This window comes from Neoarius graeffei, chromosome 16 (genome assembly GCF_027579695.1).
Source record: "Neoarius graeffei isolate fNeoGra1 chromosome 16, fNeoGra1.pri, whole genome shotgun sequence".
Lineage (NCBI taxonomy): Eukaryota > Metazoa > Chordata > Actinopteri > Siluriformes > Ariidae > Neoarius > Neoarius graeffei.
In genome coordinates this window covers 13,761,991-13,834,079 of record NC_083584.1, presented here as the reverse complement: position 1 = coordinate 13,834,079, position 72,089 = coordinate 13,761,991, and the positions used below count along the sequence as shown (strand labels likewise).

The window sequence follows — 72,089 nt, the reverse complement described above, 5'->3', positions numbered from 1 at the left end:
AAGCAAGCGAGTAGACATTAAACACAGTTGTGTGTTATGAATGATGTTAATGCATGGATGGTTATTTTTTAGTTTTAATCTATACCGATACTATTGCAGCTTGATGTAACACAGCTAGGTTAAGGCTTAGCAAGCTGCAGGGTAGCAGTTAGCCTTCGTGCCCACGGCGTACACTTTACTATCAAATGACTGTTTGGGATTCTAACATGTCGGCAGACAACATTTGAATGATTGTCTGAAATGGTGGCGTGTCGAGTCATTTTTGACTAGGTGTGCGTTTTGCTGACTGAGAATCACAATATCTCTCTGAGCTAACGTTAGCTTCCCAGATATCAAGAACACGTTGGTCCGACGCGTGCAAAGACTAGCCGGTTTTCTAACCTGTTCGCTTCTTGGAGGGTTCGCGAAGGAGGTCTGTGGACCTTATTATGTAGCAATCCTGCTCACAGATAAACAGACAAACGCCAGTTAACATGGCCACTTCCGAGGATTTTTGGAAATCAAACCGACATGTAATTTTAACGCGAGCGAATGCGGCAGCATATTTGTGAAGAACAGACAGCAGCGAGGGCGTGTAATTAAAGTCAGTGTTAAATGTTTGAAGTGGCACGGTGCTCCAGTTGGTTTAATATCGGGCATTAGACAGTCATTTAAGGCGGTGATGTGTATTAGAGATTCTTTTCAAAGAACTTGTGCCATCTTCACGATGATCCAGGCCATCGCAGCACAACAAGCGTTGATTGCATGAGCTGTTTATGTCTAATCTACAAAATCAAACTAATGTTTTTTAATTTTGTTAGCTGTAGCAGACCATTGCAGAATGGTTTACTAGATAGTCACACTCAGGGATGAGAATGGAAAATATTTAAAAAGTCTGAAAACACCAGGGCGGGGCCCATGTCCCAAGGGGGCCCAGGCGCTAATGATTTTTGGCCATTTTTTTTTTTTTACCCCAAAACCATTAATTTTATCAGCAAAAAGTTACAATGTATTTGGAAATAAATTCCCCTTCTTGGTGGACTCCCAGGTGAAAATGATTAATATGGTACAAGAGACTTGTTTTTAATCAATTCACATTTGATGATTTCAAAAAAATCAATGCACCTTTTAATATAAACGAGCTCTACAGTATTATATTTCTGCATTTTTGCTATTCATGTCTTTGAATACTCCAATCCTTTAAAATGAAGTGCAAACCAGAAAAAAGTTCTGTCATATAATTCTCTTAAGCTTTCTTCTGATGTTATCATGGTAGCAGGAGCTCTTGCATATTAAGCAGGCAACATTCAACATCACTCATCACTTCCCTTTCAACTGTTGTGTGTACTAACTAGGTTTTATCTGGACAGGATGTGTAATGTAATGCATATACCATATGGTCAATTTGAAGATCGAGATGGTGATTTTGAGTTAAAGAACAGGCATGTACAATGGGCATTACAAATTGGAAAATTTTTTTTAAATCAAAAACTAAGTTCATCTCGGCCTAAAAAAACGTGGGCAGACGCTCCCGCACGGCACATGCCAGCAAATCCCCCCCCAATGAAATGAGCAATAAGTAGGAGAGTTATACACGGTATCATACCTAAAATTTTATCAGAAATATAGATATGATACTATGATTCTCCCCAACATGCTACATTAGACAAGCTAACCTCATTTATAAAAAGATACACACTTATATATGACGTGTATTTGATATACATGATGTATATTCATACATTGTTACTTTACGGAAATCTTCAATAAGTTTGGTCTTTTCATGACAGCCTGTTGTTGACCTAAATATAATGCACATGAATTGACACTCCTCACCTCAACATGTCCTTTACAATCATTTAAGCCACCATGGGCAATGCTGAAACCACTGCTGCAAACAGTACATCGCGCAAAACTGTCATTATTTTCTACCCTTATTAGACAGGGAGCTTCTTTTGTGTAATCTGAGGTGAAGTGGGGTTTGTACTTTGGTTTTTTGGGGCGCGCGCGCTCTCTCTCTGCTATGCCGGTCCTGTCGGCTGCACTGACTCAACTAAAAATTTCAGTCCTCGAGAAAAGGGATAAAAAGCCCGGCCACACAAAGCTGATTGGCTTATTTTGCTGAGTAACCCAATCAGGATGCTCTTTGTCTGGCATGCGCTACATGAACAGGCACACAGGCAGTGTTGCCACATTGGGTGGTTTTAAGTGCATTTTGGCGGGTTTTGAACATATTTTGGGATGGAAAACGTCAGCAATATCTGGCAACACTGCACACAGTCTCTCCCTCGTGCGCGCACATTCTAAGATGCGTGATGCAGACCTTAAATGTTGCACGCGCATGCTCTTGCTCGCTTCTATCAATATGCAGGAGACTCCCGGAAGTTCCGGGAGACTTGGGATGTCTGCGTTATAAGGTGACCACAGATCGTTAATCATACCCCCCCCCCGAAAATTTCTCAACGGATTTACATCAATCTCAAAAACGATCATTTTGGTCTGAAAAAGTCGGAAATCCACCGATCGGCAGAAAATTCTCATCCCTGCACACTGAACTTTCAATCAAACTGAAATGACCCCCAATTTGTGATGCATTGACAATAAGATGAAAAGTGAACTTTATGCTGATCTCATTGTAAAATATTTATTGAAGCAGTGCAGAAGTGTATAGCCCATTGTCCAAGTGGAAAACAAATTCAAACCTAAGAAAGTTTAGCCTTAATACAAAGATATAAGCCTGTTCATAATCTGCAATAATGCAGATGACACAGCTTCCTCTTTCATTCATTTCCTTTTTTGTAACTCGGCATCAGAATGGGTTTGACCTTCTCATGTCCATGCTTTATCTGTATTGATTTGGCAACCCAGTACTTTATCCCCTGCCGCAACAAGACAACTTACTGTAATTATATCCTGGTAGATTTAAGGATAGTTAATGGTCACATTATAGTCTTTGAATTTAACATTATAGTCAACTTTTGCAACAACTTGGCTGCCACAACTTCTATGGCTTCCAACTTAGATACACTATGAGATGCATACATTGCTACAGAGAACGCCTGGACCCTGCACCACTTCCAGCGTGTCCTAAAATAGTGCGTCAGAGTTGGAAGCAAGCAAGCACTGCATACTGAATTAGAACCTACAACAGACTACATTATTATAAATATACATGTTTAATCATGAAGGCTAGTATACAGTGCAGTTTCATTGTCCATTGTGTGTGTGTGTGTGTGGGGGGGGGGGGGGGTAGCTGAGCAATTGTGTGTGTGTGTGTGTGTGTGTGTGAGAGAGAGAGAGAGATGGACATCACTGCTGAAACTAACAATGCTTGTTTGTCTTTGACAGATTGCGATTTTTGGAAGGTAAGCATATTATTCTTTCAGCTAGTTTTACACCCTTGCACATTAAACAAATGAAATTCAAAATTCATAGTTCTGAAACAAGTGACATACAGTGAAATGTAATGTATAGCCAAGAATTTCAGTGTATTTTGACTATGCTGTTTTGATGGCATTGTGATCAAGGCTGCAGTCAACTCGGTTCAAGCCTGGGTGGAGTGATTGCCCTCCGCCGGTTTTAATGCACGGCTAGTTTTTAAATTCATGAGATTTTGAATATTTTGTCAGCACCTAGCTGTATTGTTTGCAGGCATGCAAACATCTCACTTTACAACAGAATAGTAGTTTACTGTTGAGTGGCTGGTAAAATTTGGCATTTGTCAATGGCTGGTAAAGTATGCTATTTTGTATACAGTGGTGCTTGAAAGTTTGTGAACCCTTTAGAATTTTCTATATTTCTGCATGAATATGACCTAAAACATCAGATTTTCACACAAGTCCTAAAAGTAGATAAAGAGAACCCAGTTAAACAAATGAGACAAAAATATTACACTTGGTCATTGATTTATTAAGGAAAATGATCCAATATCACATCTGTGAGTGGCAAAAGTATGCGAACCTTTGCTTTCAGTATCTGGTGTGACCCCCTTGTGCAGCAATAACTGCAACTAAACGTTTCCGGTAACTGTTGATCAGTCCTGCACACCGGCTTGGAGGAATTTTAGCCCATTCCTCCGTACAGAACAGCTTCAACTCTGGGATGTTGGTGGGTTTCCTCACATGAACTGCTCGCTTCAGGTCAATCCACAACATTTCCATTGGATTAAGGTCAGGACTTTGACTTGGCCATTCCAAAACATTAACTTTATTCTTCTTTAACCATTCTTTGGTAGAACGACTTGTGTGCTTAGGGTCGTTGTCTTGCTGCATGAACCACCTTCTCTTGAGATTCAGTTCATGGACAGATGTCCTGACATTTTCCTTTAGAACTTGCTGGTATAATTCAGAATTCATTGTTCCATCAATGATGGCAAGCCATCCTGACCCAGATGCAGCAAAACAGGCCCAAACCATGATACTACCACCACCATGTTTCACAGATGGGATAAGGTTCTTATGCTGGAATGCAGTGTTTTCCTTTCTCCAAACATAACGCTTCTCATTTAAACCAAAAAGTTCTATTTTGGTCTCATCTGTCCACAAAACATTTTTCCAATAGCCTTCTGGCTTGTCCACGTGATCTTGAGCAAACTGCTGATGAGCAGCAATGTTCTTTTTGGAGAGCAGTTGCTTTCTCCTTGCAACCCTGCCATGCACACCATTTGTTGTTCAGTGTTCTCCTGATGGTGGACTCATGAACATTAGCCAATGTGAGAGAGGCCTTCAGTTGCTTAGAAGTTACCCTTGGGTCCTTTGTGACCTCACCGACTATTACATGCCTTGCTCTTGGAGTGATCTTTGTTGGTCAACCACTCCTGGGGAGGGTAACAATGGGCTTGAATTTCCTCCATTTGTACACAATCTGTCTGACTGTGGATTGGTGGAGTCCAAACTCTTTAGAGATGGTTTTGTAACTTTTTCCAGCCTGATGAGCATCAACAACGCTTTTTCTGAGGTCCTCAGAAATCTCCTTTGTTCGTGCCATGATATGCTTCCACAAACGTGTGTTGTGAAGATCAGACTTTGATAGATCCCTGTTCTTTATATAAAACAGGGTGCCCACTCACACCTGATCGTCATCCTATTGATTGAAAACACCTGACTATTTTCACCTTCAAATTAACTGCTAATCCAAGAGGTTCACATACTTTTGCCACTCACAGATATGTAATATTGGATCATTTCCCTCAATAAATAAATATAATATTTTTGTCTCATTTGTTTAACTGGGTTCTCTTTATCTACTTTTAGGACTTGTGTGAAACTCTGATAATGTTTTTGGTCATATTTATGCAGAAATATAGAAAATTCTAAAGGGTTCACAAACTTTCAAGCACCATTGTAGTTAATTTTCACCCCTGCTGACATGTAATTTTAACTTTAAACGTTGCTGTACTAAATGTTTGAGGTGGCATGGTGGTCCAGTTGGATTAATATTGGATGTTAGACACTCATTTAACATGGTCATGCGTATTGTGGATTTTCAAACAACTTGTGCCGTTTTCATGATCATCCAGGCCATAACACTACGAGCGCCGATTGAATGAGTTTGTGTCCAATATCCAAAATCAAACTGTTTTTTTTTTTTTAAGTTAGCTGTAGCTGACTGTGGCAGAATTGTTTACTAGATACTGTTGCACAATATGCAACTGACACCCAGTTTGTGATGCATTGACAAGAAGATAGAGAAAAGTTAACTTTATGCTGATCTCAGTGTAAAATATTTCAAGGTGACAGAATCGAAATCCATTTTTGAGCAATTCCAGCGTTATGGACATGACACTTGAACTCAAAATGGCAACAAATGACCCAGTGCATGTTTCATTGTCTCCCAGTATTTAAACAGGTGTTGCATATTTTAAGGCTGTACCATACTGGAGAAGTGATAGAACAAGAACAATTCCCATAGTACATCTAGGGCATGCCAGAAAATGCCAATAAAAGATGCGTTATGGATGTGACAGAAAAAGTATCACTTTTCTTGGGTGACTGTACATTTTTATCAAACTCTGTGAAATTGTAAACCTAATGTCGAAATGGAGATATCCATTTGATAGAGGGGACCAAGGTGAATATTAAAAAATCTTTGTTTAAAATATTTTGTATTTCATGCAGAGTTTCGGAAGGAAAAGTCAGCGTTATGGATGTGACGAAATTCCGTTATGGATGTGACGCGTCTGAAATAGACATGGCATATGTTTAGAAAATCAGCAATTTAACCACTATAACCCTTTGAAAAACTCTAAATATCAGCTAAAACTATCAAAGTTCTTAAATAATATTTAGGATGGCTATTGTTTTGCTGTTTTGTGGATTTTAGCATACATTTCTGTGGCTTGTGGCAATAATATAGAATTGTACATGATCAAAGTTGATTTTAGCTTGGGTTTTACATTATAAGAAAGAAAGACTGACCTTAAGGTGAAGGGAACAATTCTTGTGACAAACTGGTTCAACTTATTCACATCTGTAAAATACAGGCCTAGGTGATATCTCTGGGAGTGGTTTTGATGTATTACATGTTGCTTTATTTTTGCATGGTGAGGTTGACATTTACATGGAATTGCCCTTTTGCCTGTCTTTGTTGAACAACAGTAGTCCTCCCGCAGTCAACAGCATACAGAAAGTGCTAAACAATGTGAACATTCTGTGTCATAGAACTTGTACGTTTAAGAATGTCCGCCAGAAAATGAGCCAATGTGAACAAAGAATGAGACAGACGTAAAATCCCTCTCACTCCCCCCTCCCGCACTGATTTTATTGCCCTCCCCTCGTGAAGGTGCTGTAATTATTGAACTATTATTTAGTTCACTAGTTAGCTGCTAGCTTATTATTAGCCTCTGTCAGGCTCTAGGCTCTGTTCCATGGGTGATGGGGCTTTCAGTGTTGCTGGCCCCAAATTATGGAATGCCCTTCCACTTTCGCTACGTCAATGTTCATCATTATCCACTTTTAAAAAGGATCTAAAAGCCCACCTTTTCCACTTAGCTTATGCAAATGCTTAACTCTTTCCTTCTCTCTCTCATATTAGTATAGTCCAATGATTTTATGTAAATTTATTTTTCCCATGTTTTAAGTTTTGATTCAAGTATGCCAATGATTTTATGTATTTTATTTTTCCTTTTGATTTTATGTAACTTATATTTCTTTTATTGTTGTGTTTTAATGTTTTCTGTTCAGTGTCCTTGAGTACCGTGAAAGGCGCTTATAAATAAAATGTTATTGTCATACAGCATAGTCATTGGCATTAGCTAGCAATAGCAAAGGGTAGCTGCCTTACCTTGGAAAATACTTTGTTCTGAGTAATCCAAACAGTAACAATGTACACTATTAGCTGTGAAATGCATGCAGACTGTGATCCATTAATACTAAACCCATCAGCAACTTCAGAATGACACGTTGGCCAATTTATTGGTAAAAATGCATTGTCTTATTACATTTCTATGTAAAAGAAGAAAAAAAAAAAGCAGAGCCAAACAATTGAGTGGCAGCAATAGCAACCAATCAGCGTTGCATGCTGTCATACGTGATACTAGTAAGGGTGCCAAAAAGGCTCAAAACGGACGCAAAGAACACATTCAGAAGCTCCCGCCCCTACAGCACTGTTAGATAGCGGTTGTTAGGAAGCTTCTGATGCATTACAGACGCAACCAAAATGCTGTTGGCTATATGTCACATCACAGAACAAGGATAAATGCTCGGTTCAACCATTTTCTAATCACCTTTAATGAAGCAGAAGTGTGCAAATTGTAATCAACTAGGTAGCCCATTGTCTAAGTGGCTAGCAAACTGAAACCCAGCCAAGTTTAGCCTTACTATTATGGTGATGATACACGGGGCAATTTTTTGGGCAATGTTACCGAGCAATGTTGCTGGGCAATTGCGTTTTGACTTTTCTATTGAGATTGGGCAACATTGTTTCTTTCTGAATGGTTTTGATAATCTCTGGCAACTTTGAGATAAGCCAATCAGAACGCGAGTATCGAGTCATGTGACCTCCGGTGAGGTTTGGATCAGAAATTTCAAACAAATATGGCGGCCGCTCAGTGTCAGTGGAGTCAAGAGATGGAGAGACTCATCTGTTTTTACGCCGGTAAGTTATTTTAATATTCTATATGGAGGAATTTACCTCACCAAAGCTCTAAAAAAACAGACAGCTTGATTAAATGGTCACAGCAAAAATTAAGACATCGATTTCTTTTTAGCTAACTGTAAACTGCCATTGCTAACTGTTGTTGCCCATTGTTAGTTGCCCTGAAAAAGTTGCCCTGTGTCTCACCTAGTTGCCCGTTGCCAGCAACATTGCTCGGCAACATTGCCCAAAAAGTTGCCCCGTGTATCATCACCATAAAGATACAAGTCTATTCATAATGTGCAACAATGCAAATGACAGCTTCCTCTTTGTTTGATTGATTTCCTTTTCCATAACTCATGTCCATGTTCTATCTGTATCGATTTGGCAACCAGTACTTTTATCCCTGCTGCAACAAGATAACATACTATAATTATATCCATATACCTTGTACATGTAACGACGTTTAATGGTCACATTATAGGCTTTGCTTAACATTATAGTCAACTTTTGTTTGGCTGCAACATCTTCCATGGCTTCCCACTTAGATACACTGAGATGCATGCATTGCCACGAAGAACGCCTGGACCCCACACCACTTCCAGCGTGTCCTAAAGTAGTCAGTGCGTCAGAGCTGCAAGCAAGCACTGCATACTGAATTAGAACATACAACAGACTACATTATTATACATATACATGTTTGATAATGAAGGCTAGTGTACATTGCAGGTTTGATTGTCCTTTTGTGTGTGTGTGTGTGTGTGTGTGTGAGTGTGTGAGAGAGAGAGCGTGAGAGAGAGGGGTAGACATCACTAACATCAAACTAACAATATTTGTTTGTCTTTTACAGCTTACCATTTGGAGTTACTGTAGTAGCCTCCTTTAAAGGTCCTTTAAATCCTCCTTTAAGCTTTATTCTAGAAGACCATGGGACAAAGGAGAACCCACGATGGTCTCAACATGTTTAAATTTTAAAGAAGGAATAATGGAATGGAATGTGTAGCCAAGTATACTTGCCATAATGTGTAAGATTGTGTCAGCTTTTTTTTTTATAGACATGTTTAATTGATCTGACAAACTTGCTGAAAATGATGTTATACAACAGTTTGTAATGTGATTAGTTACGACTGCTGCTATTACTACTATTAATAATACAGTTAACAGTACTAATAATGCTGATAATAATGGGTAGTAACTACTAATAAGACTAATAATTGTGACTAACTTACTAATAATTAACCTTTTAACATCTTTACAGGCGAGCGTCAAGGTAAGTGCGACGGTAAGTGGGGGTCAGTCTGTCGCTGTTAGGGCTAGCCACAGTCAGAGAGACATGAGGTACAGTGAATTCTCTAGGAATCAGTGTATCTGCATGTCCCTGACTTTTCTCGCTTTTGAGAATGAGGGCCGTCACTTTAACACAGCTGCCCTCGATAGAGTGCTGGCACAGGGAGATTCACTCTACTGTACGTAGCAATGAAACAGCTGATCCTGGAGAGAAGATACAATGATGACCATCTTAGCGTTGGGGAAATGCCAAAACAAGTCCTGACAGACAAATATGTACGATGTCCACATGTCCGACATTAAATGTGGACTCGTCAAAGCCAGCAGCAACGGAAACCAGGATCTCGTTTCCCTTGCTGAAGAGCTTCAGTGTCTGTCAGGTCATGTTAGGCATGCGTTTATCATTGTATCTCCAGAGTGTATTGCAGTTTTCCGTGACAAATCATGGAGGTATGGTGTGTGATTCACACGCCAGAAATTTGGCAGGTCTACCACACCACTACGGAACTGCAATCATGAAGACCTTCACCAAAATCAGTGACCTGGCTGAGCACCTGCTCAAACTCTTTGCAGATTGTGGACCTTCCGTCACCTATGAGTTTGTGCTTGTGTCATTTGAAGCCGTTGGTTCCAGTGAATGTCTCCAGCAATCGTCGGTAGAAAAAGTCTCCAGGACAGCTCTCCCTCCAACAAATGAAAATATCGTAAAACTAGGTAAAAACCGGCGACAAAAGGCCAGAAGAAAAAGTAGCGGCAAAGAGCAACATGCACCAGTGTGCCACATTGTCCAAAAAAAGGAAGATCAGTATATGAAAAAAAATTAGTACGACAACTACGCGGAATTTAGAATGAAAAAAATGGAAGCAAACAAAATATTCACAAGACAGTAATCATAGGAAACAACGGTTATTGTCTTTCAGACATTATGATTCAAAAGTTCAAAGAAGAGAGAATTCATTATCCAAAGACATAAGGAAGATCCCGCATTCCAGAGTAGACAAAAAAATTACAGTAAAGACAAGTATAAGGCGGATCCTGCTTTTCAGAGTAGACAGAAAATGTATATGCTGACTAAGTACATATCCAACCAGAGCTTTAGGCAAAAGAAAAAGGAGCATTTCAATGCTAGGTACCACAGTGATCCTGAGTTTAGGTTACGCTGTATCCAACGCTGTAGGCAGCGCAGAGTAACCAAACTGTCCACAGATGCTACTTTTTGCATCTTTAACAAGATGTAGAGAGCATTAAGGATCAAAAGAAAATATAGGAAGCTAGTGCCCCACAACCCCCGCCATTCGCAGGCCGTGATTAACCCTGTGATGGAAGCCGCCATCACAGCCTTTCGCAAGACAATTCGTCGTGGACCAACATGTTTGTATGGTGTGTAACAGAGCAATGTTTCCTAATCAGGTTAAATTATGCAACAGGGGAAACTACACCCAAAAACCCAGAGTGGCAGCAGCCTGCTTAACAGGCAAGTATGTCCATTTTTGTGACGACGACTGCTCTGAACATTGCTCTGTTACACAAGAGCGACTGCAGGAGTGGATCTGTCACACGTGACACAGCCACTTGAAGACAGGACGCATGCCACCAATAGCCACTGTGAACCAACTGGAGTTGGCACTGATCCCCCCAGAGTTGGCTACGCTCAATGTGCTCGAGAGGCAGCTTATTGCAAAAGTACTGCCTTTTGCCAAGGTTATCGCTCTGCTGAAAGGACAGCAAAAAGCAGTCCACGGAGCTGTTGTGTGTGTTCCATCAGAGATGGAAGCAACAGTCAGTCTCCCAAGACCCAGATCGGAAGCGCAGCTACTTCAGGTTAAATTAAAAGAGGCGCATTAACTATAAGGGCTACCAGCATTTCTATACTGTTAATATAAAAAATGTTTTAGCTGGCCTGGCTACACTTAAAAAGATGCATTCTGAGTATCAGGATGTATCCATTAATGATAGTGCTACTTTTGATGAGTCAGTCGATAAAGACAACTCACAGCACAATGTTGCTGATGCTGCACAGCCAGAGCAGCATCAGGGAGACATTGAGGCGGACATAAACCTCGAGGAGGTTTTTAGTAGTCAGAACAACCCGGACCCTGATAGACGTCAGCAGCCCAAGGAAACTGACAAAGAGAAGGAGGAGCTTAGACCTGGCCTGACTCTGGACACGTGTATGCAGCCACCTGATATTGCACAGGAAATTCTTTCATATGGTGATGGAATATTTAGCATTGCCCCCGCCCAGGGCAACAAACCAGTAGGGTTCTTCACCAGACAAAAACTAGAAGCCATGGCTTTTCCTGTGCAATTCCCGACAGGAGAGAACACACTGGATGAACCCAGAACCTTCTCACTCTCACCTAGTATGTATTTTAATTGCAGGCTGTTTGCTGCTGATACACGTTTGCTAGCGACCAAAGTTATCTTTTCTTTGCACAGTTTGTCATAGAAACACACCTGGTGACAAACAGTATGTCTATTCAAATGTGCAAAGGGAAGTCCAGGGCTCAAGATGGCCGTCGTATTAACATCATGCTCCTGGACCGAGACGAGGTGCAACGGTTCATTATGAGCCAAGATGCAACTCGATTTATGCAACCTCTTAAAGGCACACTGGCTTATTGGGGGGGGGGGGGGGGGGGGGGGGGTTAAAAAAAAAAAAACAGCTCAAAAGATGTCCACGCCATGGTCCGACAAATAGGCAAACCCACATTTTTTGTAATGTTCTCCACTGCTGAGATGAGATGGCCTGAGGTCATTAAAGCTCAGCAGGGAGAACTAGGGGACTTTTCAGAGCTCGACTGGAAAGCAAAATGCGACATTCTGCGGAGCAACCCCGGAACAGTAATGCGCATGTTTGCAAAGAGAGTCGATGCTCTGATGACCAACCTTATCCTCTCACCAGCACAGCCCATTGGTGAAGTAGAGGATTACTTTTATAGGGTTGAGTTCCAAGCTAGACCAAGTCCCCATATACACGTGCTAATTTGGATTAAAAATGCACCCAAATTTGAAGAGGACTTCGACCTCGACATATCGGCATTTATAGATCGGTATATCTCATGTAAGATGCCTGACCCCGAGCCAGACCTGGAGCTCCACAGAATTGTCTCAGAGGTTCAGGTGCACAGTAGGAAACATTCCAAGTCCTGCAAAAAAGGCAATGTTGCCTGTAGATTTGTCTTCCCTAAACTGCCCATGGATGAAGCTTACGTCTGAAGAGGTGCTCCCGGTCCGTTGTGTACCTTCAGACCGATGAGGAGGGTCTGAAGATGAGTCACCCTATTGGCAGACTCAAACAAATGGAACCGGGTTCAGAGGAGGTGTGGATGTCAGGCCTACCTGAAAAAGACGTCAACAGACCTCTCGATCGAGAGTTTGCACATGTGTATGGCCGAGTTTGCGTAAGAGTACAGGGTGCTGTACGGACAGCAAAGTCAAAGTAAAAGCGCCATCCCCCTCTTAAATGACATGGGCTTTATTCAGAAAAGGACTGCTGGAAAACCAGCAATTATTAGATTTCCTCGCTTCTCAGAGAAGAAAACACCTGAGAAGTTCTATAGAAGACTGCTCAAACCACACAGATCTGATGACGACCTGAGAGATGAAGCACACCCGACCTACGAGCAGTTTTATAAGTGTGGCCAAAAGGCGGGTACGAGTGTCCAAGACGTTGTAACCCGCAACAAAAAAAATGCTACGAAGGTCAAGGTAGAAAGATCGACGAAGCGTTAGAACAGTATCAGGTGCACGGCCCTATAGTTAATGAGTGGAACTCTTTTGCGCCTGAAGTAGAAGCAGAACGGTTAGAGTGTCTTGCAGAGCGAGAACCTGACGAGCACGAGGACCAAGAAGTTCCTGAATTTGAAGTCAAGAAAGATGGGAGGAGCTCCAAGCCTAGAATAGAAGCACCGGAGTCAAGTCCAGACTTTGTGAGAAAAATGTATCCAAGTCTGAACGAAATGCAGGCTTCTATCTTCTACAGCATACGTCAGTGGTGCTTTGAACTTGTGTGAGGTCGCGATGTAGAGCCATTTTATTACTTTTTGACAGTGGGAGCTGGCTGTGGTAAATCGCACGTAATCAAGTGCGTTTACCAGGAGGCAACGAGGATTCTGCGTGAGCTCCCCAGATTCCGGGACCAAGCAGACATGTCCCAGCCTGCAGTGCTGCTGACTGCCTTCACTGGCACAGCAGACTTCAACATCTCTGGCACTACGTTGCACTCCATCCTCAAACTCCCAAGATCCTTGAAGTCACCATATCAAGGTCTTGGAAATGCCCTTGATGAGGTCAGAGCGACGCTGTCCAACGCAGAGATTCATAATTGAGATCTCCATGGTTTCCAAAGAGCTGTTTGCTTACGTCAACTGGCGTTTTCAACAGATCAGAGGAAACAGGAAGCCATTTGGAGGAATTTCTGTCCTTGCTGTAGGCGACTTATCAACTGCCGCCTCTCGGTAGAGCCAAGCCAGTGTGGGTATGAGGACACAGTTTGATCTCTGGAAGGATCACTTCAAAATGGTCATCCTTACAGAGATCATGCGACAGAAGGACGATCGAGCTTTTGCTGAACTCCTGAACCGCCTTAGAGTGAAGCAAAAGCTTGATCCTTTGAGCGATGAAGATAGAGGGTTGCTCACACAGGCAGTGGCTGATGTCAAGGATTGTCCAGTAGATAGGCTACATATATGCTACCAACAAAGAAGTTGACCGTCACAACTCTGACACTCTAGCCTCCCTCCACGAGGATACTATCGCCATTACAGCTCAGGATTACAGGAAAATGCCTACAACTGGCTGCATGACGATGGTGTTTGACATTAAAGGTAACAAGCGAGACTTGCCTGACGAAATTGTTAATGGAACATTTGGAACCATCTCGCACATTGTAATGACGGAGAGCGAGCCAAAATTTGTAAAGTTGATTGGACTCCAACTGGACAATCCCACAGCAGGACAGAGATTCCGCAAAAAGATCTTGGGTCCCTCAGATAATCTGGCCTATATTGAAAGATCTGAGGAGAACCTGAGCAACAAAAAAGGGGTTGTTCGTCGCCAGTTCCCCATGAAGTTGGCCTTTGCGTGTACGACCCACAAAGTACAACGCATGACAATGGCGTCAGCGGTTGTGTGCCTGAAACGTGTCTTTGAACCAGCCATGGCTTATGTAGCTCTCAGCCGCACAACTTCGCTGGGAGGTCTGACCATCTGTGACTTTGACTGGGGGGGGGGAGATATGCTGACCCCGAAATCAAGACAGCTCAGGAAAATATGAATCAAGCCTCTTTCCAGAGCTGTAGACCATTGTTAACTTTTTTTTTTTTTAAATCAATAGAACAAACTCCCAACACTTTAACCATCATCCACCATAACACGCAGGGACTTCCATCCCACATTGTGGACCTGAAAGCACATCATGAACTCTAACTAGCAGATGTGCTGTGCCTCACGTACCCCTTTTCCACCAAATCAGTTCCAGGGCTGGTTCGGGGCCAGTGCTGGTTCACAACTCATTCAACTTGCGAGCCAGCTGGGAACCAGTTTGCTTTTCCATAGCTCACGGTGCTAAGCAAAGCCACGTTATTACATCACTGTACATGTCAGTTACGTCGCTACGTTTGTATAAACCTTGGCGCGAATATCGAAGCAAAAACACGGAAGAAGCAGCAGCAACAATAAAAGCCGCAAGCGGCCTTGACGGGCCCTCGCGCCAGCGGCCAAGGGGGGCGGGGGCATGCGTCCCCGCGAAATACCTTCCACAGCTTCTTCGGCAAGAGACATTACTCCCACAATGGCGACAAAGCACAGAATTGGACACATGGCAAAAGAGCTGTGTGTGTGTGTGTGTGTGTGTGTATATATTGCTTGCTTTTAACATCAGGAGAGAGCGCGGACGCAGTCTCCCACTACCAGAAGTTATGCACTTCAGATTCCCACATGTGGGGAATTCATCCGGGTCAGCACAGCTGAAGTGCAGTGGCTAAGCCTCGCTAAAGGTGAACCACCTTCTTCATCATGGTGTCTCCCCTGCCAGGTGAGTATGAGTTGCTGTTGCTGGCAGGGGGGCAGGCAGTTGGCACCGCACCTGGAACATTGATGGCGGTACATGATCTTGCAGCTATCCAGGACACGCCCCACGCCCCCAGCAACGCATTATTGCTTGCTTTTAAAAACATCAGGGCAGACCGCGGACGCAGTCTCCCACTACCAGAAGTTATGTACTTCAGATTCGCACATGTGGGGAATTCATCGGGGTCAGCACAGCCAAAGTGCAATGGCTAAGCCTCGCCAAAGGTGAACCACCTTCTTGATCATGGTGTCTTCCCTGTCAGGTGAGTACGAGTTCCTGTTGTTGGCAGGGGGGCATGCAGTTGGCACCACACCTGGAACATTGATGGCGGTACAAGATCCTGCAGCTATCCAGGACACGCCCCCAGCAAGGCATTCCTAATGACTTCTAGCAATCCGAAGCACCAAGGCAGCTGTTCTTAGCCAACTGCAGGCACATGCCAAAAATATGCTTGTTTGATGAATGGCTGGCTAGGCAAAATGTTCAAGGCCATGAATGTATGTTGGGGATAGGCTAGATGATTTTGCACAATGTAGTGCTCACAATATGATCTTCAAGTGAATCAATCATGCACACTGATGAATAGGCAAATATATGACAAAGAATCACTTGTCTGGACACGTGTAGGCCTATAGTTCCTAAAAAGACATCTTTGTACATTGTCCTTGGGTGTTTTGAAAGGCGCTTTGAAATAAAATCTATTATTTTTATTATTATTAGTTTCTGCGCCGTCGGTGCGTAACTTGCGGTTCAGTAGAGGGCGAGGTTTAAGCGCTGTGAATGGTAACGCAGTCAGTTATTGTTGTGTTGCCCTGCAAAGTAATAAAATGTTCCCGTATTGTCGACACAATATTGTGCAATACGTTGTTATCTGCAATACTGTATGAGTTAATCATTTCCCAATATTGCTTGCTTATAACACCACATCCGGGTCAGCACAGCCGAAGTGCAATGGCTTAGCCTCGCCGAAGGTGAACCACCTTCATTATGGTGTCTCCCCTGCCTGGTAAGTATGAGTTGCTGTTGCTGGCAGGGGGCAGGCACTTGGCACCGCACCTGGAACATTGATGGCGGTACAAGATCTTGCAGCTTTCCAGGACACGCCCCCAGCAACGCAATATTGCTTGCTTTTAACAACATCAGGGCAGACCGCGGATGCAGTCCACCACTACCAGAAGTTATGCACCTCAGATTTCCACATGTGGGGAATTTATCCGGGTCAGCACAGCCAAAGTGCAATGGCTAAGCCTCGCCAAAGGTGAACCACCTTCTTGATCATGTTGTCTCTCCTGTCAGGTGAGTACGAGTTGCTGTTGCCGGCAGGGGGGCATGCAGTTGGCACCACACCTGGAACACTGATGGCGGTACAAGATCCTGCAGTTATCCAGGACACGCCCCCAGCAAAGCATTCCTAATGACTTCTAGCAATCCGAAGCACCAAGGCAGCTGCTCTTAGGCAACTGCAGGCACATGCCAAAAATATGCTTGTTTGATGAATGGCTGGCTAGGCAAAATGTTCAAGGCCATGAATGTATGTTGGGGATAGGCTAGATGATTTTGCACAATGTAGTGCTCGCAATATGATCTTCAAGTGAATCAATCATGCACACTGATGAATAGGCAAATATATGACAAAGAATCACTTGTCTGGACACGTATAGGCCTATAGTTCCTAAAAAAAAAAAAACGTATCTTTGTACAGTGTTTTTGGGTGTTTTGAAATAAAATCCATTATCATTTTTATTATTATTATTAGTTTCTGCGCCGTTGGTGCGTAACTTGCGGTTCAGCAGAGGGCGAGGTTTAAGCGCTGTGAATGGTATGCAGTCAGTTATTGTTGTATTGCCCTGCAAAGTAATAAAATGTTCCCGTATTGTCGACACAAAATTGTGCATTACGTTGTTATCTGCAATACTGCATCACTGTATGAGTTAATAGTGGTCTATGAAAAGTAGTCGGGTGGCAAGAAGGTAGAATGTGGCAGCTTTCTTGGACGATTTAAATTACAACATGCTGGACTGACTGAGCTGTCGGGCGCGCAACCTGCCGTTTATTTGTTTGTTCATTTGTATGTGAATAAAACAGTGTATGGCAATGAGTGTATGTGCGTGATATTGTTGTTAAAATGAGAAAAGTACCTCATGCAATCCTGGTTGTAGATAAAGCGGGATCCGCGGATGGAATTCCATGAAAATCACTTGAGAAACCCATGTCAGTTTTATTGTTGTTGTAAGATGTACTGCAGTTTCAAAATAGCTGCAAAAGTGATACGCGGCTAAGAGTTGTCATGTATATTTGGTCGGCATCTCAAAGTTGTTTCAGCAATACATGAAATTGCAACAAAAATGAAACTGAAGCAACATGTAAGTCCCACAGCAATTTAATAATTATGCGTTGGTAATTTAGGCTAATGGTGATGTAATGTCGATGCAGTTGTCTGTAGCTGGGTCATTTGTTGTGTTATTGTGTAGTTGTTGTCAATAGCACAGCAGTGTAAACGAAGGATACAGTGAGCCGAAGTAATCACTGCTGCAAAGTATTGTGTTTTGGTTATTTGTTTTGTTTTCTACATAGGAGGGGACGAATAGAGTGAGTGTAGTTTATGAAGGGACATGGTGAATTGACTGTTTCTCCCATTAATACGCAATGTTTTGTATTTTATTTATGGATTTGGTGATGTATTTATTTATATCTGTAATTTGTACTTTCAAATAAATAGCTGTAACATGGAAGCAGGGTGCATATTTCAGCTACTGCACAAAATAGGCATTGCTTTTGCCAGTGACAAGTAGTGAAGCAATCAGGCATGTAGTTTGTATATGAAGAGGGGCGATTAAGGTGGATAATAGACCGTTCAATATGGGTAGCCGAAAGGCGTGGTCAGAGTGGGTTTTGGGAGAAATGTGTGACAACTTTAGTGTGGTGACTACGACTATAGACATTCAGGGCCAGTTTTGGTTCAAACAGCCTATTGTGTTGCTGATTGTGGTGGAGCTGAAGAAGAGACTGCTGGAAGAGGAATTTGAGTCGAGCTACTTGGTCAGTTGGGTTTTTGGAGAATTTCGCCTGTGTCAACATGCCTCGCGGGAAAGCCTTCCGACGTTCTCAGGCGACGAAGCGACAGTGGGCCGAATGGAATGGACTCGACATACAGTTTCGAGAGACCAAGGAGCAAGGCGCATGCTACGGAACTGGGAATCGTCATAGAGCACGGAGATGGCCCATTTCAGTACACACTGGATGCAGCCATAAGCTTGTGCTGCCAGAGAACAGACCAGACAAAAAGGTAAGGCCATTGTTGTTTGTTTTAAAAGTTGCAGTAGTTAAGAACCATCAGCTGACTATGGCATTTCCTTCACCCTGTGCAAATTTGCAGTCAGCTGTTAGCGTAAAGGAATCATCGGTTCATGCACACTGTAGCTCTGTTGTCAATAGTCCGACAAAGGGCTGAAGCGAAGTGGCGGGAAAAAATTGTGTAATCGACAATGAATGTGTTGACGACAAACACTGCAGTGAACTTTACAGAGTGGTGCAGCGAGATTGCCGCTGCAGGGAAGCACGTATAAAGTATATCCGTTGAAACTGAAGTAACGCCTGAAACGTGAGCCGAGACGTTTCTTTCTACCTGTCTTTCCAGCGTGCACGCAGCGCGCACACCCAATTCCATGGTTAAAAACACGGTCGTTGTGTCTTGATGACACAAAAAGCGGCAAGCGCAAACAAGTGTTTTGTTTTTTTTGTTGTTTGTGTGTTTTGTGTTTTTTTCTGGGGTTTCTCTTCTACCTAGTGGGGCTTTGGTGTTATCATTGATGCGTGAGTTTATTAGGGAGGGATTGTTGGTATATTTTGCATAGGGGTACATGGGGGTATGCATTGGCTGTGGTTGCAGAAAGATGAGCTACAGAGATGCGATGTCTAATATGGCGTTTTTGTTTTTTCAGTTTGTGTTGCTTGTTGGTGACTCTCACCTTCGGAGCATTGCAGATGGCTTTGTGAAGATGCCAGAGGGCAAGTTGTCTTTTGGAGTCATGTCAACACCAGGGGCGTCAGCTAACCAGCTGAGGACCGAGATGCTGCATGCGACTAACTCCCGTTCCTGAAGTGGTCTGTCTTTTTGCGCCTGGAAATAATTTGACCTCTTCTAGAACCATAGCAGAAGCTGCAACCGAGTTTGAGAAATTGATTCGGACTGCACTCAGCATTTGGCCCAACGTGCTTATTTTGGATTTCCCACCACGGCTAAATTTTGATGAGGGCTGGCAGGAATCTGTTCGTCAAGAGTTTCATCGGATTTCTGCACGTATGGGTAAGTAATTTGTGGTTGGACTGTGGTGTGAGATATCACAAATGCATGCTTGTGTTGTACTGTTTGTTACTAAACATTACATGTGTATACTTTGTGTAGAATGTAATAGCAATGGTTGTGTTGTAGGTGTGAGGTATGCCTCTGTGGCGGAGCACTTCCCAGTGAAGCGACTCGAGTTGTGGGCTCGTGATGGTGTGCATCTGAGTGATACAGCTGGAATGGAGATCTTGGTTGATCTGATATGGGCTGCAGCTTATCAACAATTATCCAAAGAAGTTGTTAAAGCAGAAGCATGTCGAAAGGCAGTGCCAATGGGTGGAAGGTCTGCATCAACAGCTGCAGTGAAGGAAAGGCCTGTTCCTAGGAACGAGCACGGTGTTGTGGTGAGGACCTCAAATGTGGAGGAGTGGACTGTTGTGCAACCACGGAAGAAATACAAGCCAGACATGGTCCTGCAGGACTGCGCAGTTGTACTGAATCCAATCCATTTCAGTTGGAAGATGCTGGAGGAAATGGACAAAGTTGCCCCAGCAGATCTGTCTGGATCGACAGCAGAGATGGTGTGTGGAACTGAGCAGGTATGAAAGGAAAATGTGATGTGTTTGGTTGCGTTTTTTGCAGCTGCAAATGTGTGATGTGGTATGGCTTGTAAGGTGGATGATGAGGTGCAATGACTGTAGTGTTGCTCATGTTTGTAATAGAGGTGTGAACAGCAGTTAATGGCTGTGCTACACTGTCCTAATCTGTCATGCTTTTTACACCTCTTTCTGATAGGTGTAGGTGTGAAAATGTGCAATGAGGCAAAACTTGTTTAGGTGGAGGTAGGGAGTATATTTACACAGTACCTCTGTGATTTGTGTTGTATATTTGTATAGCACATTTAGAAAAGGCATTTCAAAGACAAAAGTTGCAGGACAGACATCACAGCATAAATTGCAAATAGAAAGCAACAATGGTACAGGCCATGTTGGGAGGGGGAAATGGAATTAAAAGAAGCTGACAAACAAGAATAGGTGCATGGTTGGAGTTACTGTGATTAACATTACTGTTACTTGTCATTACAGATGGCTACACCAAAGAGTCATCGCAAGAGACACACAGTGAACACCAAAGATAAGAGCAAAGCTGGAGTAACTGTTGGCTGTTCATGTAGTGACGAGCTTCCTGCATCAATAAAGTCAGGGCAACTCTTGCAAAAACAAACTGGTCAAAGTGAAGGGAAGGCTTTTGTTAATAAGATGGTGTCCTCAGTAGTTGCAGTGCGGAAATGTGATGTGGCGCCTGTTTGTTCTTGGACTAGGAGTGTTCCAGACGACATTGAAAGAGAAGGGCAAAAGATTTGTACAACCACATTTGCAAATACTTCTGTGGATTGGGATAATGTTAACATGGCAGACTGGGAGTGGCTGTCTGTGTTTCATGAGTTGCAGACCATATTTTCTGAGAAGTGCACAGTGAGTGTAGGGCACACTGTTGATGGCAATGCTGCTGATGAAGCTGGATGTGATGTTCTAGAAGAACAAGTGCAGGAAATACTGGCCAGCTGTGGTCATTGCGCTGTAGCAGTTGCAGGAGAGGTGTTTACAGTGATGAGGCACCAGGAGTATGTTGTTTTGGTTGACTTAAACACACATGACTTGTGGGGAATGGATAGTAAGTTGGGAGCAAGTGTTGTAGCGTTTTACACAAATATTCATGACTTGATGTTTCACATGCAACACCTGATGTCATTGTTAGGAAGCAGTGTGTACAGCATAGTTGGCAATAATGTTGCACCGACAGAATGTGTTGCTGGAAAAGACAATGCTGGAAAACAAAATGCAGAGATTGTTGATAATGTTCACACAGTAGTGCCAGACAGGGCTTCGTTGTTCACAGAAAGCATTGGCTATAAGGTTGTGTCAGGTGATGAGGGACCTGGGGGAGGGCTTGACACCGATGTAGTTGTGACAGAAAGTTGGTGTGATGGAGGGTCAATGGTAGCAACACACAGCAGTTCATTAATGCCTGAAAGTAGTGGATATGGATGTATGAAGGGTCATGAGGTTGTTCCTACTGTAGTGCCAAAAAAGGCAGAAGTGTTTCCAACAAAAACAGGTGATAGGACAGTTGTTCCAGGAGATTTTCATCAAGCAGACAGATGCTTTCAATATGGTGGAAGCCAGTGCACAGCCATTAGTTTAATGGCAATGGTATTTCACAATGTCCAGACAGTTAATACATGGACCACAAAGGAGCTAAATGCAGTTCTTGAGCGAGGAGATGCGCTGTACACTACATTAAGAGAATCTGGTTGTATTAGTGATCCTACTACTAACAAATACCTGCTTGTGAGTGAGTTATCACCTCAAGTACTTCTCAACCAAAGCACATTCCAATGTCAGTATAGCTTTGAGATCTTTCAAGGGAACCTAGGCAAAGGCGGATATGTTGTGCCAGGGTTTGATGCGTCTTTACTGGATGGACTGCAGTTGGTGTTTGACAAACACAACAACTGTTTTGCAACAATGTGTGGTGTAACCTGTGCTATAATTAGGCACAACACAGAATATTTTTTGGTGGACTCATGCACGCAATGCTACTGGATATATCGATGACAACGGGAGAAGTATAGTACTGGCATTTGGCAGTCTGAATGCACTGTGTTCACACAGATTATTTTCTAAAGGTAGTGGACAGAAACGGTTTGAACCAAGTGGTGTGTCTGTGACTTTACAAGCAAACAATGCAATATCAGAGAAGGCAGAGTGGCAGGAAGTAAACGATAATGAAGACACAAAGCTACATGGTGATATGATTAAGGGGTGTGGAGTTGATGATAACAAGGAAGATATATCTGTGGAACAATGGGACTTGCAGGGTCAATCACAGGTCTTGTTCAATGCAAAGAAGTGTGCAGAGACAGGGATTGATGGTGCATATGATGTACAAAGTGAATCAGATATGGAATGTGTTGAAGGCATGTCAACAGATAGTACTGCAGACCTGATATGCATAGCAGAGTTGCCGAGTATAGCTAAATATTTTCGTCCTGTCTGTAGGGAAGCTGCACAAAACGTGTGACATGATTAAAGTAGAACTGCAGAGAAATGAGGACGAAGTGTGTGTTCCACAGTCTTATTTGGGATTACCCTGTCAGACCTATACAATAGTTGGAGATGGCAGCTGTTTTTTTCGAGCAGTTAGTCAGGCTGTCAGTGGTTCCCAAGACAATCACAAGAAGTTTCGTTTCGCAGTGGTGAAATATTTGAAAGACAATCAGGAACAGTGCAAGCAATATTTGCGGCAGCAGTATACTTCTGTAATTGACTACATCACCACCTCAGGGATGCAATATGTCAAGACTTGGGCTACAGAGGAAGAAATTCAGGCAATGGCTAATTTATTACACGTGGATATTTATACATATACTGCACAGAAATGGTTGGTATACAAATGCCTTGACAGCAGACATGACACACCTGGTGTGTATGTTGAACACTGTAATGGAAATTATAGTCATGTGTGTGAAGAATATTAATGAACAACAATGCAGTAGACATTGTCAAGTAATTGCTAGGGGAGAACAATGGCAAACTAGGCAACTTCGAAGTGGTAGGAAATCATGTGCTGAAGGCTTACAAGCACAACTGTATTGTGAAAATGAAAATGATGAGTGTCCATCAGTGAGACATGCAAGAAAGCTGAAAACATGTGTGAAACAGCAAAGGATTACAATGCGAAAAAGATGGCATTACCATGCCAACAAAGCAGCTATAAAACTAAAGATGCTCAGTAAATATCACTCAGACACTGTTTATAGGAATACAGTTGTACAACGTCAGAGTCAACGGTATGAAGCTCTTAGTCCAAGAAAAGACAGTGGATACAGTAAAGAAAACAAGGCAGAAGTATGTGCTCCCAAAAGCATTTTCACTGTAAAGCATAGGCTAGCAATGAAGGTAGACAGCAAATGGAAGTATGAAGAATGTGAATACAGAAATGCTAAGAAGCAGGCAGGTAGAACCAAATGTTGAGAGTGAAAAATACAGAAATGCCAAGAAGCAGGCAAGTAGAACCAAATATGTTGAGAGTGAAAAATACAGAAATGCCAAGAACCAGGCAGGTAGAACCAAATATGTTGAGAGTGAAAAATACAGAAATGCCAAGAAGCAGGCAGGTAGAACCAAATATGTTGAGAGTGAAAAATACAGAAATGCCAAGAAGCAGGCAGGTAGAACCAAATATGTTGAGTGAAAAATACAGAAATGCCAAGAAGCAGGCAGGTAGAACCAAATATGTTGAGAGTGAGAAATACAGAAATGCCAAGAAGCAGGCAAGTAGAACCAAATATGTTGAGAGTGAAAAATACAGAAATGCCAAGAAGCAGGCAGGTAGAACCAAATATGTTGAGTGAAAAATACAGAAATGCCAAGAAGCAGGCAGGTAGAACCAAATATGTTGAGTGAAAAATACAGAAATGCCAAGAAGCAGGCAGGTAGAACCAAATATGTTGAGAGTGAAAAATACAGAAATGCCAAGAAGCAGGCAGGTAGAACCAAATATGTTGAGAGTGAAAAATACAGAAATGCCAAGAAGCAGGCAGGTAGAACCAAATATGTTGAGAGTGAGAAATACAGAAATGCCAAGAAGCAATCAAGTACAAGAAAATATGCAGAGATTGAATCACACCGAGAAGCAGTCAAACAAGCTAGCATTATAAAATATGCAGAAATGTTGGAGTTTAGAACAGCAGTGAAACGAGCCAGTAAAATGAAGTATGCGCATGACCTTGAACATAGAATTGCCCTCCAAACAGCTTATAAAGACAAATATAAAAGCAATAAGCGCCTTCGTGAGAATGTAAAATACCGTGCACGACTGAGACGCCAACAACAAAAGAATGCAGAGCAATTTGCGGTAGTTATGGCAACATTTTTGGAAAAAGTAAAAGGCGGCCCTAATTATGTTTGTTGTGTGTGTCATCGCACATGGTTTTAAGATCAGGTGAAGATATGTGACCAAACCAAATATGCAGACACAAAACAAAGAATGGCTGTAGCAAAACAATGTATTACAGAGGACTATTTACATAAATGCACAGCATATTGCAAGACTGACTGTGAGTGGCTACAATCAACTAGAATGCATTTGTGGATTTGTCATTGCTGTCACAATAACCTTAGTAGAGGAGTTATGCCAGCAGAAAGCGTTCATAATAATTTATCAGTTTGTAGTGTGCCTGAACAACTGGCCTGTTTGAATAACTTGGAACAGCATTTGATTGCATTACAAATTCCTTTTATGAAGATATTGGCTTTACCAAAAGGGGGGCAGAATGGAGTACATGGTCCAGTCACATGTGTGCCAGCCAATGTTGTTCAAACCACAAATGTGTTGCCAAGTTCTGATGTGGATAACTTTTTAGTTCGTGTCAAATTGAAGAGGAAGCTGACTTATAAAGGTCATTATAGGTATGAGTTTGTGAATATAGATCATATACGACAAGCTTTGTCTTATTTGAAGGAATGCAATAGTTTGTATTCAGACATACAATTTAATCGTGATTGGGAGAATGTTTATGCTCAGGACACAGAGGTTACACATGCTGACACTGAAATAGACTCTGAGGCTGCCAATGAGGACAATCTTTTACATGACAGGCAGCAACATTGCGTGCATATGGACACCTGCCTTCAGCCTGTAGACATTGGGCAAGAGGTGTTAGACCATTATTTCGATAAGATTTTACACGTTGCCCCTGGTGAAGGTAACACGCCTGTGCCATTGCTGTTAGATGCAAATACAGAAGGGAAGTGCTTCCCTGCACTCTTTCCAGATGGCCGAAATACTTATCATGAGCCGAAGAAGGAAAAATTAAGCTTGTCACGGTATTTCAATCTTCGAATAATGAGTGCAGACTCACGCTTTGGCAAAAACATTGAGTACATTTTCTATGCTCAGTATGTATCTGAAATGTCTCAGGTAGTATCAAAAGTGTCTATTGCGTTAAGGAAAGGTAAAGGAACAGAAAAGAAGATAGCAATAGGGCCAGAGATGGTAAGGAGATGAAAAAGTGTTGAGAAATCTACTTAAACACGATGAGGGTTATAGGTTCTTAAAACCCATACATGGATCTCCACCTTACTGGCAGGGTGTTCAAAAAGACTTGTTTGCTATGATTCGTCAGCTGGGCATTCCAACATGGTTTTGCTCATTTTCGTCAGCTGATCTGCGGTGGGAGAATTTATTAGAAAGTATTTTGAAGCAGGAAGGCAGACATGAAAATGTACATGATTTAGATTGGAGTGAGAGATGCAACCTCCTGCATCAAAACCCTGTTTTAGCTGCAAGAATGTTTGATTTTCGCTGGCACAAATTTTTGTCTGAAGTTATTATGTCTCCATGTCATCCTGTAGGAAAAGTTGTGGATTATTTTTATAGAATTGAATTTCAACAGCGTGGCTCTCCCCATGTGCACTGTCTGTTTTGGGTGGAGAATGCCCCTCAAATAGGCAAACAGTCAGATGATGCAGTGGTGGATTTTGTGGACACTTATGTTACTTGCGAGTTGCCATGTAATGATGAGAATTTGTTAGAGAAGGTAACCACAGTACAGCAACACAGCAAAAACCATGCTAAGTCTTGTAAGAAGAAAGGAACTACTTGTCGTTTCAATTTTCCTCGACCACCATCAAAAACCACGTTTATCTGCCATAAACAGGAAGATGAGGAAGACGAACAGCCATGTCAATGCAGTAGTTTAGAGAAGTGTACTTGTCTTGAGCAAATAGCAGCGAAAATGACTGAAAAACAAGAAGCTGCAAATATTGTTAGAGTTCGGGAAGCCATAGCACAGCCAGATAAACAGTATTCTTCAATTGAAGAATTATTTGCCGCTGTAGCTGTTACTCAGGAATCCTACCAGTGGGCATATCAATTACTGACTAAGAAAACCCAACTTGTACTGAAAAGACAACCTAATGCTGTTTGGATTAATCCTTACAATGCATCTTTGCTGAAGTGTTGGAATGCTAACATGGACATTCAGTACGTAGTGGATGCATACGCTTGTGTTGTATACATTATCTCCTACATTTCAAAAGCTGAAAGGGAAATGGGCCTGTTGTCACATGCACAAAAAGAAGCGTTCAAGGAAAAAAATGTAGATGCCAAACAAGCATTAAGAAAATTAGGCACTGTGTATTTACATCACCGAGATGTTTCAGCCCAGGAAGCTGTTTATCGATTAACAAACATGCATCTAAAACAATGTTCTAGGAATGTGCACTTTGTTCCGACAGGAGATAATATTGTAAAAATGAGCAAACCATTAGCTACATTACAAGCCCACGCAGCAAATCAAAATTTATCTTCTGAAGATATTTGGATGAGTGGTATAGTTGACAAATATAAGTCCAGACCAGATGGAGAACCTTTTGAAGAATTGTGCTTGGCTAGTTTCGTTTCGCAGTATCGAGTTTTATATGGTAAGGAGACATCTGTTCACAAAATTGAACTGAAAAACAATGCTGGATTTGTTGTACGTAGGACAAGAGGAAAACCAGCCATTGTTAGATATGCCATGTTTTCCCCTACAAGTAATCCAGAGCAATTTTACCATACTCTCATGCAGTTGTTTTTACCATACAAAATAGATGAGCAATTAAAACCACCTCAGTATGAAAAGTATGAAGACTTTTATACAGCGCTCGAAACTAACGGTGTCCCGATGTCCCGGGGACCATAAAAAATGTCATCGGGACACAAAATGATCATATCTGGGACAATCCCGGGACAATGGAAAAAAATAGATCTAGAAAAAAAGTTCTACATTAATATTATTTACAAAGCCGTAACACATACGTAGACATTCACCTAATTTGTCAATTTTAATTTTAAAACGTTAACAGCGAAAAATACGTAGTAGCTACACTTTCGATGCACCTGCATCCATAGGCTACAGAGCAGCGCATTCTGTTCTAGAATCTTCGGCCGGAGTCCGCATTATATGGACTTGGAATGGAATTGCTAGCGCACACGCTGCGCCGACTCTTGCCAGAACAAAAATGCTGAAGTGGTTGAAGCGGACCGACCGCGGGGAAGAAACTGAAAGCCCAGACATAACGTCTCCGGGACCTTCCAGGGTTCCTACAAGTTTCTTCAAGTCAAATTCAAGGCTTTTTCAAGGCTTTTTAAGACCAATAATCCACAAATTTAAGACCTTTATCGCAGTTCACCATAATTCACCGGAAACAAACATCTCAAGTTGTGTGTACTCGTTTCTTAGAAAAATGTGAAAATGCGCAAAGGATGATGTACAGAGTACTCACCGAACACCACCACAATACAAAATCATGTAATGTTCAGCAGACGATGCTTAATTAAGAGACTTATTTATTTTCGGGGTCAATGGAGGATGTCCTTTTGTGTGACACCTTGCTGAATTAATTTCTGTCTCCAAGTTGTCTTTGACATTAAAAGATTCTGGATATTCTGAGTCACTGATAATACATTGCATAGGCTTCACTTCCAAATTCTGTGAATGAAAAACACATTTAAGTTTACCATTAACAGATTTATTAAAATTATTAACAACAGTTATTAACAACAGTGACTTACCACAAGAGCTATGCCTTTACATCCATTCCTGCCTAAAGCATCATAAAAAAAAAAAAAAAAAACCACTTGCTAAATGACAACCATTTTTGGGCAACACGTACTCCGGGAACATTAATTTAAATAGCTCGGAGACACCTTCGTTGCCATTGTAGGACTGGTGTTGGGCTACTGTGTGTAGCGTCCACAACACCTCAGCCTAGGGTATTAGGCAGAAAAAGAAATTTACCAGTCAAAAATAATATTTTATATAATCCTGATAAGCGCCGCAGGTGCGAAGACGAGCGCTGCAGGCGCGAAGTCCCTCTAGGGGGGTCTGGGGGCATGCCCCCCCAGAAAATTTTTGAAATTTAGACTTCATTTCCTGCATTCTAGGACATTTTCAGGGTGAAATGGCGTGTAATTTTTGATCAGAAATATTGCATATTTTTACTTTGTATTTTTTTCAGTTTCACTCCTGAATGTATCAGATGTATGTATGGTGTTTGATTTGGTAACAAAAGTGAAAAGAAAATAAACAACAATGAATTGTATATAATCTTTTGATCTAGTTACAGTATTTAATAAAAAAAAAAAAAAACCAACAGTATTCTATTTTACCATACCCCAATGAAACCCCCTTGTTAATCAATGTATCACACATACCTTTTCTGTCTTTTTGTGGAAAAACGAATCAGTTTTTGTCACATTCAATTTGGGGCGTTTGTTGGGATTCATCTTGATCCAGAAGAGTGAGTCAGCAAAAAAAAATGCGGTTCTCCCGCCAAGAAAGAGGAAACTACAACGCAGGGTGTTTGGCAATTTTCGACCAATCAGAATTCGCGATTTATTCAGTCCGCATGTTACAAGATTCAGTGCGGGCCAAAATGGCGGAAACGATGAAATATTCTGATTTTTCATTTCAAGTTTTCAGTATTTTTCGTATTAAACTGTGTTTCTTACGATTTGTAAATGATGGCGGAACCACACACGGACTGGCCATCGGGAGTAGCGGGAGTTTTCCCAGTGGGCCGGTGGTTCAGTGTGGGCCAGCGGAGAAAAAAAAAAAAAACAGTTGCGCGCTGGCCTTTAATATGATAAGCAATGTTAACAGTTTCTTTAACAAACTGTTAACATTGCTTATCATATTAAAGGCCAGCGCGCAACTGTAATAAGCAATGTTAACAGTTTGTTAAAGAAACTTAACATTGCTTATCATATTAAAGGCCAGCGCGCAACTGTTGTTGTTTTTTTTTTTCTCCGCCGGCCCACGCTGAACCACCAGCCCACCGGGAAAACTCCCGCTACTCCCGATGGCCAGTCCGTGTGTGGGCGGAACATAACTGGATTTATCGGATGACATGTGGGAGTATTCATGTGCGAAAATTTTCGGCATTATCGTCCGTTTCAGTATCCGTCTGTGTGTATACTTGCCCGTTGAAATCGGCAATCACCCGTCAAATTTACGGGTGGACGGGTCTCTGCCTAATACCTTACCTCAGCCTTCATCGTAGGTGTTGAACCGAGTGTTGTCCGCAAATCAACTCTAGTACTAGGGACTACTGTAGCGGCAACAGACTGGCCATCCTTAGCCGTGCTAGGTAGTTGGCTAGGTACCAGCTGGCTAACGTCAACAGCTGGCCGAAACACAGATGAAACAGACGGCGTTTGCCGTTTATCATTGAGAAGAGCCATGTGTTTTGAAGACTGCGCGTGAGAATCCAGCGCCTTAACGCCCATTGTGCCCAATTTAAACGTCCTTTTGCAAACTGAACAAAAAGCTGCGAATATGTCACCATCCACTGGTTTAACCCATTCTCGAAATGAACTATGATGTAGCCATAACTGGTTAAACTTACATTTGCCCATTTTTACACCGTCGAGTTATCGTTTAGCCTGCTTCCACCTCCCTGACTTTCCGAATTTCCATTAATCGCCAGCTGTAAACTATTAGCAGCTACCTCAGTCGGTGTGCGCGCGTAATTGTTCCGCCCACAACTCCAGTTCCACCACTATTGGCTACTTGGCCACTCGTGCCTCATTTACTAAAACAATGACGAAAAAATAACGCCTGCTGGGGTATTTAAGTAATGAACAATGCTAAAATACAAATTATCATCGGTGCACAAATTTAAGACCTACACATTAAAATTCAATGCTTTTTCAAGGCTTTTCAAGGTATTATTTCCAAATTCTCGAATTCAATGCTTTTAAGACTTTTTAAGACCTCGCGGGAACCCTGCCTTCAGGATCCAAAGTGTCATCGCCTGGTCTGCAGGCAATGCTAGCAACTGAATGAACACTGTTAGACACGTTATAAAATACAACAGGAATGATGTGGATGATATTGACGGAAGATACCGTTCAACAGAATAAGTGAGTTTTCTTGGTGTCTTTCTCGTTCAGAAAGTTTAGTCAGTCAGCAGCACAACTAGGCTCGGACCTGGCACTATGTTGATGTTGCTAACATTTGCGCCCACGTTTCGGCAGCGAAAGTTCATAAAATGGATAACGGAAAGTTCATAAAAATGGATAACGGAAAGTTCATAAAAATGGATAACGGTAATGGTGAAAATTATAAGTTGGCCTTATAAGTGCCAACAGATATTCAAGGTATAAGTAGATGAAATGAACATAAAAGGGGTCTTATTTTCAACTAAAGTGTACTGCAGATGTAGGGAGTTGAAACATTTTCTGAATGAGCTAGTTGGCCCCTTTAAATAAACGGGTATCTATTCATACAGTGAGATCGCCAAAGTTTAATAAACTGAAAATGCAATAACTGTAATTTTGAAGTAGATGATGTATAGGACATGTGTCGCTTGTGTCTTATGACTTATTGTAAAAATGATATAAAGGGTTCAAAATCGCATAGTTACAAATATAATAGTAACTTCATATAATATTAACCACTGGTTATTTCAGAGAGGAAAAAAATGGGGACACTATTGCTTCCATTCGGGACAATACAACACAGAATTCGGGACCACTGGGGGACACAAAGAAAAAAAGTTAATTTCGAGCCCTGCTTTTATAGCACTGGCCATGTCTCTTACACAAATGGCATACTACAACCAGTGAAGAACATTGTAGACTACAATAGAAGTCTTTTTGAAAAAGAAACAGAGGTACTTGAGCTGGCTGCACAAGACATACATGATGATGCTGTAGAAGATGCTTGGTGTCTATTAGCTCCAGGGCAGGAACAGGAACGCATAGAGTGCCAAGACATCATAGAAAAGGTTGGCAAAGATGATGAGGGTTGGGAAGACATTCCAGATCTGACAGAACATGATGGTCCTCCTTTTCTTTTGGAGAAACATACCAAATCGCTGTCTAAAGTTGAGGCTATGACACTAATCCGATCACTGAATGACACCCAATTAGCGATTTTCTACCAAATTAGACAATGGTGTTTAGATAAGAGGCAAGGGAAAAACCCTGACCCATTTCATGTGTTTATAACTGGAGGTGCTGGTACTGGGAAGAGCCATTTAATCAAAGCTATCCACTGTGAAGCTAGTCGTTTGCTGTCCACTAAAGCAGGTACACCAGATGACAATGTGGTGCTGTTAACTGCACCAACTGGAATTGAGGCTTATAACCTAAAAGCATCCACAATTCATAGTGCCTTAGGAATTGGTACAAATGTGAAACTGCCATACACTCCGCTTGGAGAAGAAAAATTAAACACACTACGAAGTGAATTAGGACATGTGCAGATTATAGTTATAGATGAAATATCAATGGTTGACCACAAATTATTAGCATATGTGCATGGTCGGTTGAGGCAAATAAAACAAACCGGTAACTTTGCTCCATTTGGTAATGTTAGTGTCATTGCTGTCGGAGATTTATTTCAGTTAAGTCCTGTGAGGGGAACACCTTTATATATGGATTTTGATGTAGATTTGTGGAAAACTAATTTCTCAGTTGTCCAATTGACGACTGTAGTTAGGCAACAAGACACAGTTTTTGCTGAGTTGTTAAACCGTTTAAGAACTAAAACCAAAGACACTCCACTTCTTGCTAATGATGCCAAACTTTTACAACAACGCGAAACAGGGGAAGAAAGTACTGCACTTCATATATTTCCAACAAACGACCAGGTGGACACACTGAATATGCAACGCCTACATGCTTATTGTACTGATATTATATCTATAAAATCACATGATTACAAAAAAGAACACAAAACAGGAAGGACCGTTGCACTTAAAGGCCAACATGCACACATGAAGACCAATTCACTTTCTGCAGAGTTATGGTTGGGTGTAGGTGCACGAGTGTTACTCATGAAAAATATAGATGTTTTAGATGGTCTTGTTAATGGGGTCTGTGGTTCTGTAAGGCTGCTGGGCCATAGAAGGTTCACGCTGCACGTTCACGTGAAGAACCGGACCCTGGGCCATTAAACTTCATGCTTGGATGTTCACGTGTTGCGTCTGTTCTACTTTGACCGAGTAACCAACAATATGGACTCTTCGGATGACGACGATTGCCTCATTCTGCTTTTACTGAGACAGAGGAAGAGAAAAAGGAACAGAATTTGGAGCCGAGAACACTTCCTTCTGAGAGAAACCCGTGGTGAATTTCACCGAACATTCTATAATCTGCTTGACAATCCCAATGAAGAACTATTTTTCAATTATACCATTCAATTATATTTTTTCTGAAGTTTTCCCCTGAAAGCATAGCGTTATCTCCCTAGACCCGTTCTGATTGGCTGGCGCGGCGGTGACCGCATGCATTGACTGGAATTTCCGTCTTCACGCCTAGAAAAAAAAAAAAAAGTGTGCATGTTCATTTCACGCTTCACGCGTGAAGTGTGCAGCATGCAACGTGAACGCCGTTCTATGGCCCAGAGCAAGTCATGCTACGTTTGTCCACTTTTCTTTACACGCGTGTAGCATGCAGCATGCAGCGTGAACCTTCTATGGCCCAGCAGCCTAACACATAACTGAACATGATGCAAAGTCTTTACCAACAGCAGTGTAGGTGTTATTTGATGATCCTGAAATTGGTAGACAAAGACGGAAACAAGATCCTTGTAACAAAGCCCATTTGTCCAATTCCACTCCTATATTTCCAGAGGAGCAGCAAATTGACTACAAAGGAGGAACACGCAGGCAAATACCTTTGAAGTTAGCTTACGCTTTAACTGTGCATAAGGTGCAAGGGTTAACTCTAGACCAAGCAGTTGTGTCATTGAAGAAAGTGTTTGCTCCAGGACAAGCATATGTTGCCCTTAGCCGTGTCAAATCTCTTCCTGGTTTAATTCTTCACCACTTCTCAGAAAAGGCCATCTATTGCAAAAACAATGTTCAAGGAGCAATAAATGACATGCCACACTTCCTCAGCAATTCACCATCTTTTGAAATATGTTCTCAAACAAGCATTTGGCTGATGAATATTCAGGGCTTACTAAATCATGTTCAAGATTTAAAACGGTGTGTTGAGAGAGGCCTTCCAAGTTGTATTGCTTTGACAGAAACCTGGCTACCAGAAGACATTTCGCAGCACAAACTGCATGTAAAACAACTATGCATTTTTCAATTCGCCACGTACTTCAGCATATTCTCCCCAAAACAGCATTCTGTGTGAATTAGGCAAACAGCAACGTGGAGGAGTTGGATTATATGTACACCGCAGACAGAACTTCAAGATGCATACCATTCCATATCCTAATCTAGAATGTTCCATTGTACAGTTCCCAGACGTAAACATCATTGTAGCAACAGTCTATCGACCTCCAAAATATCCCATGCCACTGTTTAAACATAACCTTAGCAACCTCATTCATCACTTGGCAACCATAACTTCTAATATCATTATCATGGGTGATTTCAATGACAACATTTTCACATCAAATACTCTAGTAAACTATATGGCAACAAAAGACTTTCATCAAATGGTCTCTGCCGCCACTACAGACATGGGGTCTTTGATAGATCACATTTACGTCAAAAAACACTTAGTTACGTGTGTTCATACTACAATTATGCCTTTGTATTTCAGTGACCATCAAGGCATTATATTTACTTTCAGTGCACAGCAATTGTAGCCTGTCGTACATACTACATATATATATCCATCTGACACAGTTTTGCTATCTTGTACAAGGTCATGCAAGCCTGCCTGCCACTACATTGCACTACACACACAACTGTCCTTATCACTTTCTCCTCTCACACACACACACCTGCTGTGCCTTATCCTCCTGTTATTGTTGCCACCTGTTGGTTGTCTGCGTTCTTATACCACTGTGTCCAGCGTTTTGTGCCAGAAAGTCTGCGAACCTGCAAGCATCAGCTACCAGCAAACAGGAAGACCCTGACTCCCGTACCTGCTCTTCGTCCTGCAACCAGCCTGTTCTCCATTCCCATGTCTCGCTTGTTCCCGTGTTCCCGCTTCATCAGTCACGCATGTTCCAACTCCCTCTCGACCGATGCACCGGCATGCACTGTCAGCTCGTCAACAACCTCCGCTTTGCTCTCCAGCCCTGACTGCTAACCTGCCACCAGCACTCTATCTACACTCTACTCTACAGCCGTGGCCACAGACTTGCTGCCTGACCATGTAGATCAACTATCTCAGGAAAAGGGTATGCTTTACGTGAGCGTTTAGGAGTCTGGTGGATCACTTTTGTCATAGTGTTATGTAATGACAAAGTATTACATGACCTGTTTATGAAAAACCAATTTTGTGCCCACAGACTCGCTGCCTGACCATGACCAATGCTTCACTCTCCAGACCCAAACCAAGCCCTCAACCAGCCCAACCTCGAGTGCCAGGCCCTCAACCAGCCCGAGTCCAAGTGCTTTGGGACATCTCCTTGGCACTGAAGAGCACACACACTCTCCAATCCCCCCAAACCCTAAATAAATGTTGGTGCACGTTACGCGTTTGGTGTCCGTCTGTTTCTGTCCCATGACCATACATACCGTTTGCAAATAAATACCTCTTTCTAGTGACAAGACGTTACTCAGATATTAGCTGAAGTGTAAGTCCATATGTACCTGGAAATGGACAATTTGACTATATGAGTAGTTTGGTGTTTGTCATAGATAGGGAGTTCAACTGTCTCAGGAAAAGGGTGTGCTTTACATGAGTGTTTAGGAGTCAGGTGGATAATTTTTGTCATAGTGTTATGTGGTGAAAAAGTATTACATGAAATGTTTATCAAAACCCAATTTTGTGGCCACACACATGCTGCTTGATCATGACCAATGCTTCACTCTCCAGTCCCAAACCAGGCCCTCAACCAGCCCGACTCCAAGTACCAGGCCCTCAACCAGCTCGAGTCCAAGTGCTCAGGGACATGTCCTTGGCATTGAAGAGCACACACACACTCCAATCCCCCCAAACCCTAAATAAATCTTGGTGCACGTTACGTGTTTGGTGTCCGTCTGTTTCTGTCCCATGACCATACATACTGTTTGCAAATAAATACCTCTTTCTAGTGACAAGAACGTTACTCAGGTAAAGTCTAAGTCCATATGTACTTGGAAATGGACATGTTTTTCCATATGAGTAGTTTGGTGTTTTTCATAGATAGAGAGGTCAAATATCTCAGGAAAAGGGTATGCTTTACATGACTGTTTAAGAGTCAGAGGAGTCAGGTTGATAACTTTTGTAATAGTGTTATGTGGTGAAAAAGTATTACATGAAATGTGTCTCCAAAAACAATTTTGGCACGTATTCTCTGCAAAACAAACTGCACCCAACAGAATTTCACCAAATGTGGTACAAATAATAAGGGAGCTATACAGAGTTGGCTACTCAAGAGTGATCAGGTTCAACCAATCAGAAGGCTAGACATAAATTGTTGCCCAAAAACACCAAAGAGACAAAATGTAAAGAAATGTGGCACACATGCCGACACAGCTATGAAGAACTTCCCTGTGAAGGTGGGGTGGGTTGGGCAGTGGTGCCTGTGGTATTGTCCTAGAAGGGCCTACACGACAAAGAACCTGTTAAAAGTGTCATGTAAATGCCTCATGGTAGGAAACAACTGGTCCCTTGAAGAATGTGCTGGTCATGTGTAGTAAGTGTGGGTAACTATTTGCATCACTCACTGCAACAAAGCCGTGTGTGTGTGTGTGTGTGTGTGTGTGTGTGTGTGTGTGTGTGAAGGAGAGAGAGAGAAAAGAGTGTCTGTGTGTGTATTCCTGTGTGTGCCTGCGTGTGTGTAAGAGAGACAGAGAGGAGGAGGGAGACTGTGTTTTTGTGTGTCTGTGAGCCTATGAGGAGGGGTGGGGTGGGGCAGTGGTGCCTGTGGTATTGTCCTAGAAGGGCCTACTGCAGCATTGACTTACATGTTGTGGTACTTGGTTTGGCTGCTAAAGGGCATCAGAGACCTTGGAATGACAGTCCAGAAATAAAATGCTAGTCAGGATGAATTACCGTGTTTGGCCACAAGAGAGCCACACAGAGCCATTCATGTTAGTATCTGTGTATCAACACACACACAGAGAAAAGAGTGTGTTTGTGTGTGTCTGTGTGTGCGCCTGTGTGTGCCTGCGTGTGTGTTTGAGACACAGAGAGAGGAGGAGAGAAACAGTGTGTTTGTGTGTCTGTGTGTGTGTGACGCGCACACACACAAAAGGCTCCGCCCATGTGTCAAACAGCTGCTCCCTCAGGCACCAGACCACCCACTGAGCTCTGTGTCAGTGAAGCGTGCACGTGCTGAGAAGGAGGGAGAGGCAGACATGTGCTCTCTGCATTGTACAATTTTGATTGGCTGCTGTGCGCTGACAGTTTGGTCAATCCCTACAAAATTCAACTCCTGCATGCAGCAATGTCAGAAGATGATGTATGCCGAGTATTACAAATAGCATGAATAATGTGCATTTTGTTGCCATTGCAGCGCCCCCTTTGGGCCGATCTGGATGAAATTTTGTATAGACCCTTTCAAGACACTGATAATCATGTGTATTGAGTTTTGTTACAATCCCTTAAACCGTTTCCAAGATATGATTTTTTAAGCATGTAAAATTATATAGTGAAAATTGATTGTCATATAACCTCGGAACAGTTTATATTACGAGAAACGTATTTTGTAACTTTTGTCAGCCATGTCTGTAGATGAAATATACCAAATTTGGTGACATTCCCATAAACTGCCTAGGAGGAGTTCGTCGTCGTTTGTGGCTATGCATTTCTCACAAAAGTGAAAGTACCTCACTTCCTGTTGGGCGTGACTAATGCATTGGCATTGCTTTTTTGTTCGGCTTAATGAGATACATGTGCGTACCAAATGTCCTTCCACTACTAGAAACTATATGCCAAGCAGGCACCTTAATGCGAGAGGCAAAAATCACAACACGTTAGGGGGCGCTATAGAGGCCCTGAGGCCCGCCTGGATCTGGGCTTTTGGTTCTCAGTAGCGGTGGCAGTCTAAGAAAAAGGAGCCAAATTTCGTGCGTTGTCGACCATGGCAAGCGCCCCAATAAGGGTCTTGTAAAGAGTTTGCTTGCCAAGTTTGACAAATCAGAAGCTGCAATATCATTTTTGCCATAACCAGCACCCCCAGGGGCGAAAGTGCACAAAATTTGGCGTATGTGTCAGGTGAGCTATGAAGAGTTTGCGTATGAAGTTTGATGACAATTGAGTAAATAGAAGATGAGATATAGATTTTTGAAGAATAAATTTTTTGGTTTTTCCCATGTCAGTAGGCGGCGCTATGCTGTACATGAGCGATTATGAGTTGGAAAAATAAGCGTCTACAACAGCAACGTACTATCACAAGGTAGTGGTGTGAAGGAAAAGCATTATGGAATTATTTACCAAAAACCCGTTTTGGAGCAATTGCGTCGGCCAAAAACAGCGCCCCCCATGGACGAAAATTCCCAAAATGTGGTATACATGACATGGGAGGTAGTAAGAGGGTGGCCGTGAAGTTTGACCAAATTTGAGGAAAGATTGGATTTTTTGCCCAAAAATAGCGCCCCCAGTGGCGAAATATCACAGAAATTGGGTAACATGTCAGAAGCCCAATGAGTGATTTGCGTGTGAAGTATGAGCAGTTTTGAGCAATTAGAAGATTTATGAATTTTTAAGCATGTAAAATTTTGCATTGAAAATTGATTGACGTATAACTTCTGAACGGTTTATCCTACGTGAAACGTATTTAGTAACTTTTGTCAGCCATGTCTGTAGATGATGTGTATCAATTTTGGTGACATTCCTATGAACGGTCTAGGAGGAGTTGCGCCGTCTTCGTGGCCATGCATTTCACACAAAAGTGAAATTACCTCACTTCCTGTTGGTCGTGGCTAATGCATTGGCATTACATTTTTGTCCGGCTTAGTGAGATACATATGCGTACCAAATGGCATGCCACTACTACAAACTACATGGCAACCAGGCACCTTAATGCGGGAGGCCAAAATCACAACGACTTAGGGGGCGCTATAGAGGCCCTGAGCCCCGGCCAAGTTTGGGCTTTTGGTTCTGAGTAGCGGTGGCAATTCTCGGAACTGGTGCCAAATTTCGTGCGTTTTCGCCCATGGCAAGCGCCCCGAAAATGGCCCAACAGCTGAGAAAAATAAAGAATAGTGAACTCTTACAAGATCAATAGGGCCTTCGCCCATTCGGGCTCGGGCCCTAATAAACAGCTTTGAAACATTACTTTGATTGTTTCTTATTTTCCCATTATTTTAAATTTAAGGGAAATTATTTCACCAAACACCACTAAATAAAAACTAACAGTTTAAGCAAACCCTTGAAAAACACTTGAAAAAAAAATACGATCATGTTAAGTATGTGGTACAGACTCCAAACTTGTGGTCATTATCTCCAAACTTCTTAATATCTAGAACCTGTTTATTAATATGCATTTTGAAAAATTATTTATTTCAAGGTCTCTGCCACTGCACGCTCTGTCACAGTTGCGCTGATTGGTCAGAGCGTTGGCCTATACGCACAGTTTGAAAGACAGCAGGTTGTCCCTCCCCACCCCCGTCGGAAATGTCTACAGATCGAGGCCAGACTAAATATTCACATTTAGTCTGGCTTGCCAGGCTAGGTGCAAACCACTTTTTGGGAAAATCCGACTAAACTTGCAGGAGAAGCATTTTATTGATTTTCACAAAATCCAAAATGGTGGACATTCTGTTCTGGTGGACATGACGTCATAGGGTGCGTTGGATTCGTCTTGGCCCAAGGATTCTAGGGATACCAAGCTTTTGACAATCGGGCGTAAGGTTCAAAAGTTACAAGCAGAAATGTACCTCAAATTGACCTGTTGGAGGCGCTAGAAGGGTTGAGCTGGGGATCTGGATTTTTTTGTGGGGAGTCCTGGGATAGACTAGAATCTGTGAGAAAAATTTGAAAACATTCCTATGAAGGGTTACCGAGATATGAGCTCACTTCCTGTTTGGCGACTTTTAGGACGCGTTTGATTGGCTGTCACGGCCAAACGATAAGAGATATCAAAAATCTTTTCATGTTTTGTGTGAGGCTCAGTCCAAAGATGTTATATACCAAATTAGAGAAAAATTGGTCAAGAATTGAGGAAGGAATAGCATTTTTAGTGTTGGACAAAATTCAAAATGGCGGGAAGACTATCCTGGCGGAAAATGACGTTGGATTCGTCTTGGCCCAAGGATTCCAGGGATACCAAGTTTTTGAAAATTGGACGTACGGTTCAAAAGTTACAAGCAGAAATGTACCTGCAACTTTGACCTGCTGGTGGCGCTAGAGGGTTGGGGTGGGGACCTAAAATTTGTTGTGGAGAATCATGAGACTGTCTAGAATGTGTGCGCCAAATTTGAGCATTTTCCTACGTACGGTTCTATGGGCTGCCATAGACATCCCTAAGGAAAAAGTTGAGTTGTGAAAAATAAGAAAACCTACAAACACATTAGGGGCCTTCGCCAGCTTCGCTGCTTGGCCCCTAATTAACCTTTTAACATCTTTACAGGCGAGCGTCAAGGTAAGTGCAATGGTAAGTGGGGGTCAGTCTGTCGCTGTTAGGGCTAGCCACAGTCAGAGAGACATGAGGTACAGTGAATTCTCTAGGAATCAGTGTATCTGCATGTCCCTGACTTTTCTTGCTTTTGAGAATAAGGGCTGTCACTTTAACACAGCTGCCCTCGATAGAGTGCTGGCACAGGGAGATTCACTCTACGTAGCAGTGAAACAGCTGATCCTGGAGAGAAGATACAATGATAACCATCTTAGCGTTGATGAAATGCCAAAACAAGTCCTGACAGACAAATATGTACGATGTCCCCATGGTCCGACGCTAAATGTGGACTCAAAGCCAGCAGCAACGGAAACCAGGGTCTCATTTCCCTTGCTGAAGAGCTTCAGTGTCTGTCACGTCATGTTAGACATGCGTTTATCATTGTATCTCCAGTGTATTGCAGTTTTCCATGACAAATCAGGGAGGTATGGTGTGTTTGATTCACACGCCAGAAATTGGTCAGGTCTACCACACCACTACGGAACTGCAATCATGAAGACCTTCACTGAAATCAGTGACCTGGCTGAGCACCTGCTCAAACTCTTTGCAGGTCGTGGACCTTCCGCCACCTACGAGTTTGTGCTTGTGTCATTTGAAGCCGTCGGTTCCAGTGAATGTCTTCAGCAATCGTCGGTAGAAAAAGTCTCCAGGACAGCTCTCCCTCCAACAAATGAAAATATCGTAAAACTAGGTAAAAACCAGCGACAAAAGGCCAGAAGAAAAAGTAGCAGCAAAGACCAACATGCACCAGTGTGCCACATCAAAAAAAGGAAGCTCAGTATATGAAAAAAATAAGTACGACAATTGCCCGGAATTTAGAATGGAAAAAATAGAAGCAGACAAAATATTCACAAGACAGTAATCATAGGAAACAACAGTTACCGTCTTTCAGACATTATTATTCAAAAGCTCAAAGAAAGGAGAGAGAATTCATTATCCAAAAGATATAAGGAAGATCCCACATTCCAGAATAGACAAAAAAAATTACATTAAAAGACAAGTATAAGGCGGATCCTGCTTTTCAGAGTAGACAGAAAATGTATATGACGACAAAGTACATATCCAACCAGAGCTTTAGGCAAAAGAAAAGGGAGCGTTTCAATGCTAGGTACCACAGTGATCCTGAGTTTAGGTTATGCTGTATCCAACGCTGTAGCCAGCACAGAGTAACCAAACTGTCCACAAATGCTACTTTTTGCATCTTTAACAAGATGCAGAGAGCATTAAGGATCAAAAGAAAATATAGGAAGATAGTGCCCCCAGCGCCCTACAGTGCGCACATTTCACTCACATTTGCGAGCAAATTTTTCGGCATGCAGACGGGAAAAAAAAAAAAAAAACGCATTCATGCAAGGGCTTCTTGCGGCCGACAATTTAGGAAAGCACTGAGCACAGACACGACGAGTTTAACATTCTAAAGTGTATCAAACGTTAAACTGCAAAGTATGTCAATCCAGTGCTGGATAGCCTACCTAATATAGTGTAACGAGTAACAGCCTGTATTGTTCCAAGTGTGTGTGTTCTGCCTGCGCCTTGCTCCCTGTCTGTAGTTGCGTGCATTGCCCCTGCCTTGCATTGCGGTGGTTCCCACAGTGGCCGGGGGTGGGGTGGGGGGGGGTTTACATTTTTCTTGCCATTCTGCCATGCTAGTGTGTTTTACCAGGACATGATATTTCAGCATTTTTATTCTTCTCGGTCTGTAGCTTGAATAAGTTTAGGCTACTGAATAACACTTTCAGTTAAAGTTGAGTCTGGTGCTTTTATGCCGACGCTACAATAGCCTACCATCACAAATATCCCCATAACATTTCCCGTTTTCTACTCATCTTTCTGTGATTGCTCCTCTTTCCCATGGTTGTGTGTGTGGCATTAGGTGGGAAAAGTGCTTTTTAGGGATTAATCAGATTAACAGAGCTGGTTTGGACCGAGCTGAGAAATATATTCGCTATGCAGAAAATAACATTTTTTAAAAGCAATGATGGGGTGGAAACAAGAATAAAAGAATGGACGAGGAAGAAAGTGTAGTGAAGAAAGCTAGAACGGGAGAAGGTGCAGGAAAATTATAAATTCAACCCTCAGTGGTTAAAAGATTGAGTGGCTGGAATATCATGCTACTACGAAAATGTTCTACAAATTTTGTAGGGCAGCCCTGTCAGCAATGGCAGGCTCCACATTGTGACCGGGAACCCGAAGCGTGATGGAGTGGTGAAGCACGGCAAGTCTGGTAGGCATTGTCGCTGTCACGATGTATATATTAACCGTACACAGACCAATAATGCAGGTACACTTCAAGCTGATGTCACCAAACAAGTGGCCATAGCCAATCAGGAAGCGCTGCGGCAACTAAAAATCAAGTTCAACATAGCATACGTGATTGCAAAGGAAGAAATGGCAAAGTTCCCAGCATTGATTGCCCTGCATCATAAAAACGGACTAGATATAAATCCGACTTATGACAGTGACGTCAGGTGCGCCGAAATGATCGGCCAGATAGCTGAAGATATGAGACGCTCTGGCTGCCCAGGTACAAGCGGCATCCTACCTCTCTATCCTTATTGACGGCGACACAGACACATCCAACCAAGAGTGTGAGATAATCTACGTGCGGTTTGTAGAGGATGGCAGACCAGTGATGCGTCTTGTCAGCCAGCAGGCTCTGACACATGCTCATTCTCAAGGTGAGTAGCTTGCACATTAATGCTTGCTGGTTCCTTAGAAACAGTGAATTTTTTTTTTTTTTACAGCCAGTACTATCTGCATTATTTTCCCCAACCATTGGGACATGCAAATTATGTCATTTAGAGAAGTCAGCCTTTTAGCAACTTTACTCACTGAGTTGGCAACACTGCACACACGCGCGCACAGTGTCCATACTCACAAATAAATAAGTACACAAATAGATACATAAATGTATACATAGATTATAAATAACATTCTAAGTATTATAAATAGGTATTGGTTTAATTACAACATGATTCAGACCTACATGGACAAATATACATAGTCAATTAACAGCTATTCTTTGAGATTGAATTCTCTTTTATATAACTTAAGGTGTCCTGGATGGAACAAATGCAGCATTTGATGCTCTAAACGCACCCAACTGGAAGGCCAAGTGTGTGGCTTTTGGGGCAGATGGGGTGTCAGTGAACATGGGTGTTCACAGGGAAGTGAGCGCTCTTTTGAAAGAGACAGCCGGGAATCACATCATCCCGATTCATTGCATGCCTCACAGGTTAATGTACGGTTTATCCGGACTATATTACAGAATCTCATGGTTGATGTATGCAGTGATTCATTTTTCAATTTCTAGGTTGGAATTGGCCACTCTCAACCTTCAGACGAGTGAGCCAATGGTGGCCAAGGTCTAGGACCTTCTCCACCTTGTGTGGAAAATGTACCACACCAGCCCCAAATCGAGGCAAGAGTTAAATACACTGGGTGAGGAGCTAGGAGTTAAGACCCTAACTCCTTCCAGTGTAAAGGGGACAAGGTGGATACCTCATGTGCACCGGGCACTGTCTGTTCTCCTCCGGTCAGCCAAAGGAGGGAGCCTGGCCACCGACAGTGGCCAGTATGCCGTAGTGCTGCACCACATGGAGCACCTTGCCTGCTCAGCAGACAGTGCTGAGGTCAAAGGTCAGGCAAAGGTGGTGAGTTCTGAAATTGTAAGACATCCCGTATGATAGTTGCTTGGTATATTATAAATCACTACTGTTAACAAGGCATTTAACTTTTTTTTTACCTCTTCAGATTATGAAGGAAATGCAAGAGGTAACCTTCTGCACATTTAGCCATTTCCTGGCAGATGTTTTTAATGAGCTGGCCTCTATAAGCTGCATCCTGCAAAAGAATTACCTCATTCTACCTCAGGTCATCTCAGCAGTCAGGAAGACAGTCATGGTACTGCAGGGAATGAAGACAGCACCTCAGAGAGGAGGCATGCTATGCAGGTTCCTTGACTGTCAAGGGCAGGAAGAGGTCTCATTTCAGGTTTGTTAGGGATACAGTAGGGTGAGTGTAGTGCAGCAGCTTGATGAGGATTGATGCCTGCCTAGTCTTTGTTACATCTCTCTTGACCTACAGTTACATTTGAATGTTGGTGTTGTGAAAGTTAACAGATGCCGTACAATTCCCCTGTGATGAGTAACTAGGTCTGTCTGAGTCTGTCTGTCCATACAATGTTGTTCAGCCTCAAGTTAGAACTCTACAGCACCACTTTGCAATACAAATTGTTTTGTTCTTTTTTCTTCATTATTTTGTGAAGGGTGTACCACTGTCTGGGGATGTCACGGCAGTGCAAAAAAGGCTTCAAAATAACATCACCACAGCCATCACCACCACCGTGGAAGCCCTCAACTCCTGATTTGGAAGTCTTATAGATGATTCCTGTGAGGAGTTCAGTGCTGTGGATGGATTCAAAATATTTCAGCATGACGCGTGGCCCCTCCTAGAACTGCCACCTTATTGTGGTGGAGGAGTTTGTGTGCTTGAATGATCCTAGGAGCTACAGTAGGAGCCTTCTACTTTTTTCCTCTCCGTGCGGATACCGTGCGGATTCCTGCCGTCTCCCATGCGGTTTCCATGAACCCCCCTTGTTCTATGCAAAGTCTAAACACGCCCATTCATTGCATTACATAGTGCCGCCATTAGAGGGCGCTCCTCTCACACGAAAACCAGAGCCGTGTATCCATTCAGGACGGGAACAATAACAAAGCCCCTAAGGTCGATTGATCCCAGGCATACTTCCAGTGAAAGTTAAACAGTCAGCTGTACCCTACATGAGCATTTTTTTCTGCTGCATGGTCTACATTTCCTTGTTGTTGGTCATGTAGTCATTTACCAATTCTGGCAACATGTGGTTGAAGTAAAATTTACAAAGATGCTGAATTTGTTGGTTTGTGTAATTTGGGTGAAATGGTATGTCTAATTCCAAGTAGGGGCCTGGACGAATGAAACTTTAATGGTTATTTTCAAAGATAATGAAGCAGATTAAAATTACTTTGTCATAGATCATACAACCCACATGTGTATTCTATTAGTTGCAGATGTAATTTCACACAGCCATTAAGGTATCATGCTGATTTTAACTTTGAACGCAACATGTTCGTTTCAACCGTCCCGCACTGTCGGGACAATTGAAACACGTATGCGGGATGAATGAAACATCGTGGTGTAAACAGAAACCATTCACTGTACTCAGAGCCGGCCCGTGGCATAGGCAATATAGGCAAATGCTAAGGGCGCTGCGTCCATCCAGGGGCGCAGAAACGGGGGGAGAAAAATTATGACTTCCACTATTCTGAAAACGAGTCAGCATTATAATGTCTTAGCCTAATTTAATTGTACAGCAAAGCATGTAGTCAGGGTGCGATTTGTCAAAAAAAGCGGGGTGGGGTGTGGTGGTGGTTGTTAATCATGAAACAATAAGCGCTCAAGTGCGCATCTGCGGCTATTCTCTGTTTTGGCCATGTAATAGCCTAAGTGTTGCTGGCTAAAGAGTGTTCTTGCATAACGTAGATAACTGACAGATCTGTTGCTTGTTTTGAATATGGCTGCACTTGGAGCAGTCTGTCAGTGTCGTTGAGCAGTCTGGGCTGATGTAAAGGTCTTTTATGCACCGAACACATTTCGCAGCGAGATATTCCAATGGTGCCTGGCACGTTTTTTTTTTTTAATAAAACAAAGTTCCTTTGTTGATCTGTGTTCTCATTAAAATGACAGTTTAGCAGCTCATTCAAACAACCATGTTGCGAAGAGCTTCCTGGAGGAAAATATAAACGCGTTGAAAACAAGAAACAAATCTCAGTGCGTCAAGACTGCAGGGAAACGAAACAAGCACTCAGATGTGTTCTCTTTACCAGCGCCGGCGATTGCCTAGAGCGCAGTGTGCCCAGGGGCGCCAAGGGCGACCAAAACCCCACCAAAAAGGAGGGATGGAGTTATTGAATGGAGATGTTACCAAGTGCATCAGTGGCGTACAGTGTTTTCAACCACTGTGCTGCCAAACTCTAGTACCGCGGAACACTAGTGTGCCGTGAGAGATCACCAAGTGTACCGTGGAAAATTACAGAATGACTGTATATTGTAAATATTGGCAACAGCGTTTTAGTTTCAGTCAACATTTTCTATTGGTGACGTGCCTTGAGATTTTTTCATTGAAAAAAAGTGCACCCTGGCTCATGAAAGGTTGAAAACATTTTTTACAACACCTCTGATGCGGCTGGGGATGTAGAAATACGCGCTCCTTACCTCTGCTGTTACACTATCTGTGACAGTAGCTTCTGCAGAAAAGCTTTTCAAAATTAAAACTGCTGAAGACATACTTAATGTCAATGAGTCAAGAACGTCTGAATGGGCTTGCTCTAATGAGCATCAACCAAGAGATCTCAAGAGAAATATCATTTGATGATATTATCAAGGAATTTGCCATTAGGAAGACCAGACGAGTCCCATTGTAATGTTACTTCAATAACAAAGTACCCATAATAGCACTTTTGTTTGAAAATACAGCCCATTGATGTCCTAACAGGGTTAAGCCAAAAAACTTGATTTGTGGATTCGTCCCCATTGCGGGGACTGGTGACTTGGCCGCGATCCGTTGCAAGTGGTCACAACGGATTACAACCATTGTTAAGCCTATGTAACTTGGAATCCCACAATCCGGTTCGGGGAATTGGAATAGCTTAGCATAGTCGGCTAAGCCGGGGGTATATTGGCCTGTCGGTGGCGCTCTAACAACTGAGTCATGTTTTCTGGGCTCCAAACTACTTTTTTGGAACTTGCCCCAAACTTAATTCTGATAGGCTGGGACACACCCCTGGACCCTAGGCCACGCCCCCCCGACTCGATTTCCGGATCTGAGACTACTTTTTTTGGAACTTGCTCCAAACTTAATTCTGATATGCTGGGACGTGCCCCCGGACCCCAGGCCACTCCCCCAAAGTGTTTTTTTGGGAAACCAGACAACTTTATCGGGAAAAAGGCCCATAACTCGGTCCACGAAAGACACCCGAGAAAACTTTTACCATAGGAGCTGGGTCTGTCCGGCCCTCTACCAAAACCCAAAGGCGCGAAACCTAGGCCCAAAAAAATTGACCGTTTTGGGAGGGAAACTGAAATTCCAACCTGCAAGTCTAAGCAATGAGTTAGGTTAGGATTCGTTCCAGAAATGAAGTCTATTTCCTAACCCGCTAACTAATTGTAACTCCTTCACTTCAGAGCGAGCCCTTTTGCAGGCTGAAAGTTGTATGTGTACAAAAAAGGATGCGTGGGGCTCAGGGTAACCATATTTAACGGATTTTTGGAAAAAAAAAAAAAATGGCCTCGTTGCCAGCCCCTACGGATGGGTCAAAGGCCTAATACCCTTACTTGACACCGTGGGCCTAAAATCATCCAAATTTTTTTTTCCCCCCCACTCCCAGGGCTTATATGGGATGCTGAAACAATATCCCATCAGAAATGACTTTTCTGACTTTCAAGTGGGTGAAATGACTCTGGAAATCACTCAAAATGACGGGTTAGGACTTGAGACTTCATTTCCGGAACGAATCCTAACCTAACTCATTGCTTAGACATTGCCGGTTGGAATTTTGATTTTGTCCAATCACGGCCCGCCTTTTCGGGCTAGGGTCTCATGCCCCTATCAGTAGATAGCCCTAAGCGAGACGAAACGAGGGATACTCGTCTGACGTCTGTACGACCTTCCTGTCCGGAACAGCGGCCCAAAACACACTCTGCCAAAGGCCTCATAATAGTTGGAAATATTCACCAAAAAAAAAAAACCAAAATCAGGAAAAGGTGCTATTGACTCGGAATCAAGTCTACCCCCCCCCCAAATCGAGGGCGCTGAGCACGCCTGACTTGGAACCGAGTCTCTAGCACCTTCCTGTCCCGAGATACGCCCAAAGGTAAGAAAAAAAAAAAAAAAAAGCGTAAAAATATTCGTGAAAAATTACCCGAATGTCCCCGCGGCTTCAAAATCGTCGCACACCCTAACTTGGGGTCCCCGATCGTGGCTGAGGCGTCCGCGAAGCCGTAGGACCTTTAGTTTCAGAGTTATTCAAAAACAAACCCTAACCCATTCATTTCAATGGAAGGCCGGTAATGAAAATTTCCCAAGTCCCACTTGCCAAAAAACTTCCCGGGGGAAGGTGTTAGGAGCACGTTTCAGCCCATTTGGAGTCTACCTATTTTGGAGACATGATTTTTTAAAATGTTTTTGAAAGGTTAGGCCTCATTCCGGGTATATGATACTGTCAATAGGCCTAATTCCGGAAATGAAGTCCATTTCCCTAACCCGCTAACCCTAATTGGAGCTCCTTCACTTCAGAGCGAGCCCTTTTGCAGGCTGAAAGTTGTACGTGTACAAAAAAGGATGCGTGGGGCTCAGGGTAACCATATTTAACGGATTTTTGGAAAAAAAAAAAAAATTGGCCTCGTTGCCAGCCCCTACAGATGGGTCAAAGGCCTAATACCCTTACTCGACACAGTGGGCCTAAAATTATCCAAATTTTTTTTTTTTTTTTTACACTCCCAGGGCTTATATGGGATGCTCAAACGGGCAATTCCATGTAAATGTCAACCTCACCATGCAAAAATAAAGCAACATGTAATACATCAAAACCACTCCCAGAGATATCACCTAGGCCTGTATTTTACAGATGTGAATAAGTTGAACCAATTTGTAACCAACCTAATACGTCACTGTCAGGCTTTCTTTCTTATAATGTAAAACCCAAGCTAAAATCAACTTTGATCATGTACAATTCTATATTATTGCCACAAGCCACAGAAATGTATGCTAAAATCCACAAAACAATAGCCATCCTAAATATTAAAGAACTTTGATAGTTTTAGCTGATATTTAGAGTTTTTCAAAGGGTTATGGTGGTTAAATTGCTGATTTTCTAAACATATGCCATGTCTATTTCAGACGCGTCACATCCATAACGGAATTTCGTCACATCCATAACGCTGACTTTTCCTTCCGAAACTCTGCATGAAATAGAAAATATTTTAAACGAAGATTTTTTTTAATATTCACCTTGGACCCCTCTATCAAACGGATATCTCCATTTCGACATTAGGTTTACGATTTCACAGAGTTTGATAAAAATGTACAGTCACCCAAGAAAAGTGATACTTTTTCTGTCACATCCATAACGCATCTTTTATTGGCATTTTCTGGCATGCCCCAGATGTACTATGGGAATTGTTCTTGTTCTATCACTTCTCCAGTATGGTACAGCCTTAAAATATGCAACACCTGTTTAAATACTGGGAGACAATAAAACATGCACTGGGTCATTTGTTGCCATTTTGAGTTCAAGTGTCACGTCCATAACGCTGGAATTGCTCAAACACAATATCCCATCTACCAAAACCCAAAGGCGTGAAACCTAGGCCCAAAAAAATTGACCATTTTTGGAGGGAAAATGAAATTCCAACCTGCAAGTCTAAGCAATGAGTTAGGTTAGGATTCGTTCCGGAAATGAAGTCCATTTCCCTAACCCGCTAACCCTAATTGGAGCTCCTTCACTTCAGAGCGAGCCCTTTTGCAGGCTGAAAGTTGCATGTGTACAAAAAAGGATGCGTGGGGCTCAGGGTAACCATATTTAACGGATTTTTGGGAAAAAAAAATAATAATTGGCCTCGTTGCCAGCCCCTACGGATGGGTCAAAGGCCTAATACCCTTACTCGACACCGTGGGCCTAAAATCATCCAAATTTTTCCCCCCCTCCCAGGGCTTATATGGGATGCTGAAACAATATCCCATCAGAAATGACTTTTCTGACTTTCAAGTGGGTGAAATGACTCTGGAAATCACTCAAAATGACGGGTTAGGACTTTAGACTTCATTTCCGGAACGAATCCCAACCTAACTCATTGCTTAGACATTGCCGGTTGGAATTTCATTTTCCCTCCCAAAACTGTCAATTTTTTTGCGCCTAGGTTTCGCGCCTTTGGGTTTTGGTAGAGGAGCCCGGTTTGTACGAGCCTGCGGTAAAACTTTTCTCCCATGTTTTTCGGGGGCCGAGTTATGGGCTTTTTTCCCGATAAAGTTGTCTGGTTTCCCCAAAGAGTACGGGGCCGTGGCCTATGGCCCAGGGGCCTGTCCCAGGTAATCAGAATTCAGTTTGGACCAAGTTCCAAAAAAGTAGTCCGATGTCCAAAAATCCAGTCCGGGGCCTTGTCAGAGTCAAAGAAAAGCTCTTAGAAGCTCTCTGCTGCTACTGCCCATCCCCCACACACTTTTCACAAACAATAAAAATAGGTTAGGAGATTGGATTTGAGTTGAGGCCTCCATTGCTTAGACATTACCTGTTGGAATTTTGATTTTGTCCAATCACGGCCCGCCTTTTCAGGCTAGGGTCTCGCGCCCCTATCAGTAGATAGCCCTAAGCGAGACGAAACGGGGGATACTTGTCTGACGTCTGTATGACCTTCCTGTCTGGAACAGTGGCCCAAAACGCACTCTGCCAAAGGCCTCAAAAATAGTTGGAAATATTCACCAAAAAAAAAAAAAAAATCAGGAAAAGGTGCTATTGACTTGGAACCAAGTCTACCCCCCCTAAATCGAGGGCGCTGAGCACACCTGACTTGGAACCGAGTCTCTAGCACCTTCCTGTCCCGAGATACACCCAAAGGTGAAAGGTCAGAAAAAAAAAAAAAAAGTGTAAAAATATTCGTGAAAAGTTACCTGAATGTCCCCGCGGCTTCAAAATCGTCACACTCCCTAACTTGGGGTCCCCAATCGTGGCTGAGGTGTCCGCGAAGCCGTAGGACCTTTAATTTCAGAGTTATTCAAAAACAAACCCTAACCCATTCATTTCAATGGAAGGCCGGTAGTGAAAATTTCCTAAGTCCCACTTGCCAAAAAACTTCCCGGGGGAAGGTGTTAGGAGCACGTTTCAGCCCATTTGGAGTCTACCTATTTTGGAGACATGATTTTTTTTTTTTTTTTAATGTTTTTGAAAGGTTAGGCCTCGTTCCGGGTATAGGATACTGTCAATAGGCCTAATTCCGGAATTTAAGTCCAACGTCCTAACCTGGTCCAAACTCAATTTTGACATGCTGGGACGTGCCTTCGGACCCTAAGCCACGCCCCCAAGGTGTTTTTTTGGAAAATCCAGTCCAGGGCCTTATCAAAGAAAAGCTCTTAGAAGAAGCTCTCTGCTGCTACTGCCCATCCCCCCACACACACAAAGAAGCTCTCTGCTGCTACTGCCCATCCCCCCCACACTTCTTTTCACAAACGAGAGGGGCAAGTCAAACACGGTCTTATGTAGACAATATTTTTTTTTACTGTTTAGTCAGTTAGGAGATTAATCTTGAAGTAAGTAACAATCTATTGTGTACACATTTTTTCTGGAATGGAATATTTGTTGGACTTGAAGACTAGGGAATTGTATGTTATCACATCTGTAACTACTTTTTATTCATATTTTAGCATGCAGGTGTGTCCATTATGCGATGTGGACTACAAATACCTCTGCCAACACCTCAGGAAAGGCCATCGTGTGGTAAACAATGAGCTGGACCTATTAATGTTGTACGCGAGTGGGCGGTGAGTTTTTTTTTTTTTAACAATATTGTATCAACTCAATGTCTGATATAATAGCATTTGATGTTTTTATGAGTTTAAGTTACATTTCTCTTTATTTACTTCAGAGGAGTGAAGGGAAGACTCTATTGTATGGAGTGCCAGATAAAATATGTCCGGCTGGACAAACATTTCCTCCAGTCACACAAGAACTGGACGGTGAGCTTTTTGCACAGATATTTGGACACAAAAATGACATTGAGCTTTTTAAAAATATATAATTGTACACAAAAGAATTCTGACAAGATGAGAACAATTCTGTTTAAATCACTACACACTTATTACCATTCTTTATTAGGCTGAACAACAGGAGGACATGTACAACCAGGGGATTTTTAAAAAAAAAAAAGCGCACTTGATGGCCTCAGGGCTCTGAGGTTGACTTTCCCGGTTGTTCCAATGGTCAGCCAGCTGGACATCACAGAAGATCTAAGGGAGGTGCCAGCTGACCCAATCCCGCCCGCCTCCCCCCAATGCCCCCGCCGGTCCTGCTGCCTCCCATGATGCCCCCGCCCGTCCTGCTGCCACCTCCTCTGCTACACCCGCAGAAGGACGCGCCATCCTCTCATGCCCTGGGTGTCGGGCAAGGGAATTTGCAAGCCGGCGCCTCTGCCATAACATCATTCTGCTTCGGGGCAAAAAAGCTCCTTATGGGGAAAAAAGAAAAAAAAGGAGGGTGAAGTTTCAGAAGAGGAGGGAAGCTGCCACTGAAGATGACAGTGGAGAGCCTGGATATGGTTTGTATATTTTTTTAAATGCTTTTTTCCCCACAGCTCTCCAAAGATTCATTTCCTTGCTAAACGGAGGCAGCTGTGACCTAATGGTTAGGGAGGTGGAGTTAAGATCAGAGAGTTGCAGGTTCAAACCCCACCCCTACTTCTCCCTACACCTCGATCCATGGCTGAAGTGCCCTTGAGCAAGACACCCAACCCCACATTGCTCCAGGGACTGCACTCCTTCCAGAAAGCAGGGGACGCGCAGTCCTTCCACACTGCAGGGGGCGCACACCCCATATGTTGAAGGTAGTCATCATTTACCCATTTCCTAGATAGATCGGTTCCAAGTCACCTGTCCCCGCAATAGGGTCTGTTCCACAAATCAAGTCCATTGGCCTAACCTTGGAAAAAACTGTCAGCAAAGGGTAATGTAATTTGTCAACTTCCTGCTGCATTTTTGTAGAAATACTCCTCTCAAAATATAAGGAACGCATCACCACCGAGAATGCCACATGCAAAGAGCAGAGCAACACGCAGCAGCGCGTGCAGTCGGTGCGCCAGTTCCTTATTAACAGTGCGGTGGGCGGCGTGCCACATGCTGACCTGTTATATCTGCGCGACCACAGCAGGATCCGGGAGTAAGTACTGTTTTGTTAAATGTGCAGTAAACAGTATTTCATTGCCCTGTATTTATACTGAGCAATCAAGGTTGAATCTATTCTGATAAAAAAAAGTGTAATGTCAATGTAATGAATGTTGTGATCACTTGTGGTCATGTGTGTCAAAGTTGTCGTCATTTGTGTCAAATCCCAAAAAATTGTCTTTTTTAAACTTTTTTAGAGCTGTGAGAACATGGGTTGCATCCAGCCTGAAGCCCACCACGGTGAAAAAGAAAATTGATACCATGGATTTTCTTAAGTGGGTGCTTAAGTTTGCACAATTTAGAACTGTAGAATTTTTATTCATTTAATTTGTTAATTCTTCACAGATTACTTAACTTTTAATAGCAAAAAAAGAAACTAAAGATAATTTCTGGTTTATTGTCCATGCACTACACTTTGAACAGGGTGCGGAAGAGTTTTTGCCCATTATATGGAGATATGTATTGAATTTGTGTGGTCATTTTACTTTGAGACACTTTGTGAATAATGATTAACAATAATGAAAAAGATAAAAATGACTTGTTTATTGTCCATGCACTGTACATTGTTTAAAAGTAAAAGAATAGAGTGATTATATTAAAAAAAGTGTTATTTAGATGTTAGAGGGGTTTTTTCGGGGGGGGGGGGGGGGGGGGGGGGCTAAAACTCAATCTCACCTAGGGCAGCCAAAGACCTAGAGCGGGCCCTGTCCAGAAGTACACGTCTGATATGCAGCGGAAAATCACCGTGGGGAGGGGGGGGGGAAAAAAAAAAAAAAAAAAAAAAAAAGAGGTAAGATTTGTTTCATATTGACCGGGCATTTAAACATAACTACTTTTCCTGATATATATGAAACATATTAAAGGCTACACACCCTTTATTCTGTCATTATTGGGCGTTACATTGATTCCAATAGGCGTAAGCAATATACCCCCTCTGAAGATTCTCGACTTGCCTACAGATTAACTCATGGTATTGAATCCCATTTTCACGCATCTTTCTAAAAATTGATTTAGCTGTTTACACATTCATTGTTAAAAGACATGTTCTTGAATTCAGCACCTTTTGTAAGGCATAAAGCTCATCAGGAATCCCATTTTCATGTGTCGTTTTAAAATTTGTTTTCTTTGTTGAGAACGTGTTCTTGAATTCAGCTCGCCTTTTGTAATGCATACAGCTCGTTAGGCTGGAATCCCCCACTAAATGTTCACATTCCAGACCATTCTCACCTCAAGCTGGACCTCCCACAAAACCTGTCCATTTGTAATAAATAGCAAGACGTTGCACATTTGATTTATTTCAGCATTTTGATATAGGACAACAAATTTCTTTGGTGACAATGGAGACTGCCGAGTTCTACATGGCACGGACTGTCGACAGACCAAAACGTCTTGTATCCAAAGTAAGTTCATGTGCGCAACTTTCTATGCACTGCAAAAAAATTCTAGTTTCTAGTTTTAAAAAAAAAAAAAAAAAAAAAAAAATCCAGTTTAGGACATCCAGGACTCCAGTAGCCTATGCTATTCTAAACTAAATATTGCTTTGCTTCTTCTAAACAGCGCAGCCCTTGCAACACGCTGCCAAAAAACAGGGGTCTGCTAGGCCAGCTGGCACTCCTGCAAAATCCAAAGTGCACCTGCAAAATCCAAAGTGCACCTTGTAAGGAAGAAATCGGTAAGTTGTCCGAGTTAAGACCATCCAAATAAATGACCCTAATGAAGCCATTGTGCATATAATTTATAGGCCTATCTTTTAATGTTTATGAATTGTGACTCACATCTATCATTTTCATTTAGGCTGTGACAGTGGTAACAGCCGGCGGCAGAACAGACTGCTCTGGACTTTACAAGGAAGAGATTAGGATTATGAAAAAGCAGCTAGATGACATGGACAACCGCTTGAAGACAGTGTCAAGAGAATTGGAGGTGGAGAAGCAGTTTAGAAAGGCTGTGGAGGAACGTCTTAACAAGGCAGTGGAGGAACGCTTCAAGAAGGTGGAGGAACTTCTGCAGCGGCTGGTTAACCCCCCACCTGCGGCAGCGCAGCTCACAGCTCACCAGGCCACACCAGCACAACCACCAGCACCGCACAACTGCTAGTGCTAGACAGCAATTGTCTTTCAACGCCACCCCACCAACCCTTGGACACAGGGTCCCGGCTGGAACTCCCCTGCCGGACATTGAGCTCAGGGTCCTCTCTGCTGAGAGGGACGATTACCTGTTCAGGCAGAGTCAACAAAGAGGCCAGTACAGGCCAGACATTTATGCCGCAAATGTGTTCATGGCTCTGACGCCATTCGAAGAGTATCAGCGGTGGGGGAAAATGGTTAATTGGAGTGGGTCACAAGGCAAGGCCACCTTGCCGCACAACCTAAAGAAAAAAGTGCATCAATTAACCACAGAACGTTTTCCTGATTTGTCTCCGGACAACTGGGTCAAAATCCGAAACCGGATCAACGAAAGACTGCGAAGCCCCCGAAAAGTAGACCCTGAGGCGGAACGAATTGGCCACTGACATCTTGGTTTTTTAGGCTACAGTACTTGTCTTGTGAAAACGAAAAGTGCTTTTGCGCACATGTCCCCCCAATGACAACCATTTTTATACCTTTTTCCCCATTCCAATTTTGTCGTCAAGTTTGCACTAGCTAATAAAATGCACAAATGAAAACACCTTTCCACTGTCGTTCATAATAAAAGCCTGTAGTCTAAGACATTAGGAACATAGCTGATGAAATAACACCAGTGCAGGTAGTTATGCCAAAGGGCAGTGTAACGCCTATACAAAAATGGATAACTATCTTTTTTCAAGAGTGGATGGGTTCAAAATGTTGTCGTATGGTGGTGGAGGTGAAAAACCGCATCAAGGTGAAAAAACCATACGTCTTCATAATCAAAGCAAAGCAGTAAAAAAAATATATCTGGATATCCTGATCTGCACAGTCTTTGTTACCCCGGAATGCAAGGTAGTAGAGCCAAATATTAATTGCAGTCCATTACTTTATCATGTTTTCAGTGAAAAAGGCATGAGAAAGGAGTTAAATGTTTAGAGAAGTGAATATGTGCAGTCGTAATGCAAGCAATGTTGCATATATTTTCTATATTTCTATAACGTAGGCCTACTTAACGTATCTGATCAATGAATATGTTCGTTTGTTATTGTAATTTTAAATTTTCGAGTAAGCCAGGATTCCCCTGGCTTACATTACGACACGCCCCTGAATCAGTCAGAAACTAATTTCAGGCACTAATTTCACTCGAATCAACATGAACGTTTCGTTCATGTTTCATTCATCTTCATCGCTCATGCCTCATAATTTGAAAAATACACGTTCGTTCTGTATTTTAGAAATGTGTTGCGTTCAACACAACCAGGGCCGGCTCTAGGTCTTTGGCTGCCCTAGGCGAGATTGAGTTTTAGCGCCCCCCCCAGAAAAAAAACCCTCTAATAACATCTAAACACTTTAATCACTCTATTCCAATCCCAGATTGCAATAGAGTGATTAGATTCAGCGCCAGATGTAGGCAAACAGTTGCCAATAAAATGAGCAACAGCTCAAATAACCCGATGTTGATACATTGCCCAACACAAAGGGAAAGTCATGCCAGTTTTGTAGGAAACCTGGAACATGTTGAAATGGATGTTTTGAGAAGTGTTCGTTCGTATTGTTTTCCCCACACGATGCCTGAATAATCCACGTCAACTGTCTAACAAATGAATGACCGACATTACAAGGCCGTACAGCTAACTAATATTGCATAGTTAATCGGGACTCAGTGTAAACAAATCAGCATTATTGAACAAACGAATAACAACCCAGATATACCACCAACGTTTAGAGCAATGCGCCATATTGGTGTAATATCGCCTCAGCTTAAGTCAGGTTTTGGACATGGTAAGCGAGTAAACTGCACTTCTTTCAGCGGGACTTAAACTCTGGTTTATTGCCATCCTCTTCAGAAACGTTGATCTGGCTTGTCAATGCAACTTCACAAATCACTGCTCCTCCCCATGGAGAAAAATGGTATTGCAGCTGTGTTTAAGGGGCGTTGCCAGTCCAGGCTTCATCAACACATCATGTGTGGGGGATTACGATACGGGCACGGCCCTCGCACGGACCAAGCATGGTGCGGGCATGGAAACAGGCAAACAAATGAATGGCTTCTACTGTATGTTGTCAGGGGCATTATGCCCCTGTGAGGGTTTCCCAAGGCAGACAGATCCTAGGTGACTGGCCAGACCAAGAGCAGTTCACCAAAAACCCCTATGGAGGGGGGGAAGAAAAGAAGAAAAAAAAAAAAAAAAGGACCGTCACGTCGCCCGGTATGACACAGCCGGGGCCCCACCCTGGAGCCAGGCCCGGGGTTGGGGCTCGTATGAGAGCGCTTGGTGGCCGGGCCTTTGCCCATGGGGCCTGGCTGGGCTCAGCCCGAAGAGGTGACGTGGGCCTGACCTCCTGTGGGTTCACCACCCACAGAGGTAGCAGTAGGGGATTGGTGCAGTGTGGATTGGGTGGCAGTTGAAGGCAGGGACCTCGACGACCTGATCCCCGGACACAGCGGCTGGCTGTTGGGACATGGAACGTCACTTCGCTTGGGGGGGGGCCTTTGGGGGAAGAGCCTGAGCTTGTGCGGGAGGTTGAGAGGTACCGGCTAGAGATAGTCGGGCTCACCTCCACGCACAGCTTGGGCTCCGGAACCCAGCTCCTCGAGATGGGCTGGACTCTCCACTTCTCCGGAGTCGCCCGTGGTGAGCGGCGGCGGGCTGGTGTGGGCTTGCTTATAGCTCCCCAGCTCAGCTGCCATGTGTTGGAGTTTACCCCAGTGAACGAGAGGGTCGCCCGTCTGTGCCTTCGGATTGGGCTCTTGCTGTTTGTGCCTACGGGCCAAATAGCAGTATAGAGTATCTGGCCTTCTTGGGGTCCCTGGGAGAGGTACTGAGGGGTGCTAGACTGGGGACTCCATTGTGCTACTGGGGGACTTCAATGCTCACGTGGGCAACGACAGCAACACCTGGAAGGGTGTGGTTGGGAGGAACAGCCTCCCCGATCTGAACCCGAGTGGTGTTTTGTTATTGGACTTCTGTGCTAGTCACGGTTTGTCCATAACGAACACCATGTTCGAGCATAGGGGTGTCCATAAGTGCACGTGGCACCAGGACACCTTAGGTCGGAGGTCGATGATCAACTTTGTAGTCGTTTCATCTGATCTCCGGCCCTATGTCTTGGACACTCGGGTGAAGAGAGGGGCTGAGCTGTCAACTGATCACCACCTGGTGGCGAGTTGGATCCGCTGGCGGAGGAGGAAGCTGGACAGACCTGGTGGGCCCAAATGTATGGTGAGGGTCTGCTGGGAACGTCTGGCCGAGCACTCTGTTGGGGAGGTCTTTAACTCCCACCTCCGGGAGAGCTTTTCCCAGCTTCTGAGGGAGGCGGGGGACATTGAGTCTGAGTGGACCATGTTCTCTACCTCCATTGTGGACGCAGCTGTTCGGGGCTGTGGCCGCAAGGTCTCCGGTGCCTGTCGTGGCGGCAATCCCCGAACCCGGTGGTGGACACCGGAAGTAAGGGATGCCGTCAAGCTGAAGGAGTCCTATCGGGCCATGTTGACCTCCGGGACTCCTGAGGCAGCTGACGGGTATCGGCAGGCCAGGCGTGCTGCAGCTCTGGCAGTTACGGAGGCAAAAACTCGGAACTGGGAGGAGTTTAGGGAGGCCATGGAGAAGGACTATCGGTCGGCCTCGAAGAAATTCTGGCAAACCGTCCGGCGCCTCAGGAAGGGGAAGCAGTACTCTGCCAACACTGTTTACAGTGCGGGTGGGGAGCTGTTGACCTCGACTGGGGACATTGTCGAGAGGTGGAAGGAATACTTTGAGGATCTCCTCAATCCCACTGTCATTTCTTCCATTGAGGAGACTGAGGCTGATGACTCAGAGGTGGACTCGTCCATTACCCAAGCCGAAGTCACTGAGGTGGTTTGCAAGCTCCTCAGTGGCAAGGCACCAGGGGTGGATGAGATCCACCCTGAGTATCTCAAGTCTCTGGATGTTGTGGGGCTGTCTTGGTTGACACGCCTCTGCAACATTGCGTGGCGGTCAGGGACAACGCCTCTGGAGTGGCAGACTGGGGTGGTGGTCCCTCTTTTTAAGAAAGGGGACCGGAGAGTGTGCTCCAATTATGGGGGGGGGGGGAATCACACTTCTCAGCCTCCCAGGGAAGGTTTACTCCAGGGTACTGGAGAGAATTCAACCAATAGTTGAACCTCGGATCCAGGAGGAACAATGCGGTTTTCGTCCTGGTCGCGGAACACTGGACCAGCTCTATACCCTTCATAGGGTGCTCGAGGGTTCATGGGAGTTTGCCCAACCAGTCCACATGTGCTTTGTGGATCTGGAGAAGGCATTCGACCGTGTCCCCCGTGGTATTCTGTGGGGGGTGCTTCGGGAGTATGGGGTTCGGGGCTCTTTGCTAAGGGCTGTCCGGTCCCTGTACGAACGGAGCAGGAGTTTGGTTCGCATTGCCAGCAGTAAGTCAGACCTGTTCCCAGTGCATGTTGGACTCCGGCAGGGCTGCCCTTTGTCACCGGTTCTGTTCATAATTTTTATGGACAGAATTTCTAGGCGCAGCCAGGGGCCAGAAGGAATCCTGTTTGGGAACCACAGGATTTCATCTCTGCTTTTTGCGGATGATGTTGTCCTGTTGGCTTCTTCAAACCAGGACCTTCAGCATGCACTGGGGCGGTTTGCAGTCGAGTGTGAAGCGGCTGGGATGAGAATCAGCACCTCCAAGTCCGAGGCCATGGTTCTCGACCGGAAAAGGGTGGCTTGCTCTCTCCAGGTTGGTGGAGAAGTCCTGCCTCAAGTGGAGGAGTTTAAGTATCTCGGGATCTTGTTCACGAGTGAGGGAAGGATGGAGCGTGAGATCGACAGGCGGATCGGTGCAGCCTCTGCAGTGATGCGGTCGCTTTACCGGTCTGTCGTGGTGAAGGAGCTGAGCCAAAAGGCGAAGCTCTCAATTTACCAGTCGATCTACGTTCCGACTCTCACCTATGGTCATGAGCTTTGGGTAATGACCGAAAGAACAAGATCGCGGATACAAGCGGCGGAAATGAGTTTCCTTCACAGGGTGGCTGGGTGCTCCCTTAGAGATAGGGTGAGAAGCAGTCACTCGGGAGGAGCTCGGAGTAGAGCCGCTGCTCCTCCACATCGAGAGGAATCAGCTGAGGTGGCTCGGGCATCTTTTTCGGATGCCTCCTGGACCCCTCCCTGGGGAGGTGTTCCAGGCATGTCCCCCCGGGAGGAAGCCCCGGGGAAGACCCAGGACACGCTGGAGGGACTATGTCTCTCGGCTGGCCTGGGAACGCCTCGGTGTTCTTCCCGAGGAGCTGGCCGAGGTGTCTGGGGAAAAGGAAGTTTGGGCTTCCATGCTTAGACTGCTGCCTCCGCGACCCGGTCCCGGATAAGCGGAAGATGAGACGCATGGCCTGAGAACAGCACTGAACTGGCTGATTATGGCAATGCTCAATTGGAGGCCTTAATAGAGCATTTCGGTCATGTCCTTAACAGGCATGTTGATGTCTAATATATCATGGCTCTGATCGGTAAAGTTCTGAAACAGATGAGTGACAAGCCCATGTTTTTCTCTCTGTAGCTCTGGATGCCAGATGGATGCTGTGTCAGGGGGTAGTAGAACATGAAAACCATGGTCAGCCACAACTTCAAGGAAAGGTCCAACAGCAGCTTGTGGCAAACAGTTCTGACAAAAGAGCCATACAAATCTGACCAGGTAACATACACTTAACAGGCAGTTTAAGCTGCACATCTGGCCATCCTTAAAAAAAAAAATCCGTTTCCTGTCCACCGGGTGAGCAAAAAAATTCAGTCGGGAGGGAGGGATTTTTTTTATATATGGATGGATAAGAAATCGCAATGCTGTTTGCTTTTTCTTTCAGTACTTTATTACAAAAGCAGACACACTTAATAAAATATGACCGTTTAATCAACTGAAACTTGTACAAAACCTTTAAGTTAGCATTTTAAATGCTGACTGCAACATTTGCAAAACTTTTACAAAAAGGTACTTAATGTCCGACACACGGACCAAAGCGCTTCAACTTCTGACCTATCTGATCAGCTGTTGTAGTTGCTCTACACCCTACTCGTCCTTCAAAGCCCCACTGCGCACAACACACCATTTCTTGGCTTTTGGGCATATTCATCCTACAGATCAGCAGGCAAGGTGTGCTCAAAGCTCAAGGTGAGCGTTCAATCTTTCCTACTTAATCTAACACAATGCTGATTTCTAACCGTTGCATCAGTCTTGTTTGAGTCGTTGACAGACTCAACTATTTCACATTGGCTTGTTTTGAATTATTTAAAAAAAAAAAAAACCACTGTCTGTACAAACTGTACACGTCTGTCACGCAGTGCAAGTACAGCCAAGCCATTGTTTGATAGCTAGCGTCAATAAAAGTTCTGTTGGCTGCAACATGGCATCATGAGTGTGTTAATAAATACAATGCCAATTTTAACCATCTTCGCGTTTGTCTCCGACGCTTTTGCATATTTCCGCGTGGTCTACAACGCTTAGCATTTTTCCGTCTAGCAACAGAATTTTCTATCAACGCGAGAAAAGCTAGCTTGCGCCAGGTTGGTAACATGACAAAGTAGGCTACTTCTCAAACGCGTTGCCTTCCACGTGGTAACAAGATAATGCATTGAACCAACACGCGGAATGCTCCAACATGGACACAAAACGCTTTATGAGATAAGTCTGCTGTTTGGAACATTCTACTCGGCTGCAAAGACAGCAAATTTCTGCTCGTAAGATCACGTCATAATGGCCAAATGCAATCAAACATGTGAATAATGCCATGACATTTCGTTTGTAAGGTTAATTGTAAGCATACAGCATGTCATGTGTCGTCATTTACTTGATTGGCTTTTGCAAAACTGGCAATCAAGCAGCATCCATTTTAATGCATCAGTCTAGATAGAGTATCTCGGCTCTGTTTTGAGGAGCATTAAGAAAAAGGACTTACACCCTGCAGTACTCAACACACCAGTTTTTTTTTTTTCTGACTGTACCAAAAGTTTATGCGCAACTGTCTTTGTAGGTATGGAGGCCAAGTACGACAAAATACATGGGTTGCTGTCTTTGGGGTCATACCCCAAAGACTAAGATTGAATGCAGCGGCAGGATCTTAGGAGGTATGCCTCCAAATTCACTTTGAGAGGTCAGTAGTTTCCATAAAATTGTAATAAATTTGATATGTAGTACAATGCATTAGTGATTAATTTCATTGTAATTCTTCTAATTATAATTATTTTAATGTAGATGGAGAGCTCTTTTTGGCACCAGGAGAGCAATTCGTGGAAAAGAATAGGCCAGGAGTATATTTGAGGAGTTCCATGCCTCGCCCATGGGAGGGCACACAGGAATACACAAAACCCGAAGTGCCTTAGCGTCAAGGTTTTACTGGTTTGGGATGTCCGTAGACATTGAAAAATGGGTATGTATTACTGTTTGTTGCTGAAATTAAATGGAAAGCAGTAATCAGGACCTTGGGAGCAGCTGTGAACACCAATTGCACCGTATGTGTTTAAGATCCAGGAATGTGACCAGTGTCAGAAAGTGGGCAAGCCCCTTACAGCGGTGCAACCTCTGCAGTGCATCATGGTAATAAAATGGCTACATTACATTAGATTGGCACTATGCATACTATAAAAATGACTATATACATACATACTGGGGCTACTTTATTTCCATATCAGGTGTCAGCTGTATGGGAACTTGTGGGCATAGACCTCACTGGTCCCCTGCCCAAGACACAAAGTAGCTTCCAATATACAGTATACTGACAGCAACTGACTACTTTTCTAAGTGGGTTGAGGCTTACCCACTGAAGAGCAAGTCGGCTGCTGAGGTTGCAGAGAAGCTGGTCAGGATGGTGTACAGACATGGCTGCCCATTGCGAATACTATCAGATCAAGGCAGAGAGTTCGTCAATGAAGTAAGCTCACTAATCATAATTAGTCATCTTTGGAAAAGGACGACCATCTGCCTCAGTGGTGTCAAATAGTCTGCCTAGCATATATCCATGTCTACGAGTGAGTTAATTTCTAATTAGTTTCAATTGTATTTTGAAGCTCAATACAGGACTGCGTGAATTACTTCACATTGAGCGATCTGTAACAGCGGCCTACCACTCACACACAAATGGCCTAGACGAAAAAACAAAATAATATAAAAAAAGGTATGTGCTATCATTGTCATATACACTACCGGTCAAAAGTTCTAGAACACCACACTGTACCCCCACCGCACTTTTTAACTGACACTTTAGCTTGTTCTGTTTCAGTTTAAAATCAGTTCATTGTGGCATCGCTCTCAGAAATGAATGCATACAAGCAACTTGAAATTGAAAAACGTAATTGTGGAATCAATGCTACATACAGAATAGACCAAAATATATTCTAAACTTTTGACTAATCAAAGTAGCCACTTTAATAGATAGATGACTTTCAAAACAATCTGACCAATTTTTTGTGCTTTACTATGCCTGCATTTAGAGCCCTTAGGAAACTAGTGAATGAGGAGCAAACCAACTGGGACACCTTCTTGGACACCATGCTCTTTTCATTAAGGTCAAAGGTTCACACAACCACGAAATATACCCCATTTAAACTCATGTACGAAAGGGAAGCCCGTTTCCCAGTGGAGGTGCCAACCGAGTTGCCGGTGAGTGGTGTCTTCACTATACTATCACTGAGATGTAATTAAATGCAGTGATGTAGTTAAATGTAGTGTGTGTATATTAGTCATTGCAAATATTTGTATGTCACCATAGTACAAATACTTTTGCAGTATTTTCTGAATCAACTGCTTCTGCATTTGATGTGGTACGCAGACATTATTGGAAATATTTTCCATTTTTCCATTATTGGAAAAGCTATGGCATGAAAATAATCTGTTGTGGCTTTAGCTCTTTCACATTGCACCTCACGTGCAATTTGTTTTTAAAAAAAAAAAAAAAAGTATTTGCATATAGGCTATTCCTTCCAAATATTACAAGGTAACGGAAATTTTCATGAAGTGAATCAGATTTTTCTTCCTATTGTAATTGTTAAAAAAAATATCTAGATTTCAACAATCACATTGCCAGCGTCAGAGTCTGTTTACTCAGACTTCAGAGACTTTAAAAAAATAAAAATAAAAATAAAAAAAAAGAGGAGCAAGAACATCTGTCGGAGTCTGTCAAAGAGAATGTTAGAAGGGGGCAGGAGACACAAATGGCTAGATATGCAAAAAGACTTCAAAAAAAAAAAAAAAAAAAGGAGGTCCAGTACAAGGCACGGGATGAAGTTCTTCTCCTTAACGTGAGAAAGCGTGGGAGGAAAGGCCGAAGACTTCAACCCGACTTTACTGGTCCCTATGTGATAGAAGACATCATTGGGAAAGGTCACTCTCCGATCTGATGGAAAAACCTTGCGAACAACATACAGTATTGACCACATCAAGCCATATCGGAGGCCTGCAAGGGAAGTGAGCCGAAGCCCGAGCCCTTGACCAAGCCCACTCCAAATCCCAAGCCCTCGACAAAGCGCACACCCACTCCAAATCCCAAGACCATCAGTAATAAGGTTTGCCACAAAATTGGAGTCGAGCCCTGTTAAGCTTCCACCCAAGATGAAGGTGGCCCTAAAAATATTTGTTCTTGACCATTTGGTCATCTGTTGCCGGTTTGGCCATCATAACAGTTGGTCCATGCTCAACCTTTAAGGCTGAATATTAAGAGGACAAAGGTTCTAGAGGATATTTGACTCCATAAAGTACATTACATTTAATAGAACACTAATTTCTATGGAATATCAAAAAAATCTTTCAGCCTTAAAAGGTTAAAGGACCTATTCATTTTTGGCCCGTTGGCCTTGTTCAATGTTGGCCCAGAGTTTGATTTTGGCCCGTTGGCCTTGCTATTCCCACAGAAAATACAGTAGACTGACATGACTAACACAAAGCATAATTTTCTTTAGTGCACAGGATTTGTAGTCTGGCTAACAACTTCAAAGCTCTGCGAGCATTGGTCTGGCATAGATATTAAGCCCAACTGTTTCCCAAAGCGCGTGGTTGACCCGCCTCCCTAAAATGCCTCAGTTTGCTACTGGTCGAAGCCAGAAAAGGCTGTGACGAAGCTTAAACCAATCACATCACTCTTTCCTCTGACGTATGTGACGTGATGGAAACTGCTTGAGTAACAGGAAGGAGGAGCTGAAGAGGACGATCAGAACACGAGCAGAAATGGAGAGAAACTACTTTTGTCGAACATGTAAAGTTAACATGCGAGCGGCAGGTGTGTATTCGCATTGTACACTGTAAATGCAAATATTCAAATTAATTAGAAATGATTAGTGAATCAAACTTAGAAATCATCAACCTGTTGTCAACACTAACATTAAATAAATAACTGCTAATTTCAAGCTAGAGAACACGCTTAACTTTGTGTACTCCACTTCAGTTAAATTAGAAAATATAATTTATTGTCCCAGAGTCCTTTGGGCGTTGTGTTTAGACATGCGCAGACCTGCCCCATCTACGCGCGGTCTTTTCAGCACATGCACCAGGATTAACCGGAGCTCAGTGAAAAGCATCAATTTGGTAAGTTAATATTTTTACTCTTTTGTCAACCGTCGAGTTTTGTTGTGGTATAACGTTATGGTGTTTTACTGGTTACTGGGTACGTCGCAGTCGCCAAACTCGTTAATTTCACCAGTATTTCCTTCATGATTTGCTAGCTAGCTCAGGGGTCTGGAGCAAACCTGTAGTAATGTTCCTGTGAAATGTGTTGTACTGCAGTTCAGGGGGTATGTGCTCTGTTAATGTGAATGTGTGTGGGAGTGGGTGGTGAGAGACACAGAGCCGAGGTTGAGGTGTGTTGTTGCCGCTCGGGCTGCTCGCTGTTTTGTTGTATTTGCGTGGTTACAGCGACAGTAACCGTTCAGAATAATAAAGAAATAAGCGACGGTGTATTGACACCTACTCATCCATTCCTGACCATGTCCGGCTGTACGTTACATTATAGTCTATCCGGCAGCCGGAATAAAATACACGAATTATATTTTTGCTAGACGCCGCACACAAACACACACATTCTGCCCAGCGCAGCTCGAGTGACAGCAGCAGTTGGATGCGGCTACAAATTAAAACTTTCGGTTACTTTTCTAAATAGCGCGACTCCGCTTGTAAAGCAATAACATTTCTTAAACGTGTGTAGGAGGGAAGTGCACATTATTTGGGTCTCGGTCTGTTTACTGTGTATATGCGCGGCGCTTTGTGCCCCCCCTCCTCCTCCCCCTTCGGACAAAATTTTCGAGAGGGGTGGGGGAGGGAGCTTGTGCTGTGTCAATTAAACTCAATCTTGACCAGGTAACCAAAACTAGTGGTTAATGCTGAAATTCTCTTTTCTTTTTTTAGGTCAAGCAGAGCATTATCATCCAATGCAGTGGACCTGCAAGTACTGCACATTTTTTGCTAAAAAGAGGGGCGCTTTGCTTAAACATTACCGTTTAAAACATGGATGCTATACTCGCACATCTCGACTCCCATGCCTGCATATGGACTGCCTCTGCACATTTAAATCTTTTAATGCCCTCCAAGTACACCTGTCAACATGGCATAATAAAAAGGATTCAGGCAAAATCAGGGAAACTGCATTTCACTGTCAGTTGTGCAACTTTGTGGAGCTTTGCACAGAAGCAGACTTTTTTACTCATTTGCGACGACATCTTAAGCTGAGACAAATGGTTGCTTGCCCATATAAAGACTGTTACTTTCAAAGTAACGTTTATTCTACCTTCAATGCCCATAGAAGCAAAGAGCATCAGATGCACAATGAGATGGCATTCAAACCTGAAATTGTTTTGCCAAATGTAGTCGAAGAGCTTCCAACTAATGCAAGTGTTCAGTTGGAAGAGAGTGACCCTGAAAATGATGACATTGACAGTGAAGTTGCTGAGCTAAAAGATGTGGAGGACTTGGAGACTCAGTTGGAACACAATGTAGCAGCTCTTTTCCTGAAAATATGTCATCAATTCTCAACATCTCTGAAACTGCACAGCAAGAGGTTATAGAGCAGGTCAATCAAATATATTTGTTATCACAGCCATTGCTACATTCTTCAATTCGAAGAATTCTGCACACACATTGTGCAGATGTTGATGATGGTTTAGTGAATGAGATAGCTCGAGTGGTCACTGAGAATGTATTCCACAAATTCACTTCTGATGGAGGATCATTGTCAACTGCTCAAAAGCGAACAACTTACATTTCAAAGGAATTTTCTTTGGTTATGCCCATTGAGTTTGTCCAAGGAAATGACAAGCAGACAGTTGTGTATATCCCCATATTGAAAATGCTGCAAACTTTGCTGAGCAATAGAGACATTCTGGAAAAGACCATGTCACATGAGGCAACTTTGTCAGAGGAATACAAGTCTTACAGAGATGGTTCCTGCTTCAAAGACGATGCTTTCCTGAATGAGGAAGAGTTCAGGATCGCTCTTTACCTGTATATTGATGATTGAGGTGGCCAACCCCTTAGGAACCTCCAGAAAAAAAAGCACAAACTAACTGCTGTCTACTGGGTACTTGGCAATTTACACCCAAAATATCGCTCCTGTCTTCATGCCATTCAACTTGCTCTGCTTGTCAAGACCAACAGCATCAAAGACCATGGTTATGGTGAAATTCTCCACCCTCTTATTCAGGACCTTGTTTTTCTTGAGCAACAAGGAATACATGTAGAACAGTTGGGAGCCACTGTTAAAGGCACAGTGTTATTTGTGGCAGCAGACAATCTGGCTGCCCACTCTTTAGGAGGGTTCTTTGAAAGCTTCACAGTTACCCAAGTGTGTCGGTTCTGTATGGCCAAGCGGGGGGAAATACAGGACAAGGAAGTACGGACAGGATTTTTTCAAAAATGAACAAGAGAAAACCATGACAAACAAGTGCAAGAGGTGTCTCAGGATTCAACCAAGGCTCAAGAATATGGTGTGAAACGAAGCTGTCCATTGACTGAAAGCTTGCAACATTTTCATGTTGTTGAGGGGTTCCCTCCAGACCTCCTGGAGGGGATTGTTCCATTAGAACTGGCCTTGTGCTTCAAGGCACTGATATCAAAGGGAATCATCTCCCTCGAGGCTCTGAATGATGCTATTAAACAGTTCCCGTACACATTTTCAGACAAAACAAACCAACCCCAGCTCATTCCAAAGACGTTCTCCTCAAAGTTAACAATTGGAGGAAATGGTCATGAGAATTGGACTCTTCTCCGACTGCTGCCATTATTGATTGGTCAACACATTCCAAAAGGTGATGAAACCTGGGAGGTTTTAATGACCTTAAAAGACGTGGTAGAATTATCAGTGTCCACAAGCTTTACAGAGGAGTCCTTGTGCTTTCTTGACAGCAAAATCTCTGAACATAGAGGTTTGTTTCAGAAGGTTTTCCCAGGTGAAAAGCTACGACCAAAGCACCACTATGTTGAGCACTACCCTGAGCTAATTCGAACATTTGGTCCTCTATCTGATGTCTGGACAATGCGTTTTGAAGGGAAACAAGTTCTTTTAAAAAAAAAAAAAAAAAAAAGCTGTGCGTCACTCTCAGAACTTCAAAAATATACCCCTTACTTTAGCAAACAGACATCAGAAAATGATGGCTTTCCACCTAGCAGCCTCGTCTTTTTTTTAAGCCTTCTGTTGAAATTCACAAATTGAATTCTGTGATGGTTCCATCATTTCCAGAAAATGTGCAGAACTGGCTCAATCAAAGGAGCAACAAGCTGAACACAGTACTTGTAGCTTCCTCTGTCTGCATTGATGGCATTAGGTACAGTGCTGGTATGGTCATTTCTGTTGGATCCTGCTCAGGGCTCCCAGATTTCAGACAAATCGCAAACATTGTCATTATCAACACAGATGTAACATTTGTCTGCAGACAGATGACCTCATGGTATGATGAGCATCTTCGAGCTTACGAACTCTGTAGCAGCCATTTGCCCACCTTCTCAGTTACCCAGTTGTCTGAATTGAACGATGTTTTTCCTCTATCACTTTACAGAGTTCATGGCAAACAGCTTGTTACTCTCAAACGATATATATTGTGCTGACTGGTTTTAACACTGTGCTGAGCAGATTAAATCCTTTTTTTTTCCTTTTTTACAGGAGAGGATGGAGCAAAGATTGATGCTGCGAGTTGTCATTGATGATATAAGGAAACTAATCTTGAATGAGAGACCGGATTCCATTCAGGAACTAAAAACTCAGCTGAGTGATAAGCTGTCACTGCAGTATGACTTCAAACTCCAGTATGAAGACCCAGACTTCAGTAATGCACTCTGCAATTTGTCTCAAATAGAGGATTTGCCTGAAAGACCTACTCTGAAAGTCATCCCTCTTGTGACTCTTGACTTGACATCCCTGTCTTCATCCACTGAAGATACAGACTGCAGCACAGCAGACACTGAGATCTTGTCCTCTACTGGTTCAACGCCTCCACTAAGAAGACAGTGGCCCAAGTTCTTTGAGATACCCAATTTCTCTGTGGATGTAGCTTACCGGCTGAGACAGGCAGATCTCTTATCAAAGATCGTGTCCCATGGACTCCATCACGAGATATGAAACATGACATACTTGAGAAACTTGCTGAAACAATGTACAGTTTCAAAGCTTACCCTGACGATGATGACTTCAGCAGTGTTGCAAAAGCACTGATTAGCAAGCACCCCAGCCTCACTGAACCTGGTCCCCAGCCAGGATGGTATGGCTGGAAGAACAGCCTTAAATTTAAGATGGCCAACTATCGTACAAAACTACGAAAAGCAGGATGTGATGTACTGATCAATGGGGGTAAACGAAGCAAACGCAACCCAGAAGGACCATCATCCAGCAAGAATATCAAGCGGCCAAAAAGAGGTGAAGTTAATTATTTGCCAAATTTACCTGACAGACATGATGAAAGCAGCCTTGAAAATGCCAGGAAGGTTATCATAGAGGAAATGAAGAAAAAACAACCCAATGCCAGTCTAGTGTCAAGAATGATGGAAGAAACATTCTCACTGCGCAGAAGGGAGATAGTGACACAGGAACCTGCTGTGCAGAGCGTGATGGAACGATGGCCAGCACTGTTCACGGAGAGACCGGTAAGATACTAGTTAGTTTTGACCTGCCCTCCCCCATATAGATTCCAGCAGACCAAAATAATCGTGATCATTATTTTTACCATAATCGAGCAGGTTTAAGTCATCCTAGTTTCACACATGGAGTTCTTTCATTTGCTATAGTATTAATTGAATGATGGACAGCTTAGTGTTGCTATCCCTCTTGCTATGTCCTCTCTATCTTCCAGGTCTTTGCTGAGTTTAATCGCATGGCCAACAAGAATCTTGAAGGCAACTTCTATGAAGCCCTCGACCAGCACACGCCACGCTTCATTGATCTTTTCAAGTCCAAAAAAGGAACTGTGGGACAAAAACTGAAAGACTTAATGCAGCACATCAACTGGTTGGTAAGGATTCTATTGTGTTTTGTACTATATTTATAATAATTAGTTTTATGCATTCTCATTCTTCACCTTTTTTAGGCCCTTGACACATTTTATGCTGATTGATTACCATTATAAGTTCATATACTGATCCTGTAATAATAATAACAATAAAAATAAGAACCATTTCTTTCTTGATTCTGCTCAGACAAGATTAGAATCGCAGGAATTTGATGAATCTACTTGACTGTATAATTTTCTGTTGGGTACTTATAAAACTTAAAGCCCTATTAGAGGCCTGCACTGTCAGAGGAAATACAGAACAGTATATCAACATAAATTTCCCCAAATTCTCAACATGCTACATAGTTCTGAACTTATGTTCTCTCTCTATTTTTAGTCACCTGATGTGACAGCACTTCGGACTGTTGTCCTCAAAGGTCTTCCAGTTTTCCTCAGTGAAGACTCCAGTCAAGTCTACACTACTTGCTTTGTGAGTAAAACAAACATTGATCTCAATTATCCATTTTATTGCAAATCATATTTAATTATTTCACAGCATTGTAAAATATTTGAAATTCAATTTTTGATTGAAATTGCCCACATTCAATAGCTGGTTTTGTGTGCTTTTTTGCAGGATATAGCAAAAGAAGAAGCATTCGCCTCAGTGACAGTTGGAGTGCTGACAGTGACTGAAGATGCTCAGCAGCAGGGTCCAAATGGAGTGCACCTCCAACCCATCTCCACTGCCATCATACTTGAGGGAGGTACTGTTATGGACAATGTCAGAGACTTTCCCCAGGCAGTCTGCCTTCTTTTCGGCCTCATTTATGCCCTTCACTTGAATTATCCAAAATGCATGGAAAACACGTTCAGATTCATTCAAGCAGTCATGCTTGGACTGGGCAACAAAACCCTGCCTCCAAAACTGATCACACTGCAAATTAAACTACTGGGGTAGGCCAAAGTGAGAAAAACAAGGTAACTTGTTTACTGTTCCAGGTTTAATAATCTTTAAATGTAACACTGTTTGTAACAAAGTGATACAGATTTGTTAATTCACAGTAAGACAGTGATACACTGTTATTTATCACTGCTGTGCACTTTAGAAGATAACATGTTTATTGTAGTTCCAGTTAGATAGACAGTTACAGCGCTCGAAACTAACGGTGTCCCGATGTCCCGGGGACCATAAAAAATGTCATCGGGACACAAAATTATCATATCTGGGACAATCCCGGGACAATGGAAAAAAAATAGATCTAGAAAAAAAGTTCTACATTAATATTTACAAAGCCGTAGAGCTGTGCAATATATCGTATTTTTATC

At 43.0% G+C, this 72,089-nt stretch overlaps 1 protein-coding gene, 2 long non-coding RNA genes and 3 other non-coding genes across 6 annotated transcripts; 3 read left to right on the top strand and 3 right to left on the bottom strand.

Annotated features, from left to right (window-relative positions):
- Window positions 1-13,821: 13,821 nt before the first annotated feature.
- Window positions 13,822-34,801, top strand: LOC132900203 (uncharacterized). Its single transcript, XM_060942232.1, is given in 12 exon segments — window positions 13,822-14,008; window positions 14,109-14,540; window positions 18,351-18,451; window positions 19,354-19,457; window positions 19,558-19,718; window positions 19,845-20,296; window positions 25,287-25,763; window positions 25,765-27,407; window positions 31,333-32,683; window positions 33,294-33,830; window positions 33,832-34,355; window positions 34,582-34,801. Coding segments are annotated over 12 exon segments (6,189 nt in total).
- On the bottom strand, window positions 15,221-15,384 carry LOC132901042 (U1 spliceosomal RNA). The gene has a single exon (XR_009656824.1). It is a non-coding gene; the product is annotated as a U1 spliceosomal RNA (small nuclear RNA).
- Window positions 15,521-15,682, bottom strand: LOC132901045 (U1 spliceosomal RNA). The gene has a single exon (XR_009656826.1). It is a non-coding gene; the product is annotated as a U1 spliceosomal RNA (small nuclear RNA).
- LOC132901044 (U1 spliceosomal RNA) lies at window positions 16,555-16,716 on the bottom strand. The gene has a single exon (XR_009656825.1). It is a non-coding gene; the product is annotated as a U1 spliceosomal RNA (small nuclear RNA).
- Window positions 34,802-52,556: 17,755 nt separating the features above from the next.
- Window positions 52,557-53,472, top strand: LOC132899941 (uncharacterized). Its single transcript, XR_009656737.1, has 3 exons — window positions 52,557-52,608; window positions 53,051-53,225; window positions 53,428-53,472. It is a non-coding gene; the product is annotated as an uncharacterized LOC132899941 (long non-coding RNA).
- A 9,107-nt stretch (window positions 53,473-62,579) lies between these two features.
- On the top strand, window positions 62,580-63,066 carry LOC132899940 (uncharacterized). The gene is made up of 3 exons (XR_009656736.1): window positions 62,580-62,734; window positions 62,830-62,901; window positions 62,997-63,066. It is a non-coding gene; the product is annotated as an uncharacterized LOC132899940 (long non-coding RNA).
- The last annotated feature ends 9,023 nt before the right edge of the window (window positions 63,067-72,089 follow it).